The sequence below is a fragment of the Delphinapterus leucas genome, chromosome 6, assembly GCF_059928025.1.
Source record: "Delphinapterus leucas isolate spDelLeu-1000000601 "Yukka" chromosome 6, BTC_Dleu_Yukka2, whole genome shotgun sequence".
NCBI lineage: Eukaryota > Metazoa > Chordata > Mammalia > Artiodactyla > Monodontidae > Delphinapterus > Delphinapterus leucas.
In genome coordinates this window covers 21,639,251-21,711,339 of record NC_143134.1, presented here as the reverse complement: position 1 = coordinate 21,711,339, position 72,089 = coordinate 21,639,251, and the positions used below count along the sequence as shown (strand labels likewise).

The 72,089-nt window shown below is 37.2% G+C and overlaps 1 pseudogene; it reads right to left on the bottom strand.

Annotated features, from left to right (window-relative positions):
- Positions 1-33,853: 33,853 nt before the first annotated feature.
- LOC149748857 (ribosomal protein uL24-like pseudogene) lies at positions 33,854-35,945 on the bottom strand (annotated as a pseudogene).
- Between the last annotated feature and the right edge of the window lie 36,144 nt (positions 35,946-72,089).

Here is a 72,089-nt window from a genome sequence, read left to right as displayed (position 1 = left end):
CTCTTGCCAGATCATATGCTCTGCTTTAGTTTTTTTCCTTTTCTTAGTGATTCATTAGAACTTTTAATATATTAAGGATATTAAACATTTGGGTGTTGTGTGATGAGAATGATTTTTTTTTCACTTTTTATCATTCACTTTAATCTTCTTAACAGTGATTTTAGTATTCAGATATTTTAAATTTTCAGAGTCAAATATAAGTACATCATTGTGAACTCTTCAATTTTTTCTTAGAAACAGTAACTATCACATAAAGGAGATTAAATATACTTACACATACATCCTTCTATCATAAACGGTTTATTTGGTTTTTTATGATATTATGGACATGTTGTACATACAGATAAAAAGTAAATACATCATCATTAATCAAAGGCAATAGCTGTCATTATTTCGGTATTTATGATTCCAGATTCTTTTTAACATTAAAATATACATTGTTTTTTAACTTGCTCTTTTCACTAAATAATATATAGTACATTTTTGGTCATTTCATAATCTAAAAATTATTTTTATAGCTCTGTGACTTGTATTTCTTTATTAAGAAAATCCTTTTTTCTTGAACATTTTCAGTCTTCTGCTATTGTAAAAAAAAATGTTGCTGGGATACCATGGTAATTAAATCCTTGTGGACCTTCATGATTATTTCCTTAAGATCTGTTTCTAGCACAAGTTAGTATGTCATGGGTATGTCTACTTTAAAGTCTCCCCATCAGGGCAACAGACTACTAATTTTGAAGTGGGACAATGAGGTCAGGCTGCTTCAGTTACAATGCTGGTTTTGCCCCTCACTAACCATGTCACAAATTCTCTGTGTCATTTTTCTCATTTGTATATCATCTGTAGTAGTATCTACCTCAGAATTGGTATGAGATTATGTGAGCTAATATATATACTAGCAAGAGTGTTTGGTACATAGCAAGCAGTCAATAAATGCTTTTTATGGTTGTGTACAGCCAAATTGTTCCTGTAAATATTGTGACTATTTACAATTTTACCATTACATTAAAAATTCCCACTTCTACAGGTTATTTTATTTAAAAATCTTATAATTAATTGTATATTTAAATTTGCATCTATTTAGCTTTCTAGCAAGACTAAACTTTTTAATTCATATATTTGTAGCTGATATATGTATATATATTTCTGAATTACTTGCTTAAACATTTTCCAAAATTTGTAATGAGATGCTTGTTTCTTATTTATTAATAAGATTTTTTAAAATGCATTTATATTAACTCATAACTTAAATACTACAATTATTTCCTGTCAGTTGTTTGCTTTTTAATTTGTATACATATTATGACTAATTTTTATGTAATCGAATATACACATTTCAGGGGGAGATAGAAGAAGTGGTACGATACTTTTTTTATAAAGAAACTTCTTTCTGTGATTACTAACCTGTTCCCTAAAGTACTAGAAATTTATAGACATTATAGGAATTAAATATAAAGTTTACAAATCCAAGGTAATAATAAAGCAAAAGCTTGGATTTAGAAATTTTTTTTAATGAAAGAATATTTAGTAATATATTTTGAGTAGAATGTGTGTGTGACAAAGAGTGAGAGAGAGAGAGAGAGATGAGTCCCCTCAGTAATTCTTGAGATGATTTGGGACTATCCCATTTGGCCCTATGAATAAAGACCTGGAGTAGTTTTACGAAACAATATAGGCACTTCACCAAAGCCAATATTGTTTCACCTGTAAAAATCTGCAAGTGGAACTCCAGTTTCTTCCCTAGGAAGACAAAGCCCAATTTTACTGGAGACAGAGAAGAAAGTTCAATCCCCTCTTCATTAGGGTGTACCAACTCAGCCTGGAGTTATGAAAATCTCTATATCTCCCTTACTACCTTCAAGTACCACCACCCTCCATTTTATTATACTACCCACAGGATGAGTGTTGAAGGGGAAATTAAAACTTACTTTGTTTCATATCTTGTATTCTGGTGTAAAATTCCACTCATTTGGAAGAAAAATTATCTCCTAAATCCACCTTTGGAGCTTAGAAAACTTGTCTTTATTGCACTCAAACAAAAGCCAAGATTAAAGATTTACAACTGTATTTATCTTAAAAATTAATGGTTCCATTATTTACATGTTTGTCTTAATCTGGTGTGTATTGGTGCTCATGGAAAAATAAGATTCTCACTTAATTTACTATTAAATGATTGACTAATTTCTCCGGTTCCATGAATTTAAAATTTACCATTTCAGCATACCTTTAGAATATAATACGTATAAAATTTAAATTCATACATAAATGGATCTGTATCCTACTACGCCAATAGAAATACTGCTTTTATTATCATGGGTTTATAGTATGTTTTACTCTCTGAGAGGATATTAAATCCTTTCTGACTCTTGTTCTTTAATATTTTCTGGCTGAACTTTCCTCTTTATTTTTCCCAAAGAAGTATAGGATTTCTTAAGAGAAAAAAAATTAAAACTATTCCAGAGGGTTTTTTTTCCTAAGTTTTGAAAATTTATGTATACATTTGGTGAGTATTGCTATGTTTATAGCATCTTCCCATCTGGGAACGTTATATATGTGTAATTAATATTTTATTCTATGTCCCTAAAAGTAGTCATACTGTATACTCTACCTATGTATGTATGTATGAATGTATCTATCTATCTAGACATACATATATATACATACTTTGTGCATATTTAGACAATTTATAAGCATAAAATGGTTATGTACTCTTACATATTTAATATTTTAAAATTTGAATTGCCAATGCAAGATTTTACTCATATATTCTTTCAGAGAATTGCTGATAAACAGCAATACTACTAGTTGTCAGACATTTATCTTCATCTGGATATCTTAGTAAATTATTTTTGTTTAAGTAGTGCATCATTCTCTTTAGATTTCTAGATAGGTAATCATGTCATCTACAGATAGGAGATGCTATTCTTTAATTTCCCAGTAGAAATTACTTTTTTTTCCAGTTTCACTCACTTATCGGGCACTGATAAGATAGTGTAAATAACTGTAGTAAAAATTATTTCACCTTAAGTTTTGCTGTTCTCTTTACTTTCAAACATTTCTCAAAGAAGTGGTCGAATAGATGTTTTCTACTATCTAGTCTCCAAAGAACACCAGTTTTGACAATCACCCACAGGCAAGAGTGCCTTTGTGGAAGTCCGGGAATCCAGCAGAGAAGTTCCTGCATATCACTTGAGTGAAAAAATACAAAATTGATGCATCGAAGAGGATAAAAATAAGTTTCACTTTACCTACATCACCCCTCACTCGTGGCAGAACAGGAAGTTCCAAGAGAGATGTTCTCAGCCAGAATTTCTCCCACAGGGGAAGGTGAGGGTATGTGAGTGAAAAGCTGGTGTTCCCAGAAGTGCACGCCACTGCCAAAGGGCTCAGTTTGGTCTTGCCCCATCCAGAATAGAGGAGTTCTGCATAACTAGAGAGCAGGGAGAAGCTGGGGGAACATCACGCAGGGTTTTCAGAGAGGACCAAAGGGACTCGGGTTTTGCTAATCACTGTGGGGTCCATCAGGAGGTCTGCCCATGAGTCACTGGGGGTGCCTTGACTGAAGATTCTCTCAGCAGTCAGTTGGAGGAATCTGGAGGTGGTGATTGCTTCTTCAGATTTGAAGATAGCAATGCAAGACTTCAAGGAACATGAAAGATCAAGGAAACATGACACCACCATAGGAAAACTAAAATTTTCCAGTAGCTGACCCCAAAGGAAAAGAGATCTGTGATTTGCCCAATAAAGAATTCAAAATGGTTATTTTAAGGATGCCCAGTGAGCCTCTGGAAAACAATACATGAACAAAACAAGTTTAACAGCTTTAAGGACACATATAGGTGCAAAGCGATGGGCTAGCAAAAGGTATTTCATGCAAATGGAAACCAAAAGAGAGCAGGGGTAGCTATACTTACATTAGACAAAATAGACTTTAACTCAAAAGCTGTAACAAGAGACAAAGAAGATCCTTATTTAATGATAAAGGGACCAATTCATCAAGACGATATAAAAATTGTAAATTACATGTACCTAACATTGGGGCACCTAAATATGTTGAGTAAATATTAACAAATCTGAAGCAAAGAAATAGACAGCAATACAATAATAATGGGGGATTTCAACACCTCACTTTCAACGATGGATAGATCTTCCAAACAGAAAATGGATAAGAAACCATTGGGTTTGAACTACACTTAATACCATATAAACCTAACACATATGCAGAACATTCCATCCAACAGCAGCAGAATACACGTTCTTCTCGAGTGCACGCATAACATTCTCTAGGATAGATCACATGTTAGGCAAGAAGACAAGTGAAATTAGTCAGAGAGAGCAAGACAAATACTGTATGATCTCACTTATATGTAAAATCTAAACATGAAAAATTAAAGTTGAACTCATATAAACAGAGAGTAGAATGGTGGATACCAAGGGCTGGGGGATGGAGGAGATGGGGGGATCCTGGTCAGTAAAAGAGTCCAAGCCTTCAGTTATAAGATGAATAAGCTCTGGGGAGCTAATGTGCTGTCTAGTGACTATGGATAATACTATATTCTTAAAAACATATTTTTTATAAGTATTCTTTAACACTTCTCTATGTGTATTAACAGTTACATTCATTCACTGATATAACACCTTTCTCAAATGTAGCAAGCAAGTAGCATTTTTAGAAATATCCTTTTTTTAACAACTGTTCTTAAAATAGTTCTCTAAATGCATACAGAATGTACTTGAAATTTTCTGAGAGTAGACCGTAAGTGTTCTCGCCATACACACACAAAGGTCACAATGCGAAGCAATGGATGTGTTAATTAAAATGATTGTGGTAGTCATTTCACATAGTATGACAAATCATCTATTTGTATACTTTAAATATGCACAATTTTCTTTGTCAGTTATACCTCAATAAACCTAAAAAATTCTTTGTTTTGCTAAAGAAAACAGTATTTTCTAAAAATCAGGAATAGGAGTTCACTCATCAAATTATAATTGAAAAAATATTAGTACTTCCTATGAACACAGTATTAAGTATATCACATGTCCAATTGCATTGAATCCCCAAACTATAAATCAGGTATTATAATCTCAGTTATACAGATTAGGAAATCATATTTTGGAATGTTAAAAAAAACTTTTCAAGTATTATATTTGAAAGTGGTTCCTGAGTTTCAAATTTGTGATCTTAAATAATATTCTATGCTCTTTTTTTTAGGGTTTTATAAACACAATTATATTCTTTGTCTCCTCTGACTTATTATAATGAATTAAAGTAACTAATTTTTCTTTAAATTATTTTCTTTCAATTCCTACAATTGGCCACGCCGGTTACTTATCATGTAGTGTTGGATTCAAGTAGGTAGCACTTATTTATGATACATTAAATTATATACATACAGCTTCTCTGCATTTGTTTTTGTTCTGTTCAATTTAGAAACAAGAATTAAAGTATATCATACTTATGATCTCAATTTCTCTATTTTCATCTCTCTGGCCACACTCCAATCTCACATTTCTACCACATTATCTAAATTCAACTGAATTTGTCACTTCCATGCTACCTGTCAAATTTAATGGTCAATTCTCTGTCCTTATTCACCATCTTCAGCAAACTTTGAGACAGCAAACCCATCCCACTATCTTGAAATGCTTTCATCACTTAGCTTCTGAAACAAATCACTACCAGATTTTCTTTCTCCTTCACAGTTTTCCTCTTTCAGTTGCCTTTTCTCGGTCATTTTCCTCTTCCCCAGCTCCAAATGTTAAATTTCTCTAAGACTTAGTGCCTGGACTCTTATTTTCTCAAATGACACTCTCCCTCTCTCTCTCTCTCTCTCTCTCTCTCTCTCTCTCTCTCTCTCTCTCTCTCTCTCTCTCTCTCTCTCTCTCTCTCTCGATGATCTTAGCCAGTCCTGTGGCTTTAAATGTCATCTATATGCTAATGATATTTGTGTAGGAAAAACCCAGTTCTCTTCCTGTTTCTCCTTTATTCTCACACTACTACCCACAGTCACATTTCTGACACCAGATGTATGGGTTTTTCTCCACACCAAGTAATTCTGCAACACCAGCTGTGTGTCCTACAATTTAACTCAATTCTGAAACTATCTACCTAGAGATAATGTCAGGACCCACACGTTAAACGGCCCCCTTGCCAACATCAAATGCCATTAAGGGCTCAGTTTACAAGACTGCTCCCCCTCCAATTCAAATGCCAATTGCATATCCAGTTTTTTACCTGTGCTGACCAATTGGCTATGAATTGGAGGTTCCGATGACCCTCCCTCTGCAGTTTTGATTAATTTGTTAGAGCAACTGACAGAACTCAGGAAAAAAGTTTACTTAATTTTTTACTTAATTACTGTTTTATTAAGTAATTAAGTAATTTTAAAGTTAATTTAAAGTAAAATTAATTTAAAATAAAATTAAAGTAAAATTAAGTAATTTTACTTACTGTTTATCAGTTTATTGTAAAAGGATACAATAAAGGATACAGATGAAGATCCAGAAGGAAGAGATGCATAGGGAAAAATATGTAGGAATGGACATGGAACTCCCATGCCTTCTCCACTCTCCCCACCTCCACCTGCTCACCAACTCAGAAGCTCTCCAAACCCCATATTAATTCTATTTTCATCCCTCGTCCCTCTCTGGAGAATCAAGGATGAGGCTGTCAATTCCAAGCTTCTAATCATGGCTTGGTGTCTCTGGTGATTGGCCCCCATTCAGGAGCCCACCAAGATTCACCTCATTAGAACAAAAGACACTGCTATCAGCAAATTCCAGGGGATTTAAGAACTGTGTCAGGAACTGGGGTAAGGAACAAATATTAGAACAGAAGGGGCTCCTAGTGCTTCAAGGACATTACACTTAGGAAATTATAAGAGTTTGGGGAGCCCTGTGCTGGGAATCCGGGACAGAGACCAATATCAATATTTTCTATTATCTCACAATATTCAAATGTTTCCAGTCTCGGTTTATCCAGTGAAATCCAGACTTTTCTTTTTCCAACTAACTTTTTGATTCCTCCATTTGGATATCTAGCAGAATTCAAAATTGGCATAATCAAAATGAAACTTAGGACAATTATCAATTTTAGTGGTTAAAAATAAGAAAAATGTGTTTTATATTTACTTTATTTCTGTTGTTTCCAGCCCTCTTCCACATTTCTGTCTGGTATCATACTCCTTCAGCCTGAAAATTTTCTTTTAACATCTTGTATATTTCAAATATTCTGAAGAGGTTTTATATTTTATCTTCATTTTTTAAGGGTATTGATGTTTTACAGAATTCTAGATTGCCATTTTTTCAGTACTGTAAAAATGTCACTCCATTGTCTTTTGAATTGCCTAATTTCTGCTATTGTTCTTATCTTTGTTGCTTTGAATATAATTTGTTTTTTTTCCGCCTCTGGCTGCTTTGTGGATCTTGTATTTATCTTTGAGTGTTAGCATTTTACTATTTGTCTGTCTGTTTGATATTTATCCTGCTTGGGTTTCTTTGAGCTTCTTGGATTTAGGGTTTGATGTATCTCATTATCTGGGGAAAATTCTTGGTCATTTTCTCTTTAAATATTTCTTCTGCCCATTCTACCTTTTCCTCCTAGGGTTTCAATTACCTGTAATTAGATTGTTAAATACTATCCAACAGCTCTTGAATGTTCTGTTTTGTTTTCACTCCTTTTCCCGTTGTGTTTCAATTTGAATATTTAAAAAATGTGTATTAGCTTATTTTCTAGGTCACTGATTCTTTTATCACCTGCAGTAAATCTACTGATGAGCTCACCTAAAGAATTCTTTATATCTGCTGTTGTGTGTGTATTTATTTATAACATTTCCATTTGACTCTTTATCAGTTATCAGCTTAAATTTCCCATATGTTTATCCATGTTTTCCATCTTTTCCACTAAGCCTCTGGCATATTAATCATAGTAATTTTTAAATTCTCTGATTGATAATCCCAGATCTGATTCATCCCTGAGTCCAGTTATAGTCATTGCTTTATTTCTTGACAGAGGGTTGTTTTCTCCATGCTCTGTTCATGTCTTACAACTTTGTGTTGAATCCTGAACCTGATATAGTGGATATTGAGGTAAATTATATCCATGGCTGGAAATGGACATGCGTCTTTATCTGCCTTGCTGTTTGTGTGGAGGTTTCACTTCTTTTAGCCAGGGGTTGAACTATCTTTCGTTTTTTTTGCTGCTGTCATTACCTCTAATGCTCCACCGAATTCAAAGTTCTCTAATAGTGCTCTTCTGTTTTGTGGTTAGGGCGGGGACTGAAATATCAGAGGGTTTTTGTCAGTATTTCTTCTCTGCCCTCAGCTTTCAACCATCCCTTCATGCCTGAACCACATGTGGGGCTCTTCCCACGTTCCTTCCCTTCTCCCAGCAGCTGACATATCTTGTTTGTTACTCAGGGCCACGTTCATGGCTGGGACAGGTGGGTCTTCGTCCAATCTCAGTCCTAACTTAACCTCAGCCTTGCTGTGCTTGAATCTCAAGTTTAAGATTTCTCAGTGTTCTTGCCTGTCCTCTCCTTGGAAGGAAACCTCTGTCTTCACAGGTGATTTTGAGAGGGAGAGATTTTTTTACTCCCCCAGTGGTAGCGGACCCCTGCTTAGTCTGCTGATGAGTTCTTGCCCTTCCTCCAGAGAGAGAGAATTTATCTCATCTTTTTTCAAGCTGCAGTGCTTTTTCTAAGCATCCCTCTCCAAGGAGACCAGTGTGTCCTACAGTTGGAAAGGTCTCCAATTTCTCCCCAAGAGGTAGACAGACTGTGCTTCTCTTCAACTCCCTAGAAGCAATCAGTCTTTATTTGTGCCGAGTCAGGAAGTTTGCTGTTCTCTTACAGAAGTCCATGGGTGTTCTTCTGACGAGAGTGTTATACAGACTATCCAAAGACGCCCTCTCTATATTGGTTCTACGTTATTTATTTCTTTACAGCAGGCTGGCACCTTTGGCTCAAAAGCCTGCTGGGGCCAAACTAAAATTTTTACATATGCATTTGCTCAAAAATATAGTCCAAATCAGCATATTTTTAGTGACTTAGAGCATGCCTGCTTTGCATCCTCCCCAACATTGCACTCAAAACCTGTTAGCCATAGATAAGACAAACACTGGGATTAGAAAAGACCCAAAACCACGGTGCCTTTTGGAATTCTTTTACCCAGAGACTCCCCATTGAACTGCTGAGTGACATTATCCAGAAACAAAGGCTCCCTCACAAATTTCTCCCCCTCTCAGGAGTTCCCAAGTCCTTTTCCCCTCCTAGAGGGTAAGCCTGTACCATTGTCTCTGGAAGCTCTCATGCTATGAGGTACTCCCTCCACCATCCCACATGGAAATCTATCAAAATGCCACCCAAACAAAGCTTATTGTTTTTTAGTCACCTTGTGGTCATATATTTTTCCTTAATCAGCTCCAAGTACATGAAATCACCACAAGTGGCCGTGAGGACCAGGTGATTTTTGGTGATGATCAAGGAATTCTATGGTGTCTAACCAGTTCATAAAACAATCTATTGGAAATCCATCCTGGACATCCTTGAGTGGCTGAGATGCCAAAATTTGGAATGCCTATGTGTTAGTTTGGTATGGCATTGCTTAGTGCTGTATTAGGCTCTATATTTTTCATGGTCTCCTCATGTGCTTCATTAGCCTGGCAGTACCACCAGTATTTGAGTGAACCCATACCATTAGAACTAACTTTGGGGGTCAGAAGCACCGAGCTGCCCAGGGAAAGTGGTCAGCCCACCTGCTTTGTTCCCCACTAGGCAGGTGCTGATCTTTGTAATACCTGGGGACATAGTAGAAAAAGGGGAGAATTGCATGCCTCTAGACTAAAGATGGGCCACTGATAACCCCATAACTGGCTAAAGTGGCAGGAATTCCCCGTAGCTGGGCCAGTGGTTTGGGGTACTCTGAGACTAGAGGATTTCCTCACCTCTGGGGATTTGTGTAGTTGGTAAACAAGCCAATAAGGCACAAACAGGAGGCTGCGGCCAGTCTCCAAAGTACAGTTGGAAGAATAGCGTTTGCAAGCAGCTAGCATGCCTCTGTGGTACTTAGTTATGCTGCTGTGATGTCATCATTGCAGTTTCCCCTCAGAGGAATATTCAGACCCCATCTCTTGGCCTGAGCTAGGTAGATTGTAATTTTAAGTGAATAAAGGCATGGGGATTTAAATCCTTGTCCATCCCAGGATTCCAACGAGATAGCTGTGCTGCTGAACAGAGGTTCCAAACCATAAGTGACGTGCTGGGCCTTGCTTGTGGGAGCTTCTCACCAGGAGGTCACACAGAGAGGAGGAGAAGTCCAGGGTCTTGAGGGAGATGATACAGAGTGGAAAGACCCTAGGAAGGTGGACTGGTGCTCCCTAGATGAAAAGGCAGCACGGTGTCTCCCTTGCTGGGACGGGGATAATTTGCCCTCTGCTTTGACAAGTAACCATTCACAAAGTAATAAGGAATACAAAAGTAAAGGGCCCAATTCTTTTTCCATTTAGGTTATTACAGGATATTGAGCAGAGTCCTGTGTTATACAGTAGGTCCTTGTTGATGGTCATTTTATTTTATTTTATTTATTTATTTTTTGATTTTTATTTTATTCTTTTATATAGCAGGTTCTTATTAGTTATCTATTTTATACATATTAGTGTATGTATGTCAATCCCAACCTCCCAATTCATCACACCACCACCACCACACCCCCGTCACTTCCCCCCTGCGGTGTCCATACATTTGTTCTCTACATCTGTGTCTATTTCTGCCTTGCAAACCAGTTCATCTGTACCATTTTTCTAGATTCCACATATATGCGTTAATATACAATATTTGTTTTTCTCTTTCTGACTTACTTCACTCTGTATGACAGTCTCTAGGTCCATCCATGTCTCTACAAATGACCCAATCTCATTCCTTTTTATGGCTGAGTAATATTCCGTTGTATATATGTACCACATCTTTATCCATTTATCTGTCGATGGGCATTTAGGTTGCTTTCATGACCTGGCTATAGTAAATAGTGCTACAATGAACATTGTTGTGCATGTGTCTTTTTGAATTATGATTTTCTCAGGGTACAACCCAGTAGTGGAAATGCTGGGTCATATGGTAATTCTACTTTTAGTTTTTTAAGGAACCTCCATACTGTTCTCCATAGTGGCTGTATCAATTTACATTCCCACCAACAGTGCAAGAGGGTTCCCTTTTCTCCACACCCTCTCCTGGTTACCTATTTTAAATATAGTAATGTGTCAGATACAGTAGTTAAATATGTCAGATAAATGTATGTATAACTGAATCACTTTGCTGTACACTTGAAACTAACACACCATTGTTAATCAACTATGTTCTAATATAAAATAAAAATTAAAAAAAAAGTAATGGGCCAAGAAGGAGGAGAAGGGTCTCAATTGGAGGTGGAAACACAGCTTCTTTCTTACTCTGGGGACAAATCTCTCCTCAAGAGCTAACCCAGGAAACAAATTAAAAAGGGGCTACTTTGTTATGTAGAATGTATCTGATGCGGAGTGAGCTCCAGCTAACAGGGGCTGAATTTAAACAATTGGCTACTATAGTTTTGGATGCAAAAATTGGATTTGGATCCTACTAAAGGATCTTGCACAATTAGCTCAGAAGGTGGGAAAAATCCACAGAGGAAGCTTTGGACCCCGGTACACATATACCTTGCTTATGTGGATTTTCAAGTCCTGGAAAGCTCTTCAGCCTACATGAGGTCTCATAATGGCCTGGGCAGACTGTCAATGGAAAACGTTAGCTGAGGCCAAAGATCTCTTCCACCAGTTAGGGATTTTGGACTAAGTTTATCAGGCAGCAGATGGTGTTGTAGCATGATGACTTGGCAGGTCCAGAGGGCGCTGATGAGTATTGAATCCATCTAGATGTTTCTCAGAGTGGCTTCTGAAAAATATAAGTTCTCTTTACTGGCAACGATGGCCAATAAATAATTTAAGAGACCAGAGATATCCTGGATTTATTAGAAGTTCTGATAATCATGTCCCAGGAGTTATCCACACACATTAAACAAATGGCCGAAGAACTGGAACTCACGGCTGAATCTCATCATACTTTAGGGCCCATAGTGTTAAATGACCACATGATATGCATTACTTACTGGGTGATGAGGGGAGGGGGTGGTCTGTGCACTTGCTGAGACATCTTCCTGTAGATAACACTCATCAGGTTTTACTGATAATCAGAGACATGTACCAAAGGGCCATAATGTTACTCTATTATAAATAATTAAACAAATCAAAGTCTTCTTTTCATCTATCCTCCTGAATTTCCCCAACAAACTGGACAGACTGGCTGCAAATGGACTCTGAAATCCTAGTTTGTAGCCATATAGGATTTTGGGTCTTTAGACTGCTTTATCACCTCCTCCAAACTCAGGCTTTATGAAATAACTTACCCTTAGATTGTATAACAACATGGGCCAAGGGATATATTGTAATACAAATGAGCCAAAAATTATCTCTATATATTGGTCCTATGTTTAATTCTTCACATCAGGCTTTTGAGAGTGGGACCACTCATCCAACTGCTTTAAGTATAGCCCATGACATTTTGAGAGAGTCTAGAAATTAAAAGAGGCTTTGAACTAAAATAAAATGGAAATACAGGGACTTTCCTGGTGGTCCAGTGGTTAAGACTCTGCACTCCCAATGCAGGGGGCCGGGGTTTGATCCCTGGCCAGAAAACTAGATCCTGCTTGCCACTACTAAGAGCCCGCCTGCTGCAATTAAAGATCTCACACACAGCAACGAAGATCCTGTGAGCCACAACTAAGACCTGGTGCAGCCAAATAAATAAATAAATATTTTTTAAAAATGGAAATACAGCTTATCAAAAATCGTGGGATACAGTGAAGCAGTGCATAGAGGACATTTTGTAGCATTGAATGCATATGTTAGTAAAGAAGAAAGATTCAAATCAATAATTTAAGCTTCCATCTTTGGAAATTAGAAAAAAAAGAACAAATTAAATTCAAAGTAAGCAGGACAAAAGAAATATGCTATTAGAGTGTAAATCAATGAAATTAAGAACAGGAAATCAATAGAGAAAAATCAGTGAAGCCAAAAGCTGCTTATTTGGGGCCTCCGTGGTGGCGCAGTGGTTGAGAGACCTCCTGCCAATGCAGGGGACACGGGTTCGTGACCCGGTCCGGGAGGATCCCGCACGCCGCGGAGCGGCTGGGCCCGTGAGCCATGGCCGCTGAGCCTGCACGTCCGGAGCCTGTGCTGCGCAACAGGAGAGACCACAACAGTGAGAGGCCCACGTATGGAAAAAAAAGAAAAAAAAATGGTTATTTGAAAAGATCAATAAAATTGATGTAACTTCAGCCAGATTAACTAAGGAAAAAAAAGGAGAGGATACAAATTAGAAATGAAAGAGGGGACATCACTACATATCACATTGACATTAAAAGGATAATAAAGGAATATTATAAAGAACTGAATGTCTCTTAGATAGCATCATCCATCAGAGGGCAGACAGCAGAAGCAAGAAGAACTATAATCCTGCAGCCTGTGGAACAAAAACCACATTCACAGAAAGAAAGACAAGATGAAAGGGCAGAGGACTATGTACCAGATGAAGGAACAAGATAAAACCCCAGAAAAACAACTAAATGAAGAGGAAATAGGCAATGTTCCAGAAAAAGAATTCTGAATAATGATAGTGAAGATGATCCAGGACCTCAAAAAAAGAATGGAGGCAAAGATCGAGAAGATGCAAGAAATGTTTAACAAAGGTCTAGAAGAATTAAAGAACAAACAAACAGAGACGAACAATAAAATAACTGAAATGGGGCTTCCCTGGTGGCGCAGTGGTTGAGAGTCTGCCTGCCGATGCAGGGGACACAGGTTCATGCCCCGGTCCGGGAAGGTCCCACATACCGCGAATCGGCTAGACCTGTGAGCCATGGCCACTGAGCCTGCGCGTCCGGAGCCTGTGCTCCGCAACAGGGGAGGCCACAGCAGTGAGAGGCCCGTGTACCGCAAAAAAAAAAAAACTGAAATGAAAAATACACTAGAAGGAATCAATGGCAGAATAACTGAGGGAGAAGAACGGATAAGTCACCTGGGAGACATAATGGTGGAATTCACTGCTGTGGAACAGAATAAAGAAAAAAGAAACACAAAGAGAAACACACCGAGACACACAGTAATCAAACTGGCAAAAATTAAAGACAAAGGAAATTTCTTGAAAGCAACAAGGGAAAAACGACAAATAACATACAAGGGAACTCCCATAAGGTTAACAGCTGATTTCTCAGCAGAAACTCTACAAGCCAGAAGGGAGTGGCATGATATACTTAAAGTGATGAAAGGGAATAACCTACAACGAAGATTACTCTACCCCACAAGGATCTCATTTAGATTCGACGGAGAAATCAAAAGCTTTACAGACAAGCAAAAGCTAACAGAATTCAGCACCACCAAACCAGCTCTACAACAAATGCTAAAGGAACTTCTCTAAGTGGGAAACACAAAAGAAGAAAAGGACCTATGAAAACAAACCCAAAACAAATAAGAAAATGGTCATAGGAACATGCATATCAATAATTACCTTAAATGTGAATGGATTCAATGCTCTAACCAAAAGACACAGGCTTGCTGAATGGATATAAAAACAAGTCCCATATATATGCTGTCTACAAGAGACCCACTTCACACCTAGGGACACATACAGACTGAAAATGAGGGGATGGAAAAAGATATTCCATGCAAATGGAAATCAAAAGAAAGCTGGAGTATCAATACTCATATCAGATAAAATAGACTTTAAAATAAAGAATGTTACAAGAGACAAGGAAGGACACTACATAATAATCAAGAGATCAATCCAAGAAGAAGATATAACAATTATAAATATATATGCACCCAACATAGGAGCACCACAATACATAAGGCAACTGCTAACAGCTCGAAAAGAGGAAATCGACAGTAGCACAGTAATAGTGGGGGACTTTAACACCTTACTTACACCAACGGACAGATCATCCGAAATGAAACTAAATAAGGAAACAGAAGCTTTAAATGACACAATAGACCAGAGAGATTTAATTGATATTTATAGGACGTTCCATCGAAAAACAGCAGATTACAGTTTCTTCTCAAGTGCGCATGGAACATTCTCCAGGATAGATCACATCTTGGGTCAGAAATCAAGCCACAGTAAATTTAAGAAAGTTGAAATCATATGAAGCATCTTTTCTGACCACAACCGTATGAGATTAGAAATGAATTACAGGGAAAAAAGCGTAAAAAACACAAACACATGGAGGCTAAACAATACGTTACTAAATAACCAAGACATCACTGAAGAAATCAAAGAGGAAATCAAAAAATACCTAGAGACAGATGACAAAACACGACGATCCAAAACCTATGGGATGCAGCAGAAGCAGTTCTAAGAGGGAAGTTTATAGCTATAGAAGCCTACCTCAAGAAACAAGAAAAATCTCAAATAAACAATATAACGTTACACCTAAAGGAACCAGAGAAAGAAGAAAAAAGCAAACTCAAAGTTAGCAGAAAGAAAGAAATCATAAAGATCAGAGAAGAAACAAATGAAAGAGAAACAAAACAATGCAAAGATCAATAAAACTAAAAGCTGCTTCTTTGAGAAGATAAACAAAATTGGTAAACCATTAGACTCATCAAGAAAAAGAGGGAAAGGACTCAAATCGATAAAATTAGAAATGAAAAAGAAGTTAAAACGGACACCGCAGAAATACAAATATGCTAAGAGACTACTACAGGCAACTCTGTGCCAATAAAATGGACAACCTGGAAGAAATGGACAAATTCTTAGAAAGTTATAACCTTCCAAGACTGAACCAGGAAGAAATAGAAAATATGAACAGACCAATCTCAAGTAATGAAATTGAAACTGTGGTTACAAACCTTCCAACAAACAAAAGTCCAGGACCAGATGGCTTCACAGTTGAATTCTGTCAAAGATTTAGAGAAGAGCTAACACCCATCCTTCTCAAACTCTTCCAAAAAATTGCAGAGGAAGGAAAACTCCCAAACTCATTGTATGAGGCCACCATCACCCTGAAATCAAAACCAGACAAAGTTACTACAAGAACAGAAAATTCCAGACCAATATCACTGATGAACATAGATGCAAAAATCCTCAACAAAATACTAGCATACAGAATCCAACAATACATTAAAAGGATCATACACCATGATCAAGTGGGATTTATCCCAGGGATGCAAGGATTCTTCAATATACACAAATCAATCAATGTGATACACCATACTAACAAATGGAAGAATAAAAACCATATGATCATCTCAGTAGATGCAGAAGAAGCTTTTGACAAAATTCAACACAAATTTATGACAGAAACTCTCCAGAAAGTGGGCATAGAGGGGACCTACCTCAACATAATAAAGGCCATATGTGACAAACCCACAGAAACATCATTCTCAATGGTGAAAAACTGAAAGCATTTCTTCTAAGATCAGGAACAAGACAAGGATGCCCACTCTTACCACTATTATTCACATAGTTTTGGAAGTCCTAACCATGGCAATCAGAAAAGAAAAAGAAATAAAAGAAATCCAAATTGGAAAAGAAGAAATAAAACTGTCACTGTTTGCAGATGACTTGATACTATACATAGAGAATCCTAAAGATGCCACCAGAAAACTACTAGAGCTGATCAATGAATTTGGTAAAGTTGCAGGATACAAAATTAATGCACAGAAATCTCTTGCATTCCTATACACTAATGATAACAAATCTGAAAGAGGAATTAAGGAAACACTCCCGTTTACCATTACAACAAAAAGAATAAAATACCTAGGAATAAATCTGTCTAGGGAGAGTAAAGACCTGTATGCAGAGAACTATAAGACACTGATGAAAGAAATTAAAGATGATACCAACAGATGGAGAGATATACCATGTTCTTGGATTGGAAGAATCAATATTGTGAAAATGACTATACTACTCCAAGCAATCTACAGATTCAATGCAATCCCTATCAAATTAGCAATGGCATTTTTTACAGAACTAGAACAAAAAATCTTAAAATTTGTATGGAGACACAAAAGACCCCGAATAGCCAAAGTAGTCTTGAGGGAAAAAAACGGAGCTGGAGGAATCAGACTTCCTGACTTCAGACTATACTACAAAGCAACAGTAATCAAGATAATATGGCACTGGCACAAAAACAGAAACATAGATCAATGGAATAAGATAGAAAGCCCAGAGATAAACCCACGCACCTATGGTCAACTAATCTATGACAAAGGAGGCAAGGATATGCAACAGAGAAAAGAGGGTCTCTTCGATAAGTGGTGCTGGGAAAACTGGACAGCTATATGTAAAAGAATGAAATTAGAACACTCCCTAACACCATACACAAAAATAAACTCAAAATGGGTTAGAGACCTAAATGTAAGACTGGACAGTATTAAACTCTTAGAGGAAAACATAGGAAGAACACTCTTTGACATAAATCACAGCAAGATCTTTTTTGATCCACCTCCTAGAGTAATGGAAATAAAAACAAAAATAAACAAATGGGACCTAATGAAACTTAAAAGCTTTTGCATAGCAAAGGAAACCATAAACAAGATGAAAAGACAACCCTCAGAATGGGAGAAAATATTTGCAAAAGAATCAACAGACAAAGGATTAATCTCCAAAATATATAGACAGCTCATGCAGCTCAATATTAAAAAAACAAACAACCCAATCCAAAAATGGGTGGAAGACCTAAATACACATTTCTCCAAAGAAGACATACAGATGGCCAAGAAGCACATAAAAAGCTGCTCAACATCACTAATTATTGGAGAAATGCAAATCAAAACCACTATGAGGTATCACCTCACACCAGTTAGAATAGGCATCATCAGAAAATCTACAAACAACAAATGCTGGAGAGGGTGTGGAGAAAAGGGAACCCTCTTGCACTGTTGGTGGGAATGTAAATTGATACAGTCACTATGGAGAAAAGTATGGAGGTTCCTTAAAATACTAAAAATAGAATTACCGTATGGTCCAGCAACCCCACTACTGGGCATATACCCAGAGAAAACCATAATTCAAAAAGACACATGCACCCCAATGTTCATTGCAGCACTATTTACAATAGCCAGGTCATGGAAGCAACCTAAATGCCCATCGACAGACGAATGGATACAGAAGAAGTGGTACATGTATACAATGGAATATTACTCAGCCATAAAAAGGAACGAAGTTGGGTCATTTGTAGAGACGTGGTTGGATCTAGAGACTGTCATACAGAGTGAAGTAAGTCAGAAAGAGAAAAACAAATATCGTATATTAACACATATATGTGGAACCTAGAAAAATGGTACACATGAACCGGTTTGCAGGGCAGAAATTGAAACACCGATGTAGAAGACAAATGTATGGACACCAAGTGGTGAAAGCAGCGGGGGGTGGGGGTGATGGTGTGATGAATTGGGCAATTGGGATTTAAATGTATGCACTGGTGTGTATAAAATTGATGACTAATAAGGACCTGCTGTATAAAAAAAATAATAAAAAAGACATGTTCATCATTAGGAAATCTATTGAATAAAAAGGTAAAAACAAATAAAATAAAAAATAAACAACACTATGCTCACGAAATTGATAACCTAGATGAGATGGACCAATTCTTTTAAAGACACAATCTCCCAAACCTCACACAAGAAGATGTAGATTACCTGCTTAGGCCTATATCTGTTAAGGAAATTAAATCAATAATTAATAGGAAAATTAAAACAGGAAACACCAGGCCCAGATGGGTTTATTGGTAAATTCCACCAGATATTTAAGAAAGATATTATGCCATTTCTCTAGAATCTTTTCCAAAAGATAGAAGCAGAGATAATAAATCCCAACTCATTCTAAGCCAGCATTAACCTAATACCAAAACCAGACAAAGACATTATGAGAAAAGAAAACTGCAGACCAATACCTCTCATGAGCATAGACACAAAAATCCTCCAGAAAATATAAGCATATCAAACCTAACAATATATAAAAAGAATTATATACAGTGACCAAGTGGGACTCATCTCATGTATACAAGGCAGATTTAACATTCAAATATCAAGTAAACTGATCCGTCACATCAGCAAGCTAAGGAAGAAAAATTACATGATCATATCAATAAATGCAGAAAATGCATTTGACAAAATCCAACACGTATTCATGATAAAAACACTCATCAAACTAGAACAAGGGGGTACTTCTTCAACTTGAACATTTGCCAAAAAATCCACAACTGATACCATATTTAATGATATTAAATATGAAACTCCAACTTATTCACCAAAATTAGGAGCAAGGCAAGGATGTTCTATCTTACCATTCCTTTTCTCCATCATACTGGAAGTCCTAGCTAATGCAGTAAGACAAGAAAAGGAAACAAAACTTATATAGATAAGGAAGAAATAAAACTATATTTGTTCACTTATGACATGATTGTCTATAAAGAAAATCCAAAAGAATTGACAAAAAGCCTCCTGGAACTAATAAGCAATTACAGCCAGGTTGCAAGACATAAGGTTAATACACAGAAGTCAATCACTTTCCCGTATGCCAGCAATGAACAAATGGAATTTGAAATTAAAAACACATTATCATTTATATTAGTACCTCTCAAAAATGAAATACTTAGATATAAATCTAATAAAATATATTTAAGTTCTATATGAGGAAAACTTACAAGCTTTGATGAAAAAGACCAAAGAAGAACTAAATAAGTAGAGAAAGATTCAATATTTATGCATTGTGAGTCTCAATATTGTCAAGATGTCAGGTATTCTCAACTTGATCTATAAACCCGGTACAGTTCCATTCAAAATATCAGCACATTATTTCTTGTATATCAACAAACTGATTCTAAATTTTATATGGAGAGACAAATAAAAGTCAGAATAGTCAACTCAATATTGAAGGAGAAGAACAAAGTTGGAGGACTGACATTACCGAACTTCAAGACTTACTATAAAGCTACAGTAATCAAGACAGCGTGTTATTGGCAAAGGAATAGACAAGTAGATCAGTGGAACAGAACAGAGAGCCCAGAAATAGACCTCCATAAATATAGTTAACTGGTCTTTGAAAAAGGAGCAAAGGCAGTATAATGGAGCAAAGATTTTTTTTTCAACAAATGATACTAGTACAACTGGACCACCACATGCAAAAAAAGAAAAAAAAAGTAAAAGAAAAAAAGAAGAAAAAAGATGCATCTAGACACAGACCATACATCCTTAACTCAAAATATATAATATGTATAATGGACCTAATCGTAAAAGGCCAAACTATACAATTCATAGAAGATAACGTAGTAGAAAATCTCCATGATGCTGTGCATGGAAATGACTCTTTGTTACAATAGCAAAGTCACAATCCATGACAGAAATAACTGATAAGCTAGACTTCATTAAAATTAAAACTTCTGTTTTATGAAAGACAATATCAAGAGAATGAGAAGACAAGCCACAGGCTGGGAGTAAATATTTGTAAAAGCACATCTGATAAAAGACTGTTATCCAAAATATACTAAGAACACTTAAAACTCAAATATAAGAAAATGTACTACCTGATTTAAAAATGGGCAAAATTGCCAACCAAAGAAGATATACAGATGGTAAATAAATATACGAAAAAGTGTTCATTATCATATGTCTTTATGGTATTACAAATTAAAACAACAATGAAATAAACCACCCACCTATTAGAATGAACAAAATCTAAAACACTGACAACACCAAATGCTGGTGAGAATGTGGAGCAATAGGAACTCTCATTCATTACTGGTGGGAATAAAAAATGGTATAGCCACTTTGCAAGACAAGTTGGCAGTTCCTTACAAAATTAAACATACTCTTAACCATATGGTCCAACAATTGCACTCCTGGGCATTTACCCAAATTAATTAAAAAGTTATGTCCCAAAATAAATGGGCATGAGGATATTTTTAGCAGTTTTATCCATAATTGCCAAAACTTGGTAGCAACCAAGATGTCCTTCAGTAGGAAAATGGATAAATAAACTGTGGTACATCCAGACAATGGAATATATTACAGCAGTAAATGAAAATAAGCTATCAAGTCATAAATACACATGGAGGAAACCTAAATGCATATTTCATAGTGAAAGAAGCCACTGAAAAGGCTACATATTTTATGATTCTAACTACATGACACTACGTGACACTTTTTCTTACGGAAAAACCCGAAAGAACTTTTTGGCCAACCCAGTATATTAGTGGATACATGTCATTACACATTGTTAAAACCCAGAGAATGTGCACCTCCAAGAGTGAACCCTAATATAAACTATAGACTTTGGGTGATAATGATGAGTCAGTGTAGGTTCATCAATTGTAATAAATGCATCACGGTGGTGCAGGACATTGTGAAGTATGAGTGCAGGGTGTAAATGGGAGCTCCATATCTTCCACTTAATTTTGCTGGGAACCTAAAACTGCTCTAAAAAATAAAGTCTATTAAAAAAAATCTGTACAGTTAATTCTCAAAGTACTTTCTCAAAACACTTTTTGTTTTTTTTTGTTTATTTGTTTTTAGGTTTCCCATCCAGCTGCTGAAAATAGTCTAAAGTAGAAAAAAATACCAGTGAGTTTTTGGTAAAGGATTTTTTACTTCTCTTCCTCTTCCTCTTCCTCTGTTTTTTTTTAACCTGAACATTTTTTTACTGGTAGACTATAGAATGTAGTGTTTTAGAGTGCCCTAGTGGTATCAGACTGACTTCATTCAAATCCAGGCTCCACCCCATACTTGTTGTATGGCTTTAGGAAATTTACTTACCTACTCTAATCCTCGAGCTTATCAGATATACAGTGACAGGGGAAAATACCTCCTTTGTTTGTCATGAAGCATTCTGTTAATTTTAAATTCACAGAAGCTATTGTTAATATGCTTGTTGCCACTGAGGAGGGAAATGGGATGGTCCTGGGGAAATGGGTCTATTGTACAGACAAGTCTACTCAAATCCCTGATCTCTGTCCATTGCTTGGTTGTACTTAGTCATCCTAAAGAGTAATTTCTGCCATTTAGGTTATGCCCATTACCTGTCATTAAAGATCTAGTTTTTGCACAAAATTTATACTTCTCTGTGAACCCAAAGATGGAAGAAGAAGGAAATTTTTCTTCACAATAAGGAAGAGCTCCATAAGAATAAGAATAAGTGTCACTAAGAAATACAGATTGCCAGCAAACACATGAAAGAATTCTCAACATCACTAATCATTAGAGAAATGCAAATCAAAACCACAATGAGGTATCACCTCACAGCGGTCAGAATGGCCATCCTCAAAAAATCTAGAAACAATAAATGCTGGAGAGGGTTTGGAGAAAAGGGAACCCTCTTGCACTGTTGGTGGGAATGTAAATTGATACAGCCACTGTGGAGAACAGTATGGAGGTTCCTTAAAAAACTACAAATAGAACTACCATATGACCCAGCAATCCCACTACTGGGCATGTACCCTGAGAAAACCATAATTCAAAAAGAGTCATGTACCACAATGTTCATTGCAGCTCTATTTACAATAGCCAGGACATGAGCAACCTAAGTGTCCATCAACAGATGAATGGATGAAGAAGATGTGGCACATATATACAATGGAATATTACTCAGCCATAAAAAGAAACGAAATTGAGTCATTTGTAATGAGGTGGATGGACCTAGAGGATGTCATACAGAGTGAAGTAAGTCAGAAAGAGAAAAACAAATACCGTATGCTAACACATATATATGGAATTTAAAAAAAATGCTTATGAGGAACCTAGGGGCAGGACAGGAATAAAGACACAGATGTAGAGAATGGACTTGAGGACACGTGGTTGGGGGAAGGGTAAGCTGGGATGAAGTGAGAGAGTGGCATAGGTTTATATACACTACCAAATGTAAAATAGATAGCCAGTGGGAAGCATCTTCATAGCACAGGGAGATCAGCTCGGTGCTTTGTGGCCACCTAGATGGGTGGGATAGGGGGCGTGGGAGGGAGGAACAAGGAGGGGATATGGGGATATATGTATATGTATAGCTGATTCACTTTGTTATACAGCAGAAATTAGCACAACATTGTAAAGTAATTATACTCCAATAAAGATGTTAAAAAAAAAAAAAAGAAGTCTTACTAGTTTAGGGGTCATTAGCAGTCCTTGCAAGCTTTTTTCAATTATTCATTTATAAAATGGAAATGATGATATTTATATTAGAGCATGGTTGCAAAGATTAAATGAGATTCAGGGTGCCATGCTCTGAAAATATTAGCTCCTTTTGCAAATCCCTGTGATTTTCATCCTTTTATCTGAAAGGAACAAATCTTAATTTCCCACTTTTTTTAAACATCCATAGTTGTCAAGGTGCCACACATTATACACAGAAAGGCCCTATTTTCACCTTCTGCTTTAACGCAGCACTTATTCTACTGTAGCTAGGGCAAATATAAATATCAGTGCACATACTTGAGGACAGAAACTTGCTAGAAAGCTAAAAATGTTCCAGCATCTCCTACTATACTTTTGTTCCTAACTTTTCACGTGTGTATGTGTGTCTCCTTATCAAGGAGGGAGGCAAGTATTACCCTTGTGCATGCACGCTTCAAGTAAGCATTCATGAGGGTAAATGGCAAAGCAGTCAATGAATGGAGACCCAGGTAGAAAGCAGAATTCCTGGGCAGGCTCCCTGAGTCCATCTCCAAATGAAAGTATTTCCCTCTTGCTAGTGTCAACATGTATGTATGTATATATATATATATATATATATATATATATATATATATATACATTTTAAACTTTTTATTTTAGATTGGAGTATAGCTGATTAACAGTGTTGTGACAGTTTCAGGTGCACAGAAAAGTGACTCGGCTATACATATACATCAATGTGTACATTTGATATAGTCATCAGGAAACCATATATAGCAGACTGCAGTCATTAAACTTGAATTCGAATTATTACACTGTCACTCACAAACTCTGGGGCTATAGTAAATTTACATCTGTGAACATGAATTTCTTCATCTGTGAAAATAGGAATTATACCTGCTTTGGGGTGAGATAATGAATCTGCACAGAAAAGATAAATGTTTGTGTGACTCTAGTCAGAAAGATCTATGTAAACTTAGCAGAATACGTTAGTGTCCAAGTGTAAGAACATTTCCTCAATCCCTCACTGCTCTAGCCTCCTGCAATGGAAAACCCAACTTTAAAATCCTCACCAATTAAGACACAATTAATTTACTTTTTATGAGTAAGTAATTGCAGAATATCAAGTGCTTTGTGTTTGTAATTTCCGTGTCAAGAAGAGTACTTATAAGTGAAGATTTATGTGCATTTCTAAGCAGGATCTTAATGAGAAAGTGAATATTACAAAGTCCATTCAACCCTTTGTTCCCAGTGAATATTAGAAATGTCCATTTAGCCCCATAGCATGTGATTATCTTCTTGATATCTAGTTTATGAATGTACGGAGTTCTGTGTCCTCAGTTTTAAGTCCCCTTAATAAATATATGCATTGCTTTCATTGATTTATTTATCCATATCCCTTACAATCTTCTTTTCTCAAGAAAGGCAGGATAGTAAAAGATAGGGAGGCACATTTGTGTCATATTTATCATGGCTCCCCTTTCTTGTGCCCACAGCAGACATCACGAATCAATAACAGAACTCATGGTCTCAGAATCATTCACAACACAGGGTTTCAAGTAGTCGCTACCAATCTGTGATGTTTGACTAATAAAATAAAATCCATATGCCATCCAGTCTATAGGGAAAGGAAGAATGCACAGGAAGTTAACAGGATTGCTTTACTCTCAACTCTCTTAGAGGTCTTAGATATATCACACAACTTGTCTAAGACTTACTTTTCACATTTGTAAAACAAGACAATTGTGGTGGTTTTGTGATGTGTCAACACAGCTGGGCTGAATTACATACCCATAATTTCCTTTCCTGTGTGTTTCCAGCTAGTGCTGGCCAGAAGAGAGATTCTTACAGGATACTTGGAGGACAGAAGTGAAGCAGCAGCCATTATGTAGACCATACACATTGTCACTCATCTGCTGATTCACCTTGCTTGTGTGAGGCAGCAGATGGGCTTGTGATAGCTTCACCTTGCCAAGGATCCTCTTTCTAATTCTGCAAGTCCTGGGCCAGGTATGTTTGTGTCCCTGGCTCCTGCAGGATATCCTCATCACTAAGTACAGAGGTGACAAGTCTGATGCAGGTTTCACGCCATCCTTTAGCTTGTGCTTGTGGGTTCCCACTTGATCTTACTCTTTCTCATCCCTCACCCATCTTCCCTTCCCAACTTCTGTCCTGTGAACTTTAGACTCCAGAACTGGACACAAAAAACACAACCTTAGACCTGAGACCCACAGCTGCATAGGATCAAGTCACTGTAACAAATCCATGTATAACCTAGGGATTCTGCTTCTGTGATTGAACCCTGACTGATGCAGGAATTAAAATCACATGTCAGATAATTTCTAAAATTTCTTCTAGTTCCTTCTTCTTACATATGGGAAGCTCAAACAGCAGAATGGTTAGGAGCCCACACTTTGTGGTCTAGGCTAACTCACGTTCAAATCTTAGCTCTGACACTAGCTGCTCATGTGTCTTTAGACAGTTTTTAACCTCTCTGAGTATCAGATTTCTTGCCTGTAATAGAGCAGTATTAATGTTTATTCCTATCATAAGACCATTATGAGGATTAAAGAAAATTATAGAACGCTTAGCATAGTGCCTGACACTCAACAAATAGTAGCTTTAAAAAAAATGTAACTATAGATCTTTAGTCTTATTACATTTTGGATTGACAGGATACTAAAATAAAAACTCTAAAAATCTTCTTTGATTAACTCAGCTGTGAATAAGCCACGTATGAGAAGGAAAAAAATAAAAATATCAATTTTATTGACAAAAAAGTATATTGCTTATACTTCCATTTTATTTTTCCTTAAGCTATAATTTGCTATAATTTGATATCTGATTTATAGTTCATTATTTTAAATCAGTGGCTTTCCATTTTGAAACAAAATACTTATCTGTCAATTAATTCTTTTTTATGCTGTCCTAAGTCTGTGTATGTCAGTGTCCTACAGTGGAAAGTACACCCAGACCACTCCAAAGTCCTGGGTTCAAGCTTGACTTCCCCGCTTCTGACAGGGAACAATTAACATAGCATTACTAAAAATTGCTTCCTTATCCATGAAATGAGGGTAATACCTCATAGGAGAACTTGACTTTAAAGGGTTGTCATGAAGGTTAAAGGTGAAAGAATGTTGGTAACTTCAGAGTGCTATAGAAATGTATGATAGTGTCATCATTATTAGATGTATTCTTATTAAATGCCAATCTGAATTGTTCTCTTGCCTCTGCTTAGCCAAATAGTAGTACTATTTAATTTCCACTTTAGGAAGATAACTTGGGAAGCATGAAGTCCAAAGGGAATCAAGGTTTGCTCTTACTCCTCAAATGAGAATAATGCAACACATTGTGTTTATTAATTGTTTAACCATTTGGAAATGTGGGAGGAAACAAAACAGAACTCCTAACTTTCTCCGTTATACTTTTTTTTTGCATGGTAGGTGTTTATTTTGAATAAATGAATAATTAAATGCTTAGAATGGTCAGGCTACTTGGCCAGGTGCGATAAGCATACCAAAAATGAAATTGATAGAATCTCTGTCTTTAAAGAGAAAGAGACCTAATAGGGAGAATAGATCATGTCACATGTACAAATTAAATATAATTCACAATAGAAGATGAGTGTCAGCATCTGGAGGAAACCTCAGCTTAGATAATCAGATAATTTCCTTCTCATTCAGGGCATTTTTGTATGACCTTATACTTTTTACCACTAAGTTTACTGAAATTGAACTAGCATGATCCAAGTGAACTCCAAGTTAGGCAGTTAGGCCAAGGCTTGTTACCTTGATCAAAAATAATAAAAATAGAGAAATAAGGAAAAGATGGCTCCATTGCATGTATTTGTTAGTGAGGCTGTTGAGAATGCTGAGAGGAGATGATATATTTAAACAAATCTATTTCTTGATCTTATTTGTTTAGAGAAGAATGTCGTTTTTGATGAAACGTGATTTATTTAGACAATGACACTCGGTAATGAAAGGAAAGGAAATTTTCTTTGCATGGTCAGGAATATTTTGGAGAGGAAGTCTAAACTTGGTCATGGGAAATAAGTTTTGGTGGAAAAAATTGCTCAGATAATTCCTCGTATTCATAGTTAAAACATGGGTAAATAGGATTTCCAACTATTAGATCAATATCTACTTCGTCTCTACTAAACCCAGATGCTATACAGGTCTTGATTTACTGTCTGCACACATAAGGAGTTATTCATTCTAGATTTCTCTAGCACACTCTTCCCAATCCCTGGAATACTTTCTTATAAATTAAGATTCACTTGATTTCTTTTAATTCCCTATCTTGATTCACCATTGTTGCTATTTAGGATCATTATTAATTTTAGTTTATTGACTTTTTTGCAATATCTTATTTCCAATAGGTCATCAATTCACATAGATTTTTAAATTTTGTTTTCAAATTTGTGAATGCAACACACATTCAAAAAGAAAATAAAGAATAAATGTCCAGTACAATGAACAGTAAAATAAATATCTATACAACTATTGTACAAGTTAAAAAAAAAAAAAAAAGGAATACTGACAAACTCCCAGAAGTGATTCTCCTGGGTTTTCTATGTAGAAAATAAAATTGTCTTTTTATAACAAAAATTTTGCTTCTTCATTTCTACTTATCATTCTTGTTTTGTTGAGCTGCATAGAATCTAGAGTATTATAATTACTATTTCTTATGCGGGACCGTATTTAAATGACATAAAACCCAAATAGAAATTTTGAGATACTAGATTTTCCCAAACAGGAACTGGCAAGTGGCATCTCTCTCACGGTGACTATAGAATCCCTTTTAGTATCTTGGATAATTAATGACCTTTTTTCTAATTTCCTGTCATATTGGTACTTTTTATTTATTAATTATATAATTTTTTCATGTTTTTGTTTAAGAAATGTGAATTAGCAGTTCATAAATGGACTCACTCACCAAAAAGCTTATGATATAGCTGGAGAGCTAAAACATACACACATAAGACTTTAAAATTTTTACTGAATACTTAACAATGATGTAGTAATTAAAAAGTGATGTAGGCAATAAATGCTTTAAGATTTCTCGTGAGATGATATGTGTAGAGAGCTGATTTACAGCTGGACTGGAAATGCTGGATCTTTATCTCTGGGGACCCCTGGATGTCTGGTTTTACTTTTAGCCAAGATAATGGCAGTGGTATTTATGATGCGCTGAAACTCCCCTAGTGACCTCTAGGTCAGTTTCTTTACTGAAGGTCTGTAACTGGCCTAACCGGTTTGATCACCTGACTTGATTATTTAAAGAGCCACTGAGAACTTTCGGGAGGATTTCTCCCTAAAATTCTTGGCACAGATTTTCTGGTTCAAGCAAGAGGCTCAGTCCATTGCCTGGTGCTCAGAGAAAGGGTCCTGGGGAGTTTGGGCCAAGTGACATCTCCTGGACCTCTGATGCTCCCCTGCATTCTCTTTTTCCTGCTGTCCTGTACCCTTCACCGTGAAATAAAAGCCTCACTTGAGTACACTCTGTAGCGTCCAGTGGTGGCATACCCAAACTGGAGAACACTGTAAACTTAGCTGAACACCGGACAGCCACCCAGATGGGACGACTGAAATGACACTCCCCAATGCTGTAATTTAGATAAGAAAGCCTAAGGCGTTGTCTAGGAAAAGGAAAAATGAGGTCAGTGGTTAGGAATGAAAACATCGTTTCCACGTGGTTTCTCCCTGTCCACACCTAGGCTGAGGTTCCAAAAATATTCCTTCTACTCATGAGCAGAAAACCATTTGTAGACCCAGGGCCTAGGGAGGTAGCTAAATGGATAACACAAGGGATTCAAACAGAGGGGAAGTCAGTCAAGAAGATGTGTCTTTCTAGTGAATATAACAAAAAAGATTGGGATTGACATATACACACTACTATATATAAAATAGATAACTAATAAGAACCTACTGCATAGCACAGGGAGTCCTACTCAGTACTCTGTAATGACCTATATGGTGGACATACGTATATGTATAAGTGATTCACTTTGCTGTACAGCAGAAACTAACACAACATTGTAAATCAACTATCCTCCAACAAAAATTAATTTAAAAACAAAGAAACAGACTCACAGATACAGAGAACAAGTTAGTGATTACCAGTGCAGGGGAGGGGCAATATAGGGGAGGGAGGGTGGGAGGTGCAAACTGTTGGGTATAAGATAGGCTCAAGGATCTATTGTACAACACAGGGAATATAGCCAATATTTTTTAATAACTGTAAATGGAAGGTAACCTTTGAAAATTGTATAAAAATAATTATTTTTTGTAAAAAAGTAAGAGGTGGCTTTTTGCTCCTGTCTGTTCTAACTAAAGTAACTGAAAGCAGAGTGAAGCTACCAGAGTCACTGTGTTAGGGCCTGTGACTGTCTGTCTGTAAGGGGGAGGAATGGAGTGTCCAGGAGGAATTTGCTTTGACTGGAATTTGGTAAAGAGTTAAGTTTCCTTTTCCATACATTTTGCAGCTCTTTTTGGAATTGCTTTTGAAATGGAAATTGGATTTGGAAGGTTAGAGGTGACAGCCTGTGCAGTCTTACTCAGGATCCTACACTGGTTTGCAGCCGTCCTAGAAATGGGTGTAGAGGGACAAACTCTCACTCTGTTAAATTGCATAAAGACAAGAGTATGTGGTGTGTGCCCTGAAAAGGGATATTGCCTACCTCCTCTCTTAGATATTAAATGGAATCCCCTGAGGCTGCTGAAATGCTAGTAGCTTTAGATTGGTTGCATGACGATGCATAACCCAACACTAAGACTCTGACTCAGGTGATGACTGATGCTGACATAAAAGGGAGCTACAACTTTGTGGAATCCTCAGTACCTACATCGTTGGGGGGATAAGAGCATGTGAGGGAAGCTGCCCCAGATCTCCTTGCTCAGCTCCCCTGAATGAGATTTAATGATAGGAAAAAAAAATTAGGAAGACTCAGAAGAAATGGAATGATAAGAATATGAGAGATGGGGGGAAAAAAAACCTTGGGCAACTGAGCCAGGCAGAAATGTCTTATAGTTGATTCAAAATGGCATGAAAAAAGGAAGAGATCAATGAAGTAGTCAGTAAATGTTAATGAATCACTATAAAAGATTACAAAAGCTCCAACATCAACTCCTCAGATTATAAAATGACAGTCACTCAATTTATTCTAGCTTTGATGGATTAAAAATCTGAGTATTACACATAAGCAAAGTCTAAAATCTCTTTAGAGCCTAGGCCAATGGAAAAAGTGCAGAGCAAAGAGAGGATTTTGACTTTGGTGGGAGAACCCAAGTCCCAGAAAAACTCCAGCCAGGGACCCAAGGCCATTTACACTGGTCTGGTACCAGCAGCCTATGGGTGGTGGAAAAACTATTGGGATTGTTGGACATTGGCACCTAAACCTGCTCATGAAGGGTTTAAGGGCAATATAATTACATTTGGAGAATATGGTGATGTAAGTGTAGAAGGCTTGCAAGTGAAAGTATGGTTCAAAGTGGGGATTTATTAATACAAATTGTGCATAGTTATTGCCTCGCTCTTACAAAGAATGTATCATTGCAATGGATATGATGTCTGAATGGGGACCCTTCCCTTATCCAAATCATTGAGAAAGGGATGTTGTGCAAGTCTGCTCCTTCCCCCGCTTCAATTAGACATGCTAGATAGGAAAACTTTAGAATTGCCTGAGTCCACTCAAGTGGTTAATTTAAAACAATACGGGATGCCCTGGAGAGCAATTTTGGCTTTAAGTATGGATCTGTGATATGCAGTGATATCAGTGACCACAAATCCCTTGTTTCATAGTTCAGTAAAGTCTCCAAGAAAAGCTGAGAGCTTGGAGGTTAACTGTACATAGTAAGAGAACTGAATAAGGAAATCGGTGATGATGGTGGAAGTTTCTACTACCTGCAGTTCTGCTGACTGGCGCTTCTGGCAAAAGTCTGTTACTGCCATCCAGCGGCAACAGCCAGGATTATTGGATGAGGACTAATGGACTGGTTAAGTAATTTGGAAAAGGGGGGCTTAGATGACTAGAAAATTAAAGGAACATTGAACTGGGGTCCTCTGTTATGGAAAACCTTACGGACCTGAAGAAGGAAATTAAAGTGGGACATATGTTTGCACATCAGAAAGCCCCCTTCCCATTTCTAAGGTGACGAGCCAAAAAGTAAATGCCCCACTTGCACTTTGAGGGTAGACTTTTGGATACAGGAGATCAGTGGCTGGAGAGACATTCAAGCAATGCAACAATGGGCAGGAAAAAGATGTATTCAACTATCTCACTCAGAAACTTGAAAGGTGATTAAAAATTGTTATTTTTGTTGACAAGAACGTGAGAGACTAAAGATAGCCATGGGCTTCATACCAAGGTGATCTGGGTCCACCCATAGCTGGCAGGTAAATTTATGATTCTGTGGTGGATTCCAATGGGTCTTCACTGGGATAGATATTCATTCTGGGTTTGGATTTGCATATCTGGCAGCTGAAGCAAATTCCCCTAACACAGTAGAAGCTAGAACAGAAAATACAGTTTCAATTTGGACTTCTTGCTTATTTATCACCTAATCAAAGATCCAATTTTATCACAGGTACACTGCAATGTGAACTAAAAAGCATCGTATACAAGGAAGTTTACCCCTACAAAGTCATGGGTTGACTACGAATTGGAATAAGCAGATGAAACACTTGCTTACTAAATTGAGAATGATCATAGACTGAAGGGATGGCTTCCAAGATTGGATAAATGTGTATTCAAATTTAATACGCATAGAAGTAAGGGGGGTTGTCATTAGATAGATTGTTGAGAAACTGTGGAGAAGATGGAGAGGAGGGGGTGGGGCCTAGGAACTTACATAAACTTTTTCTCTACTTGTAAATTTTTTTCTGTATCCTTACCTGATACTGTAGTGCCAGGACTTGGGTTTCATGTAAGAGTTTCAGGTAAAGAATCAATTGCTTAACATGGCACCATGATGGTAGCCCTAAATATCACTGTACAGTTTCCTAAGGGAATGGTGGGTTGTTGTTTTTCCCCACCTGCCTAAGCTGGATCTCTGTCTGCTTTCCTACCCAGTGAATGGGATAGTCATAAGCTTGTATTTATCCAACCCTACTCCATTTGACTGAAATGGACAAAGGGGAAGACATTGACAAGACTCCCGCTTGCCGCCTGTATGGGTCAGTCCTCTTCTGAACCTTACGGTTGTACTGAGAGGATGGAAGGAGGATGTGGGTGAAAATCAATAGCAAATTAAAAGAAGAAATGTTTTGTGATCTCAGGGGGCTTTCAAATTACAATGATGGGGCAGACATAGAACAGACATTCCCTTTCCAAAACTGAGAAATGGTAAGGAAGCGGGGGGTCATGGGTCCTCAACAAGTCTGAAAACTAGCAGAGAAAATTCCATTAGATTTTAAGGCTTGAGACTAACCCTATTTGGTTGAATGCTTTGTCTTCTGGGGCCCTCGGTGGCAGCCCTGGTTGATGATCTGCTTCCTCTGCTCCTGGGAAGCAACCCCGCCCCTTGGAACTCATGATGTGGCCCTACATTTTGGAACTGAGAAGCCTCCCTTGGCCTTTAGCCTCAAAGTCCTAATGTCAATGACAGATCCACTGGCCTCTGAACTTCCCTTGAGGTCATTCTTCCCTTTTCTCAACGAATAACTGATATTCACAGCCAGATAATTCTATTTGCCTGTTTCCTGCCTGTAGAATCCCAGAAGTCTGACAGCCTTCCTTTATTTCATCTCATCTCTATCTCCGTCAGTCCAGGCTGCAAGTGTTTCTGCTGAAATGGTGGATTGGACTCACAAATCACATGCCTAGTCTCCTTAGCAAACGGTTGTCCAGCTACACCCCTGGTGTTCTCTCCAGAACATGCTTCCTCATTTTGTGCAACATGGATTGGCTGACAATTTCCACATCTTCACATTCTGGTTAAAAATTCCTTCTTTGGTTTATTACTTTCCCCACTTACAATTTCTTCTTGCAGCCCAACAGAACACAATTCAGATAAGCTCTCTTCTTCTTTATGATAAGGATGACCTTTCCTCCAGTTACCCATAACATACTCTTCATTTCTATCTGACATACCCCCAGAAGCACTTTTAACATTCATATTTCTGCAATATGGTGCAGTTGCTCCATATTACATTCACACCGGCAATGTAGGAGGGTTCCAATTTCTTCACATCCTTGACAACTCATTATTATGTTATATTGTTATTTTTATTATAGTCATCTTAGTGGGCATGAAGTGTTATCTCATTTGCTCTGCACTTCCCTGATGGTTAGTGATGGTGAGAATATTTTCATGTGGTTTTTGTCCATTTGTTTATCTTCTTTGGAAAAATAACAGCTCAGATCCTTTGACTATCTTTTAATTGGGTTATTTTATCATTGAGCTGTACAATTTTTAAAATGTATTTTAGATTTCATGAGTGCAGTTGAGCTGGGAGACAGAGCACAGCTGCCAGGTGTCAGAGTAGCCATGTAAAGCAACAAGGCAAAAATGAAGGGGTTAAGCCTTTAATCACTAACCAAGATGGTATAAACAAGAGGTTAAAATCAGAGAAAGTACAGACTTCCCTGTTCCATTTTTCCCCATGGAATAATGTACCGTTTGAGAGTCACGTGGATCAGTCTGGTGCGGGGGTTGTCTCATGGTCAAGGAAGCCCCCAACAAAAGCCTCTAGCAGTTTTGTGGACCGTGGATTTGGGAGGAGAAACAGGAGTAAAGTTTGTGGAAGTGCTGGGTACCGAGTTGGAGTAGTTTAAAGTGTCTTCAAGGTGTTCTCCTCCTCCCCTACAAAAGGAGGTCTTAGCAGAGGTGTTTGGGAAGATCTGCCCAAGGCTAGGACTGGAGTTAGGAATGCAAAAAAAGAGCATGACCTTGACCAGCCAGAGAGGCTTGAGTCCTTGACTACAACTCTCTTCAGAAACTACAATGCATAGCTATGCACCAAATTCGATGTGAGGAGGGAAAGCTTTCCCATATGAGGCCTGCCTGGTAAAGCCATTGTAATTGCCTCTGCTCAGATATGAAAAATCACACACAGATTTTTAATCGAGAGTTGGACTTCTTATTAGATACAAGTTCTGGTACTAGATACCAGTACAAGTATACTAATTACAATATGTTTGGGGAAACTTTTCTCCTATTACCTACATTGTCTTTTCACCTTCTTGATGGTTTGGGAAGTTTATATTGATCTGTCTTTAAGTTCACTGATTTTTTTCCTTAGCCGTGTTCAGTCTACGGATGAGCCCATCAAAGGCATTCTGCGTTTTTGTTACAGTGTTTTTGATTTCTAGCATTTCCTCTTGATTCTTTCTTAGAGCCTCCATCTCTCTGCTTACATTACTCATTTGTTTTCACATCCTGTCCACTTTTTCCATTAGTGCCCTTTGCGTATTAATCATAGTTACTTTAAATTTCCAGTATAATTCCAACATCTCTGCCACATCTGAGTTTAGTTCTGATACTTGCTTTGATCCTTCTGTCTTTTCTTGCCTTGTAGCCTGCCTTGTTATTTTTGTTGAAAGCCTGACATTATGTGTTGGAGAATAGGAAGTGAGCTAAATAGGCCTTTAGTGTGAAGTTTGTGTTAATCTGGGTAAGAGTAGGCTGTGCTTAATGTTTACTGTAGCTGTAGGTGCCAGAGTCTCCCAGTGAATTTAGTGTCCTTGTTTTTGTTTCCCCTGTTGACTTTGTACTTTCCTAAATATTACTCCCCAGAGGGAGTCTGTGTCTTGGAAAACTAGCAGCAGCATCCACTGTTACTCTGCTGGAGGGCTGTTGGTGTGGTGGTAATGTGGGGTGGGGGAGAAGAACCATTCTGTAATCATATGATTAAATCGCCTTCTTTGCGTAGGTCTATGTCCCTGTGCTCTGACCTTCACAGTTTTTTTAGGAAACATTTTCAATTTTTATCCTCAGGATTATTAATCAAAATTGCAGAAGCTTATTTACAGAGCCACAGATCAATAATAAAACAGGAGGGAAATGAAACTCACAAGAGATATCTTGAAAAATTCCAAAGGAATACACACTAGCTGAAAATCTACAGTTAAATTGTGGCTGCACAACTGGCTATAGTCAATCCTGTATTTAATCAATAAGTTCTTCTTTATATCACAGGCTTTCTCTTTTCCAACTTGTCACGATTTGGCTTTACATTCGAGAATTTTTTTTTTTTCTTCCAGTTTTAGCCTAGTGATAACCACCTTGCTCAGATGAACGTCCACGTGGACAATTGTACTGTTAGCCTTCTCGCACCCACTTGATGTAGATGATATATTTCTTTCTGTGCACCTGCACTGCGTTGCCAATCTGCTGACCTATGTAGTGTTCCTGGGCCACCTGGAGCTCGTCGTCCTTGCAAAGGCGGATAGACCAGACATTGTACCTCTGCTGCATCTCCTCTGAGAGCCAGGCAGACATGGGCCGGGGGCACTGAAGTGGTGTTTGCTGTAGTCCTAGGTCACAGAGGGATTGAACTTCATGATGACTGTCTACCTGGCACCCGCTGGGCTCAGAAGTGTGCGCTTTCACGTGTATATCTTAGATCTCCTCACCTCCTTTGGTGAATCATGAAATCTAGAGGGTGACGCAAGTGAGAGAAGTGCCCTTATTGCAGGTATGACAGACTCTGATGAAGTTTGATTTTTCCCTGGAGAATAGCCCTTTGTTGTGGAGAAGACTTTAGGCATACTTCACGATTGTTACTCTTCCTCTTTTCCTGCCAGAGCCAGGAGGGGCTCTTTCTCAGAATTTCACCATGAGGACCAGGTGGGTTTCCTGGAGGTAAAGCCCAGGAAAGTGTGAGGCCCCATAAGACTCCGACCAGCAGGCGTTTCTCTCCCATAGGTTGGTCCAATTCAGTCTCCAGCGGTTTATCAAAATTACCGTTTAAGTGTTCCTACCAGTTTATGGTTCCAGTGATTTCTGCTCTTCGGGTAAACAGATCTCAGCTGTGACTCTTTGGAGTCACCTGTCTAGATTTTGGGGTGGCAGTTTTCCCAACAACCTCAGTTCTCTGGTAGGTCCAAGAAGAGTTGTTGATTTTTAGTTCATTTTACTTGGCTTAGTTTTTTTCTGGTTATAAAGATGAAAGTGATGACTTCAAGCTCTTTACATGTCAGAGATGCTGGAAGACATATGTGAGCTATTAGAATGTTAACTCTTTATTCTCTGATTTTCAGAGTGGATGCATCATCCTCTTAAAAAAAAAATCCCTCTCAGTTCAGATGTTTTTTTTTTTTTTTCCCGTTGGAAATGACTGGTTGTGGTATTTCATGTCACTGCAGGCAATAGGCAATGCACTTAAGAACTTGACTCTGAAGTCGAAAGATGAGAGTTTGAATTCTGGCTCTACTTCTTTTCCAAGTACGTTACTTTGAGAAAAATATTTCACATTGTTGTTCCTTAGTTTTTTCATCTGTAAAATGAGGTTCATAATAGTAACTTTCTCTCAAAGAGAGGATTAATTGTGTTAATACATACAAAACATCGATAGAACAGTGTCCAGCACAAATTAAGGACTTAATAAATATTGACTATTAATAAATTTCTCAGAAGTTTATTTGTTCCTCTATTGGTGTGAGAGTGCGGGTGTGTTTTTAAGACAGTGTTTTCACTGTTCCTGTAGAGTTTAGAGAACAGGCTCAGATTGGCATCAGAACTGATAGAAATCAGCAGGCAACATCAAGCCATGAGCGTAGGCTATAGCAGAGGGTTTTCTAATTGAGACACGCCTTTGATTCTGACAACGAAGGGCAAAAGTCCAAGAGCTTTGTTTTATTTTGTTGAAATCATTGTGTTTTCGAAGAATTATCTTCACGGATAGTTTATGGATTCTGGAAAACTCCCTACAAAAACAAGACTCTTTGATCCACAAGTGTTTGTTTTTTATCTCAAAAAACACACAAACAAAATAAAACCACCACCAACAAATAAGCCCAATAGAAAATTTTAAAATAAAAAATTTTGAGGAGCTTTGAAGGCCTGTCCTTCTCCCTAGAAAGCGTCCCTCACTGTTACGATATACACAACTGCATTGCCATGACTGGGAATGTGACCCAGGTCCTTCAGCCGAAATAGAGATGTTCATGTAAAGGGGGACGACCATGTAGGAGGATGTTCTCTTCTGAGCTGACTGTTTGGTTCCACAGTGATTTTTTTATCCGTGCCAAGACTGGCTAATAATGACATGTTGAGGTAAAAAAGTTTGTCCTCAAGAATACCCAGTCTATTTTGCTCTGTTCACCAGTTTCATCTTACCTTCAAGCCTATAAGCTTCCAGTATCATCAATAGCAAACATTAATAGGTGTCTGTAAGTTGCATGCAAATGTGTTGTAAATTATGAGAAACATCACATGGGGTTCTTGCTCTCCAAGGTTTCACGGTCTAGTCTTTTATGCTGCTCTTTGAAACTTCGACTTAGTTCTGCCTTCCTTGAATCTTACTCTGTATTTTCTCTTTAATTTTTCCACTAAATTACATACCCTTGGAGGGAAATATAAAACTCATTTAACCCCATTCATTTAACATTTTGTGGCAAAGATAATGCTATCATGCTGTGTGTCCAACGTTTCAGCTTACCTTATATCTAAGGAATTCACTTTATTCATTAATTTTCAGAATTGATGTAGGTTATCCACTCTGTGGATGTCATGGAGTTTTTGTCTATGGAATGTAGTCAGAATGATAGAAGCTATCTTCAGGTCTGGCTCTCAAATGATCCTACAAGGTCTTTCTTGCTTTCTCCCTGTGGAGCCAAAAATGAAGGACTCCAAAATAACAAAGGCACAATATGGAGGGGGACTGGTCCCTAGATTACTTCTTGTCAGAGTGCTACCCCAAGGGCCATTTAAGAGTCACCTGATAAAGAAAATCTTCATCCAACTTTGAGATCAGAGAATATAATTTATTATGTATTAATAATTACTGATTTATTAATACACAATAAATGAGTTTTTTTACAGGTGTTTGTTACAGCAGTTATCATTAAATAATACCCAGGTAGAGAACTGAATCTCAGAGAGTTGAAGTAGTTTGTTGTAAATGACATATGGTTTTGTGCCAGGGCTGGAACTAAAACTTTCTGATCTCTAATTTGATTTCATTTTCTCTTTATTCCTTTCACTGTCCAGTCTCAGCTAGTTATAAAAAAAGGAAAAAATATCAAAACATGAAAAATTAACATTGAGCTGTTTAATGTATAATAATTCCACTCAATTACTTCCTCTCTGCACTTAAAAAACACAACTACTGAATTTCAAGACACTCATTCTTTGGGTACTTGCCATTGCTTCTCCTAACATAATTTCTAAAATTGTGAATTTCAAGAAGTCTAGCTGAAAGTTGGGGAGATGTATATGGATATTAGACAATTATTCAAAATTAAATCACGAGAGTTATCACTAACTCTGTTTATGAAATAAGTCCATTTTCTGTCCCAGGGATCAAATTTCCCTTTGAATTGAAACGATAGTCACATGAGCTTGTTAATCTTTAACTCCATTTAATACTCCATCTATGCCAATGGGATGAGTTGGACAGTTAAATGGATCTGAGTGAAAGGAATAATTTAGGGACAAAGTAAACAATCAAAATGCTTTGCAACAAAGCAGATGCAAATCTTAGTGGGTTTCTCACCATCAGCTGAGAAAATAATAAAATATTCATATCCCACAGAAGCATTTTAAAAAAGGTTGAAAACAGGGCAAGGTTTGTTACTTGTTTCCTGTATGCTACAAACCTGAGATCAGTTGCAGTAAAAGTTGAAGATTACTTGAAGAAGTCTGGCCTGTTGCACACGGGGTACATAAAGTGTTCCCAAAGCAAAGCTCTTTAGTTCAATGGCTCTGAACGTAAGTGGTTATGACTAAATCACAGAACGTGACAACTTCTGAGGACCATGCTGTCACCTCAAATGCTCCAGTGAGTAAATGAGGAATGCCAGCCGGCGATAGGAAGAGTATTTTCTTGCCCAATTCTCTTTTTTGGCATAGTGAAACATTTGCATAAAGTGACTCAATCAAAAGCAAACTGCATATCTGTTGTTATGAAATCTTACATTCTTCCACAGTGAAGGGAAAGAGAAAAAAAAAAAAGCATAGAAGAAGAGGGCCTTTTTATTTTACAAACAACAAGAAGTTAACTTTTTCTGTGAGTTTTTCCTTAGGAACTTGTTGGGAATCTGGTAGTGTTATGAACTATATTTCAGTTTTGATTGCTGGATTTTGCATTTTCCATTTTTGGAAGCTTTCCATGTTCTGTTTCTTTCTTTCTTTTTTTTTTTTTTAACATTTGTAAAGTAATTCCATGATATGACTTTTTAAAAATCTTTCCAGAGTTCTCTGCCAAAGATCTTTGAGTAACTTTTCCTACACTGTGTTACTCAGGTCTTTCTTCAGAACTGATGAGCTACTCATATGCCCTAGGGCAGGGCTATATGGCCAAATAAGAATAGCATGGTTTTTGAGGTGTATTCATTCATATTATTTTGTCATTCATATAAAATGAATACACTGCACACCATACAGTTTCTATGTAGTAATCGTCTAAAGAAAATATGTCTGTGTAGTATAAGGATAATTACTACAAAAATCTCATCATAGGGAGTATTCTAATGTGAACTTTAGAGCAGGTATTTTAGAATAGAGTAAAATATAGAGAGTATACATACATACTCTCTTATGGTGTTAATTTAAACTTTAATATTATATGTAATAAGCATTGACCTGAACAAGATAACCTATATGTTTTATACTCTATTAAAAGTGAAGAATTTCCTCATTCAATCTTCAGGAGATAGGAGAGATTGTGCTACATATGCCCTTATTAAAGCTGACAATCAGATTGACTTTGGACTTTGACCTAAAGCTCAAGGGCTCTGGACTATCAACTAAGGAAGCGACCTCATTGGAAAGACCAAAAACCCAAAGGAAAGCCACACCTGTTCTTCAAGGGGAAAACAGATGATAAATGACATGATGTACTTTCTCCCATAACTATTTTCTTTTTTGCCCTTGAGTAATTTTTCAGATATAGGCGGTCCCCATCTTGTAAGTTCACAAAGTTCATTTGTCAGGAGAACTGTTGGAACTGAGAACATAACATCCCATAAAATCAGTGTTATGCTGGTGGTTACTGAGGTTGATTTGTTTTGTATTTTTCTGGATAAATCCCTCCCTTTTCTGCTGTAGATAGTACCCCCTTCTCTACCTCTCACCCCGTGGCCCTCAGAGAACACCTCCATACCCCTTGACAGCAACTTTCATCAAAGTTCAGTGATAGTCAAAGAAGAGGGCACAATTTAACTTGGGGACAATCCTAGTAATCCTCCCTAGCCCATAGTCATAATGACTTATCTAAGTGGTGGGCATGTGGCTCCAGCTGAGCCTGGCTAATTGGATTCCTTTCCAGGAATAGTTTTCACTGGAGCTGTAAAGAAAGAACTCTATTATCTCTGTTCTGAAGCTGTGAGGCTGTGAACCCACTGCTTCTAGAGTCAAAGTCTCCCACTGCGTGAAGACACTGGCTTATAATAAGAAAGAGGAAAACTAACAGGCAAGGCCAGAGATGAAAAAGGAAGTGGAGGAGGGAGAGAAACCTGACAACATTGGATCCTGGTTTTCATTACCTGAGGACCAGAACTGCCTTAGTTTCTGTTTTCTGAGGTTGGTTGTTCAACTCTTTGTTTGAGTATAAGCCCCCAGTACTCTTCAAGCAAAGCAAACAAAACCTCTCTCATCCACATTTTTTTTCCTTAGGTTTTTAAAAATTGTGTTTCTGTCTCTTATAATCAGGTGTCCTACCTAAAATGGTTGATTTCTGAGGCTAGGATTTAGATATGTATTCTGTCTATAATGTAGGAAACTAGCCATTCCGATGAGTGTAGGGACCCTCTTCTTCCTTTTTCCTCTGATCTGCTTTCAACAAGCGTTCAGTGAGAGCAGGTAACCTAAAGGGAGAAAATTCAGGCCCAGGATTTTAAATTAAATATCTCCTTCCCTAGCTGTAATCACAAGTGATAACAGTATAGTGAAAAGGGAAAATATTGATTTGAGAATAATTTCAGTTTTCTGGGACCCTCAGACCAAGTAAAGAGGCCAGGGAGACCTTTAATGTTGTGTAGGCTGACCGTTAAAAACAGTATTTATGAAGGAGGCAGGTACAATGCTGACAATAACTGAGATAGCCAGGGCTTTAATCATTTAGGAATGGCTTTCATGGCATACTCACCCACTCATTTGTACTTTGTTTTGTTTTCCGAAACAGCTGAATCATCTCAACAATGGAAAAAAACTTTAAAAAAAGTACTGCTCAAAATAGCAGTTACATTATTGTGATGATTGTGATTATAATCAACGTTTATTAGAGTAGTTCATTTCAGATGAGAATATTCTTCATTTTTAGAGGTGCGAATCCTCTGAGACTCTGATAATACTTTGCCACACCCTAAAACAGTTAATTCTTATGCACTTTTAAATTACAGATGTTTAATCTTATGTATGTGCTCTACCATCTCAATGACCACCTAAAAATACACACACACACACACACACACACACACACACACACGTAGGTACATTCCCCATTTCAGAGCCATTGTCTCCACTGCTTCTTGACATAGCCGCACTCAAACCAAATACACCTGTACAACAGTGTCTTTGGTGAAAGGCAGGGGGTGATTAGAAAGAAGAGTACATCATTGAGCTACTAAGTAAAACTGTTTAAAACTATTATACACAGGGCTCCCCTGGTGGTGCAGTGGTTGAGAGTCTGCCTGCTGATGCAGGGGACGTGGGTTCGTGCCCTGGTCCAGGAAGATCCCACATGCCGCGGAGCGTCCGGAGCCTGTGCTCCACAACAGGAGAGGCCACAGCAGTGAGAGGCCCACGTACCGCAAAAAAAAAAACAACAAAAAAAAACCTATTATACACATAAAAAGGATCCAAAACAAACAAAAAAAATGATATAAAAATACTCAATAACAGAGTTAAATGAAATCAAATAGAACTTCTAGATATAAAAGTGACTCGGGATTATTAGCAAGATCTTAGAATAGGAAGTCCCAGCCCTTGTTCTGTCACAGAAACACTGATTTAACGTCAATATATGGATCAAAATAACTTTATGCAATTTCCAGGATCCAGTTAAGAGGCTGCAACGTCCCAGATGATCACAAATCCAAGAGTAAACTCATTGAAATGGGTAAGAAGAGCAGTTTCACTTTTCCCATGTTAGACCCTCCCCCAAGCTGTCTCAGGTCAGCACTGAGAGAGATCACCTTGGACTGAGATGTCTCCCTTGGGAGAAGGAGAGAGTAAAACATGCATTCAGTGTCTCTAGTCTTTTGAGGCATTGCCCAGGAGATCTACTTTGGTCCCACTTAACCCAGAGTGAAGTGTTGAGGGAATAAGTAAAGTGTGAAAGTCTAGGGGTAGATAAGAACAAAGAAAATGGGCAGTTGGCTCTCAGCAGCCAGCATGATCTACAAGGTTGGGAAAAGGTGTATAGGCCATGAAGCTTTCCCTTTAGGAAGGAAGGAGAGAAGTGGAACTTGCACCCAACATCCAGGCCATTCACTGCATCAACCTAATGAAAAGGAGTGGGTAATTTATGGTGACCTGCATGGCTCTTCAAGATTAGGAGAATGTGCATACCCCTGAAGCATCTCTTCCAGGAAGAAGGATGAGGAATAAACTATGCATATTCATAGAGAAGATTTTCGAGGGTCCCAGAATTTCAAGCCAGGCTGATTAGTGAAGATCTCTCCCTGTCAAAGTCAGTCCACGAAGACTGAAAAGATGACTCCTTCTTCAAATGTGCCAACATGAATGCAAAGCTACAAGAAGTATGAAAAATCAGGGAAATTTCCACAAGCAAAATAATAAAATAAGTCTCCAGTAACCAACACTAAAGTAACAGAGATCCATGAATTGCCTGAAAAAGAATTTCAAAATAGTCATTTTAAAGAAGCTCAGTAAGCTACAAAACATAAAAAACTACATTAAATCAAGAAAACAATACATGGACAAAATGAGAATATAAATAAAGAGAAACCGTAAAAAGAACCAAACAGAAACTTTGGAGCTGAAGAATACAAAAACTGAGCTTAAAAATATAATAGAGAATTTAAATAGAAGACTTGATCAAGTAGGAGAAAGGATCGATAAACTCAAGACAGGTAATTCCAAATTATACAGTCAGAGGAGGAGAACAGAAAACAAGAATTAAAAAAAAAAAAAAAAAGCGTAGAGAGCCTAAAGAACTTACGGAATACCATTAAGTGAGCCAATATGCATTTCAGCTGCAAACGTCCCAAATCTCAGGAGCGAAGTAGACATTCACATTCATAAAGCCTAAACCTTCCAAAGAGGATGAATCTAAAGAAATCTACACCAAGACACATTATAACCAAATTGTTAAAAGTCATAGACAAAGAGAAAATTCTGAAAGCAGCAAAGGGAAAAGCAACTCATCACATATACGGGAGCCCCCATGACTATCAGCGATTGTTCAGCAGAAACCTTGCAGGAGAGAGTGAGATGCTATATTCAAAGTGGAGAGAGAAAAAAAGTTGCCAGCCAAGAATACTGTATTCTGCAAAACTGTCCATCAAAAAATGAAGGAGAAATACTTTTCAAGACAAAAGATAAGGGAGTTAAATCTTCACTAGACCTGCCATATAAGAAATGGCAAAGGGAGACATGCTAAAGGGAGTTCTTCAAGTTGAAACAAAAGGACATTAAGCAGAAACACAAAAGCATATGAAAGAATAAAACTCACTGTTAACTATACAGACAAATACAGAATACTATGGTATTGTAATGTTGTTGTGTAAAACAATTTAATTTTAGTACAAAAGTTAAAAGAATTAGAAAAAGAATAGAAAAAAGTTAAAAGACAAAAGTATGAAGTATAACTACTATTACAAAAGTTTGTTAATGAATATCCAATGTAAAACACATAAATTGTGACATCCATAAGATGGATGTGAGAGAAGTAAAAGTGTAGACTTTTTGTATGTGATTGAAGTCACTTTGTTATCAGCTTTAAAGACTGTGTAACTATAAGCTGTTTTATGTAAGCATCATGTTAACCACAAAAGAAGAGCAGTGTATCTTCTTTTGTTTTGTGTATCTGTAGAAGATACACAAAACAAAAAGAAAAAGATATTCAAAGAATATTACTCTTAAAAAGTCAACAAAGCACACAGATAGCAAGAAAGGAAAGCAGAAACAAAAGAACAAGAAGATGGACAGAAAACAGTGATCAAAATGACAGTAGTAATAAGCCTTTCCCTATCAATAGTTACTTTAAATGTAAATTAAACTCCCCAATGAAAAGGCCTAGAGTGGCTGAGTTGACTAAAAATCAAGATTCAAGTATATGCTGTCTACCGGAGACTCGCTTTAGACTTAAGGACACACATGGGCTGAAAGTGAAACCACAGAAAAAGATACCCGAAAGAGGGCAAGGGTAGTTATATTTAGACAGAATAGACTTTAAGCCTAAAACGGTCACAAGAGACATAGAAAGGCATTATATAATGATAAAGGATCAATTCATCAGGAAGATATAACAATTACATATAAATACATATGGACTCAATATGAGAGCTCCTAAATATATAAAATGAATATTGATAGTCCTGGGGGAAAAATAGACAAGAACAAAATAATAATAGGAAAATTCAAAACCTCATTTTAACAATGAATAGAACATGCCAACAATAAATCAATAAGAAAAGGGAATTTGACCAATACTGTAGACCAAATGGACCTAACAGACATGTACAGATCATTTCATCCTACAGCAGTAGAATACACAGACATCTCAAGTGCACAAAGAATGTCCTCCAGGAGAAATCATATATTAGGCCATAAAACAAGTCTTAAAAAATTAAGGAAAACTGAAATCATACCAACTATCTTTCCCAACCATATTGGTATGAAGTTAGAAATCAAAAACAGAAGGAAAATTGGGAAATTCACAAGTATGTGGAAATTAAACAGCACACTCCTAAGCAATCAATAGGTCAAAGAAGTAATTCAAGGAGAAATTTAAAAAATATCTTAAGACAAATGAAAATGAAAGCACAACATACCAAAACTTAGGAGATGCAGCAAAAGCAGTTCTAAGAGGGAAGTTTCTAGTGATAAATGCTACATTAAGAAAAAGAGAGATCTCAAATAAACAACCCAATCTTACACCTCAAATAAGAAAAACAAACTAAGCCCAAAGTTAGCAGAAGGAAGGAAATAATACAGTAGAGCAGGTAACAACAAAATAGAGATCAGAAAAAATAGGGAAAAATCAACACAACTAAGACCTTTAAAAAAAAATAAACAAAATTGACATTTAGCTAGATGAAGAAAAAGAGAACCCTCAAGTAAATAAAATTATAAATGAAATAAGAGACATTATAACTAATGTCATAGAAATAAAGTACAAAATGAGAGGCTAAAGTGCAACATATGAAAAATTATACATCAACATAAAACCTATCAAGACTGTCATGAAGAAATGAAAAATCTAAACAGACAAAAGTGAATAAGGAGATTGAGTCAGTAATCAACATCCTCCCAACAAAGAAAGGCCCAGGATCAGATGGCTTCACTGGTAAATTTTACCAATCATTTAAAAATGAATTACCACCAATCCTTCTCAAACTCTTCCAAAGAATTGAAAAGTAGGGGACACTTCCAACCTCATTTTATGAGGCCAGGCATTATCTTGATACCAAAGCCAGACAAAGACACTGCATAAGAAGAAAACCTATAGACCAATATCCCTAATGAAAGTAGATGCAAAAGTTCTCAACAAAATACATTATACACAACAGTTAAAAGCTGAAAGCTTTTCATTTAAGATCAGGAACAACACAAGGATGCCCACTCTCATCACTTCTATTAATATAGTATTAGAAGTCCTAAGAGCAACTAGGCAAGATAAATAAATAAAAGGCATTTAAATCAGAAAAGAAAAAGTAAAATTATCCTGTTTGCAGGTAACATATATAACAGGTTGTATACAAGCCTAAGGACTCCACAATAAAACTGGCAGAACTAATAATTCCATAAATTGGAGTAAAATTTTAAAAATTAAAAGAGAAGCAAGAGAATGGATTCAAGGCACCACATGGAAATGCATTATGTTATGGAAGAATGTTTTACACTCATTCTCTTGGAAAAAGAAGGATTTGGCAAGTTATGTAGTCTTTTCTCTTACTAACTCTTCTACTGCTCAGATCCTCTTCACTATGAAGCATTGTCATCCTTGACCATGGCTGTCACACAACCCTCAAATATTCATGGCATTTCACAGTAATTGTTTTTTTCCCAAGAATTCAAGAGAACGTTTCTAGGCATCTGAATGATGTTACTTGTAAGACCAGATATTTAGTTTTCGGTTGCAGTGTACTAACACAGTGCTGACTTCCAAGTGACAATAGTTTTAAAATATTTTGTGTGTGTGTGTGTTGTCATATGCAGGACATTTTAAAATACGGGATCCAAGAACCTCCCTTTCCCAAGTGTTCAAGTAGTGCTGCCAACTGGAGTACTGGAAGGACAGAATAAAGAGAATGCAGAATTAAAGAAGGAATGGGTGGAATTTTCTCAGAAATAAAAGAAGACATAATGGCTTAGAAGCTCAGATTCAGGAAGCCTAAGGAATCTAGTGAAGGATAAATAAATTAGATTGAGCTAAACACGTCACAGGGAACCTCAAGACGCCAAAGGAAAAAGAGATTCTGTAAATAACTGGAGATGAAAAGTAGATGAAAAGAAAAAGTTCTTTTCTACAAAGAACATGTTTACCATTAACATACTCATACTGAAGGAGTCTCAAAGAATGTACTTCCTGAAGAAAAACAATAAAAACCTAAGGAAGATAGGATATGCAAGACAGAATGGTAAATAAATAAATTGGTACACATGAGGGAAAGTATGAACCAACATTAATGGTATAAAATAATAATAATGAAGACTAATTTAATGGAGGGCATATACAGGTGCAACTAACATATTGGCCAATGATATGATGTAAGTTGAAAGGAGGATAATTGAAATTTAAGCGTTCTAAGGCTCTTGAATATTTTGGGAGAAGAGTGAAAATTATGATTTACTTTATACATTGTTGAGGAAATACATGTGCTACAAATTTGAGGCAATCAACCAACAACAGAAATATAATGTATAAATGTCAAGCTTAGTGAATAAAAGAAAAAATAAATCTGTAGCAGCAACATGGTAAACAGAAACACAGAAAAAGATAGTAAACATAACTTCAAATGTATCAGTAATAAGACAAAGCTTATCAGCTAAAAACTTATGCAATTTAATAAAAAGGAAAAAAGGGGACTACCCTGGTGGTTCAGTGGTTAAGAATCTGCCTGCCAATGCAGGGGACATGGGTTCGAGCCCTGGTTCAGGAAAATCCCACATGCCACAGAACAACTAAGTCCATGTGCCACAACTATTGAGCCTGCGCTCTAGAGCCCACGAGCCACAACTACTGAGCCCATGAGCCACAACTACTGAAGCCCACACGAATAGAGCCTGTGCTCTGCAACAAGAGAAGCCATCGCAATGAGAAGCCCATGCACTGCAAGGAAGTGTAGCCCTTGCTCACCGCAACTACAGAAAGCCCGCAGGCAGCAACCAAGACCCAAAGCAGTGAAAAATAATAAAATAAATAAATTTTTTAAAAATTTAAAAAGGAAAAAAAAGAATTGCAGTTACATAAAAACATATCTAAAACAAAAGTGCACTGAGAGGTTGAAAGTAGAAAGATAAAAGTTACAGTAGACAGATCACCAAATAAAAGCTAGTGAAGTTACAGTACTATCAGAAAAAATATTTTAAGGCGGAAACATAGAGATAAAGCGGTTGCTGCATAACCATAGAAAGAAAAACTTATGAAGAGGATACAAATGTGTATGCTTCAATCTGTATAAAGCTTCACACCGTATAAGGCAAAACTTGATAGAATTATAAGAAGAAAAATATAAATACATCATTGTAGTGACAGAATTTAGAGTATGTCACTAGGTGATTAATTGATTAAGAAGAAAATATCTTGGTTAACCATATATAAAAGTTAAACCAGACAATGAAAACATGATAGATAGATAGATAAACCATGATACATAGATAGATATGGATATATGTAGATACATATAGATATATACATAACTTATGAAATTACCTCTATTCAAAGATTCTTTTTTTTTAAATTAATTTATTTAATTAATTTATTTTTGGCTGCGTTGGGTGTTGGTTGCTGCCCGCGGGCTTTCTGTAGTTGCGGTGAGCAGGGGCTACACTTCGTTGCAGTGAGCAGGCTTGTCATTGTGGTAGCTTCTCTTGTTGCAGAGCACAGGCTCTAGTAGTGCAGGCTTCGGTAGTTGCAGCTCACGGGCTCTAAAGTGCAGGCTCAGTAGTTGTATCACATGGGCTTAGTTGCTCCACGGCATGTGGGATCTTCCCGGACCAGGGCTCGAACCCGTGTCCCCTGCATTGGCAGGCGGATTCTTAACCACTGAGCGACCAGGGAAGCCCTATTCAAACATTCTTGACTTAATACTGGCAATTAGTTTCATATGGTTCAATAGAGAATATAGAAAACTAAATCCATTACACATTCTTTTCAAGCACTCTTGATAACTAAAAGTTATTACAACTAATAAAAGTTTATTAAGGTAACTGGATACTAGAGAAACATAAAATTAACTGCTTATTGTAGCCCAGAAGGCAAAGGTAAAATCTAAAAATATAATGAAAGAAATGTTTATTTCCCAATTGCAATTTTAAAAGACCCTTAAAATACTATATAGAAATAAATTTAACAGAGCTACATAAGACGAATGATGAATTAGTAAATGTAATTATACAAGAAAATAATTTTAAAATGTTTTGGTGTTCTGTTTTTAAGTATAAGAACACTAAAGACTGTTGACTGATAATGTTCTAGCAGTTTTCAAAAGAGGAGATAAAACATTCTGGAACTGATTTAAAGTAGTAAGTTTGTGGATGTGGCAGAAGGAAAGGAATAAAAAGGAATTGAGGGTTCTGGTAAAAGGGTAATTGATTGTCTCTGGGGCCCTGCCTTGGTAAGATTAAGTGGTAAGTGAGGGTTGAGAAATTTTTTTTTAAATGGAGGCTAGAAACATAAAGGCAGTGGCAATGGAAACAAGAGGACATATTCAAGAAATGCTAATGAATTAAAATAGGTAGAAATTGTGATTAAGTGAAAGTGGGGGTTGATGGTGAGAGAAATACCTAGAATAACTCCAATGCTTCTGTCTCAGATAACTGGTGCATTTATACATTAGGGAATATGGAAGCGGGGGGCAGGATTAGGAGGAAAAGGATAAAATCAGTTATCAACAAATTGAGTTTAAGGTGCATGGGGATAATCCAGGTGACCATGTTTAATAGACAGTTTTATAAATAAATTACAAGTCCAGCAGCATCTTAGGTCAGTTTCCACAGGAGATTCTGGGAGAAAAATTCATGGGCAAGTGATTTATTAAAGTGCTTTCAGCAGTAGTGGAGGCTGAATGAGGAAGAGAAGTCAATCAAGGGTGCAGTCTCAGGTGAAGTCCCAGCCTCCTCTGATCTCAAAAGGAACTCTGGAGAATAAACCACACCTCATACTTGACTTGCTCAATACAAGGGAGCTGGGCTTTTATACTGTTGCATCCATCATTAGCTATGGTCTGCCCCACAGGACAAAATTCCAGGTACTTAAGTTCTTCACATGTTCAGGCAAAGTGGCTCCAGTAGCCCAAGAATTGCCTTCAGAAGAGGGATGCAGATGCAGAGGCAAGCCTTCAGAAACAAAGCATGCAGAACCTGAGGGTGGGCACATGGAACAAGAAAATGGGATACGAGAAGGATCTAGCCAGAACACTGAAGCATCCAGAAAGAGACCTAAGTTTAGAATTCATCCACCTGCTTGTAGAAGTTAGAACAAGAAGTGGATGGGATATGAAAGCAGATGGTTTAAAAGATAGAAAGGATCCTTGAGAATAACATTTCAAAGGAAGAAAGGCCTGTGAAGAAGCTTGAAAAAGTGAAGAAAGCATCAAGAAAAATAAGAAGAGGAGCAGACCATGGCAATATCCTGGGATGTAATCATTATTGGCTTTTGCTTATTTGCTTTATAACTATTCACATACTCATACTGCTGTTTTAGAAGAGCCAGTTGTGGGTACCAGTGGAAAATACTTGTCAGCGTGGTACAGATGCCTCTCGTGGGGAAGTCCAGTCATCTATCCCAGAAGCACCCTTCAGCTTCCTCCCCTACTTTCCATAGAACCCCAACTAAAGCCAAAGGACCCTCACAACTGTGATGTACTGAGCCATGTTTGAATATGGAGAGTCTTGAGAGAGCTCAAAGTCTTCTTGACCAAGTGTGGAGTGTTTTTAATTAGGCAGTCTAGGAGGCATCAATAGGACGATCAAGCACAGACATTCTGAAAGGGTGAAGGGAAATTGCCTGAGGGACTTGGAAAAGCCTTGGATAATATTTATTTAAAACAGTGAGTGAATCAGACTGTGCTCAAGTCTTCTGGTCTGAGTCCCAAACAGGAAATAAAGCTATAAGAATTGTGACTCAGAGGCTAATCTCACTACTTACCTGGCAGGAAGAGGGAGAAGGGAAGGGAAAGGGGAATCTGGAATGGGGATGGAAATCTTTCCCATCGCACAAGAAAAGCCTTCTGGTACTCTCAACAATTCTGATTCTTTCCCTCCAGGTCCATCCTCTTCTATATTTTTTAAAGGACAAAGTTTGCCTTGGGTGTGTTGTTATTTGATACTTGCTACATAAGAATTATTAAATAACACAATATTTACTTTGGAAAAATCAAAAATCATTTTGAAAATCACCTGCATTCTTATAAACATAACTTTTGGACATTTCACATGAGTAAAAGTGTTGATTCTTAGAATTATATTGTGCTTTATTTTTATGTTAATACATATTTAAAAAAATAATATTGTCTTATGGCTATGCCTTATAGAATATCCCTTTGTAGAAATACCACAATTTATTCAACCTCTTGACTATTGTTTGACATTGTTTTCTAGCCTCCTGTTTTTAAACTAAGTACAATAAATAAGACTCTGATACCGGGTATGTAACTGGCATTCGGTGGCGTGGCTTGGATCTACTAGCACCTGCATTTTCTGGGGATAGCCATTGATTGTATTTGGAGGAAATGCATCACTGGTAGATAAGATGAGTGTGTAATTTGAAGCCCTAACAGAAAGAATTGTATCCAGATAGAATACCTCCAACTCAATTAGTAATATGAAATTATTCCCCAATTTTACAAAATTATTTAAAAGATAATTGTGCAAGCCTAACACAATAACTGAAATTTGAAGTCTGTGTGAAATTTTGGAATCCAAGGGGACTATCTCCAGTAGCACAACAGCCACCACTTCTCTCTCCTCTTCATAGAGTAGGATAAGAAAAAAATGTAAAATGTACTCCGTGACCTGAAAGAAAAATGCCATCTAACTGGGAATGCAGAACAACATAGGCAATATAAAAATTATTCCTGCCACTCTCTCCACTGCCCCCCAAAATACCCTTCTGATATTCTTAACCTCTTTACAACCACTGCATTTATATCCACATTTTCTCAAAGTCTCTCTGCCATGTCTGCACTTTGAGGCAAAATGATTCCAAATGCCAGTGAATTTGGATTCTATTTCTCTTACTAAACTCTCCTTATTTCCTTCATGCCACCTGCTCATTCCAGTTTTTTCATCCTGATCTCCAAATACCCAAAGCTGTATGTTTTTTCTCTTAATTCTTGTAACTCATAGCTAGGTCCATTACCTTCTAAAGTTCTGGATCTTATGGTCAGACATTCAAAATCTTTTTCATGAATAGCCTAACATTCTTGTTTCTTTCATACTCCACATGTTTACTTCTGATTCTTAGTTTGTTATATGTTGCCAAAGAAAGTCTCAAATCTAGGATATCATATTCCCTATAAATTCATGATTTTCCACCTTCATTTTTGTATTGACAGCTGCTCAGTAATCCTTTCATTCACATTTTATGGATTTCTTATGGCATTATCCACAACTGCTATTCCAAAACTTTTCCATACTCCTTTGAACAATCTCTGTAAATTGCTTGACCTGAAATATTTCCCCCTTTGTTATTTGCTAACAGAAACCCCCTTTTATTTGGGAAGCAAAATGCTCAGCCCCAGAATAAAGATTGTGATTATTCTAAGCCAGTCATGCTAATCTCATTTTCTTTGCTCATTTATGGTCATTTATTGACCAGTATTGGTTAATGAGATTAGGGGATATTTGCTAGTGGCTTCTGTAAAACATTAGATATGTGTGTGTGTGTGTGTGTGTATTTATATATGGTGTGTATATTTATATATAAAATAGCCATATGTAATATCTATATTCAGGAGAAAATGTGTTTCTTTTCTATCTTTTTTCTCCCTTCTTTGGAGAGGTCATGTGAAATCTTGATGCAACAGCCATCTTACCACTTTCAGAAGAAGATGGAGAAGATTTTGAAAATGACATACCTGTATCCTAACATTTATTGAACTCCTCAAGTCATCCTGGAATTGCCTGTTTCTAGGTTTCTAATATATGAGATAGTCAGTTGCCTGTAAATTACTCTTAGTTGGCAATTATGCTACTTGTGAGCCAAAATATCCTAAGGGATCAACTTCTTAAGCCCCAAACCTTATTACTGCCTCTTGATATCAGCAGATGTCACTGCTTCCTACTTTACTAACTATCCTGCAAGGGCACAGCTAGATCACCACCCATTCTATTCTCCCTTTCTTCTATTTAATAGGATGAAGCTCTCTTTCTTGGCAAAATTAACTCATTTATCTACCCGCTGGAGTCCCTCAGCTTATCCCTGCTCTAGGACATTGCTCCATCAAGCCTCTGTTTCACTTGAGCCTTCATTTCTTTTTTGTTTGTTTGTTTTTCTTGCCTCCTCCTCACCATATTGGTGACAGAGGGATCCCCACTGTAGGGTTATGGGGATGGCCAAACACATGAAACCTGACACTGTACAGGTTCATTTGACAACAGTTTATTAGTCACATGTACTCACAGACCAGAGGAGGACACCACTTGTGACGCATGGTCACGTGGGGCTTGCATTCCGAAAATAGTGAACCAGAGGCTGCGTAACAAGGGCGTGAGGGGAATCCTGGTACCCATAAGAGGACGTGACTTGTTTGTTTGAATAGTTCTGTGGGCTGGCAGGGAACTGAAGCCTGCTACTTAGGGATAAGGAGGTCTGTGCCTGGTCCCCATGATAAGGAGGGTTGTTTGGCTAAGGGAGCTTATTGAAAACACAAATGTGAACATATTGTTCACATAGCAATAAACTTAACACCTAAACATAAACTTAAATATACTATTGATATAGTTTTAAGACTTGTTTTCTTTTAATTTTGTGAATACTTTTCATTTAAGCGTGTACATCTACAGTGTATTACTCATGATTGTATTGTCTTTACTCAAAGACCAAATTTTAGATACTTGTTTCTGATGGTATGCCCTTGTTATATTTTTGATGACTATTCTTATGGCTAGATATTTGCACATATAAGTGATTTTTTTCCTTTGAATTAATGCTAGGAAGTAGAATGTAAGCATTAGCTACATGTTAATTGTCATATAAAAAGTTCATCTTAATTTATACCCTCAAAAATGTACTAGAGTGCACATCCAATACTTTTGATAACACCAAGCTTTATACTATTTTAATTTACTTCAGTGTGATAAGTAAGAAAACTGTCACTCTTGTTTAAATCTTTGTCTCTCCATATGTTTATTGGCTATTTATATTTCTTCTTTCATAAACCAGGGATTAATATTATTTCTCATTTTCCTATGTATATGTTCATATCATTTTCTGACTGAATATTTATAGGATATTTTTATTCTAGAAATAATTTTTTAAATTTCCTGTGTCTAGTGACAAATATATTGTTGGAGTGGGTACTTTTTCATTAAAATTATCTAGTTTTTATTTAGGAGCCCTCTGCATCTAAATATCAAAGTTTTCTTATCTTAGGGCAATTTTCCTCCCTTTTCTTTACTGTCTTCTCCTCAATTCATTTTTTTAAAAATTCCTATTATGACTACATTTGACCTCCCTATTCTGTTATCTACATTTCTGACCATTTCTCTCTTCACTTTTATGTCTTAATAGTCTTACTCTGATTTTTCTAAGTAACATTAAAATGTCCTCTAATTTTTAAGTTTCATTTTATGCACACTGCCTCCCTTGTACTTTCTTTTGTTTAACAATCAAGTTTTGTTTGATTTCTATTCTGTCATGAGTTTCTTTCTTTTTCCAATTTCACAGATGCAATATCTGCTCAGGTTTCTTTGAAAGTTTAATTAAAGATATTCTAAAGTTTTCTTCTGCTTCTTTCAGTAGCTGTGTTCCATAAGATATATTCACTTACTGATTTCTCCTCTATAGTGATGCTTCTGTTTATTAATCTAATAGAAAGAGACCATATTTTTCTATTTTAGAGAGTTGAAATGGATGCTCCTGGATAATGTTTAGACCTCTGTTTAAGTCACTGATAACCTATAGGAGGTGGAAAAATTTATATTTATTAGAGTTTAACCTTGCCAGGTCATATATCCAAGACCATTGCTGAAAATAGAGGGCTGTATCTCATGAAGGCAGGTTTGCTTATGTGTTAAATAGTTGCCCTTTACAAGGCTGTTGTGGCAGCCTAATTATGTCTTAGCCCATGACCCCCCTGTTTTGCTAATCCCAACACTGGCCAGTAGAATATTACCCACATTTCATTTAGCTTGTTCTTTACTCAGCAACTCAAAGGTGTGACTTTAAAAAGGGAGTCTTTACCTCCCAAAAAATATCAGTAGGATAGAAAGTAGGCTTTTGCCAATTCCCCCAGAGACTTCTTCCCTTTCAGTGTCTTGTTTTCTACACCAGAAGATGTTATTATAGTTCTGCTGGGTAGCGAGTTCTGTGTTCCTAAAACAGACTTATTCTATTATGTGGTAAACAGCAGGTCACTCAGTAATTCCCTCAATTCTGTCTCACAAGCAGGTATATGTCAGATATTTTTCTTCAATATTATTCAAAGTGTTGGTGTACTGCTGGAACTATCCTTTTGTTTTTAGTGTCAATACACTTTTTCTCCCACTATTTTTATTTCTTATGATTATTTTAAAAAAAACTTTGATAGGGATGATGAAGGATGATTCTCTTCAGTTTGTATTAAATATTTTAAATGGATAGTTGGTACTCTTTTCTCATAATTTTTTAAAATCAGTAACTCATTATTAAGTCCTTAAATCCACTTACTGCCTAGAAATATACAACTAAAAGTTCTGGTTATTTTAATTAGTCTTAATTAATAAGTTCTTATTTTTTCTTACTCCCTGTATCAGTCAGGATAAGCTATCTGTATGCTACAGTAACAAACAATCCCACCACCTGTGTCTTTAAACAAATGAGATATATTTCTTGCCCATACTGCATGCCCTTTGTGGGTTGGCAGGGGGCTGTGATGCGCATACACTATGTCCTAATTCTTTGTCCCAAGCTAATGAAGCATCCATTATCTGAACCTTCCGTCAGGGCAAAGGAAACAAAAGGAAGCATCGGGAAGTTCTCATTGACACTCAGAGCTTTCAATGGAAAATAATATGTATCACTTTCAGTCACATTTCATTAGCAAAACAAGTCAGGGAAACACAACCTTTAATGTACCACGAAGAAGAGAGAGCTAGAATATTTATGGACAGTTTTAATAACTACCACATTTCCTATCATTTTTAACTTCTAATACTATTGCCAACCCAAACTTCTAAAATTTCCTCTGTTTTCCATGACACGAAATCCCTAGCTCTCTGATTGTTTATCATATTTTCCTCCAACTTCTTCTCTTTTTGCAATGACCTAAGTGTAGTTGATCCTTAAATTTCTGTCCTTGTTCATTTTCCATTTTATCTCTTTTGTCTGTCCTTGAGTGACCCTATAGTAACATTAGATACATATTATCAACCCAGTCTTTCATCATTCATTTACCAGGCATTTATTGCCAGTCTTGTATGTGCTATGGGACATAATCAAGATAAAAGCCCTATCTTCAGGGATGTCACAGATTAGTTGGAATGGCAAAACTCAAACAGTTTTTGGTAAAAAATGTGCTGCACGTTTTAGTAGATTTGTGGTATATGTGATAGTAGAACTTACGATTCTAGTGAGTAAGATAACTAAGTAATTGGAAATCTGACAACATTCAAAGTTATTCTTATAAAATTACCCTTAAAATATGAATAATAACAGCTAAATCTCTGAAATTCTTAATGACATCTTTTACTTAATCATTTTCAGGTAAAATTTGTTGTTTGAATATTTACATGAAAGAACTCTGGAGGAAAACTATCATGAAAAGGAAGTTTCAAAGCCATGCCATTTTAAATTTAATACTTCCTGTGGATTATTCCTGGTTGTGAAAACACTACTAATCTGGAAATTTGAAATGACAAGTGCCAAGGTTTTTTGTTTTTTTTTTCATTTTCTCCAAAATGATTAGAAAGTGTAAGAAATGGTTTTGACTACTTGAAAGTCAAACTCTACCTCTTGATCTCTGTGTCAAGCAAAACACTACACAAAGTAGTGCCTGAAAAATAGTTATGAGATGAAATGAAATTGATTTATTCTCTATCTTAGGAAAATTTGGTTTTTTCACCCTACTTATTACCTGGAAGTTAAAAGAATCCAAATGGAATATAAAGATTAATAAAACAATAAAATAAGGGCTATTAGAGAAGAATGAGATTGGAGACTTGAATCTACCACTGTCTGTGCATGAGCAAGTTACCTTACCTTACTGTGGTTTGGTTTTCTAGCTTTAAAGCTTGAGGAATCAATGATTTTGAATTGGAATGGGATGGTGATAAGAACAAGTCTAAGGTAGTATCACTTTCCCTTTTTTACCTTTGAATTTATGTGTATTTGAGCTGTTCAAAGAATCTAACACCCTCAAAACCCTAACCTCCAATGCCAAAATCTGTATTATATATTATTTTGAGAGTCGACATGATGTACAATTTTTATAGGTAGTTTATGGAAGTCAGTCTGCACCCATCTTAGAAAAGTAGACATCTGAGGTAAGTGTCCAAATTAATAAGGTAAAAACAAATATTTTCCCATAGAACCCAATAAATCACTGGCATTTCTCAAATTTAGTATAATGGGGACCTGAGAAAGAGGTAAGTAAGAGAGAAAGAAGTACCATTTAATTACTTTCCATTTCAGGACCTGCAGAGTCTCTGAATTGTATATTTTTATAAAATGAAAATCAGTTACTTGCAATCATATTAGTTCCCTAATACCTTGGAGAAACCCTTTATATAACAGATGTGTGTTAAGATCATTTGAACTATTAAGGAAGCCATACTCAAGCATCATTTAAAATTTAAAGAAAACAGTAGGGATTTGGTGAAAAAAGGTGACCCTGAAGGGTGAGTCTGTTGGGTTTAAACCTGTAAAGGGACAGTCAGCCTCAAACATGAGGGTGAGTGAACGTCCACATCGTAACTCAGAAGTTAAAGGCACATGTTTAGTATTTGGAGAAAATGTGAGACTTTTCATTAGCAGGTGAGACCCTAAATGATTCTGCAGGAAGAAAGCATCCTAATTGTGAATTACACATCAGCCATTGCAAATGCTCTCAGTGGAAACTTTCACTATAGCAATCTTCTCAGTAGATGACTAAGCCAGACCTGTCTCTGTTAATTAAATGCTCTGTCATGATGTTTCTTTATTAAACCATGTTGGAGCATTTAATTAACACATTAAAGTATGCAATATTTTCTTTTTTTTTCATAAATTTATTTATTTATTTAATTTATTTTGGGCTGTGTTGGGTCTTTGTTTCTGCTCGCAGGCTTTCTCTAGCTGTGGCGAGCAGGGGCTACTCTTCGTTGCGGTATGCAGGCTTTTCATTGCAGTGGCTTCTCTTGTTGCGGAGCACGGGCTCTAGGCATACGGCCTTCAGTAGTTGTGGTGCGCGGGCTCAGTAGTTGTGGCTCGCGGGCTCTAGAGAGCAGGCTTAGTAGTTGTAGTGCGTGGGCTTAGTTGCTCCATGGCAAATGGGATCTTCCCAGACCAGGGCTCGAACCCACGTCCTGTGCATTGGCAGGCAGATTCTTAACCTCTGTGCCACCTGGGAAGCCCTGTAATAATATTTTCTTATGTGGGACAAGAGGTTAGCTTTTTTTAATACAAGTTGAATTTTTTCTTTACCCCTTTTTTCATTTTTTTGGCAGAAAATGGATAAAAGATGCATGATTTCCAACACAAATCTGAGTACATTCACTTGAGGAATAAAAGTATAATGGATTATTTATGCTACATTGTTTTCATGATGTGCTTTAGATCAGTACATTCAACTTGTCACCTTTAACTACACTTACATAGTTGAAAATAATTCTGTTTTGGTTCCCTTCTTGGCTGTGGAGAGCATGATTTCTTTCCTAGTAGAGCTTATGAGTCTTTCCATTAGATATATTTGAGTTTGGGACTCTGACTTCTTAGCTTATTGTTTCTAAGGAAATGGCTCGGAAAGGTCACACATCAGTTTTTTAGAGTAAAAATAATGAATGGGCATTTGAAATGAATAAGAATTAGTTCTCACCCTCTGCCCCACCTAGGCCACGTGTTTGCCTTGTGCCTCATTTCCCACAACTGGAAGCTCCCAGCTGAATAATCACATCCAAACATGCTGAGCTAATTGAAGAAAGGTGCTATATAAACACGAGGTACTATTATTATGGTCATTTTCCCAGACCTTGGGCTTCCCCACCCACTTCCTCTAAACGTACAATGAGGTGGAAGGCATTGCTTCCTCCAACTAGATGCAGAGTTTGAGAGCAATGCCTTTGGTGCCCTCAAGTGGTTGCCTCTAGAAAACATCAGCTGTGGAGCTGAAGTTCATGGCATAGAAACGATGCCCTAGAACTTGCCAGTTTAGAGGGGGAAATATATATGACAAAAGCATATAAGGCTTCTTAGGTTAATATTTTTCAAACAAAATTATTTACACGTATTAAAATGCCAGGCAGTCTTCACTATATTTCTTTATTTTTATTTTTTTAACATCTTTATTGGAGGATAATTGCTTTACAATGGTGTGTTAGTTTCTGCTTTATAACAAAGTGAATCAGGTATACATATACATATATCCCCATAACTCCTACCTCTTGTGTCTCCCTCCCACCCACCCTATCCCACCCCTCTAGGTGCTCACAAAGCACGGAGCTGATCTCCCTGTGCTATGCAGCTCCTTCCCACCAGCTATCTGTTTTACAATTGGTAGTGTATATAAGTCCATGCTGCTCTCTCACTTCATCCCAGCTTACCCTTCCCACAGCCCTGTGTCCTCAAGTACACTTTCTACGTCTGCGTCTTTATTCCCGTGCTGCCCCTAGGTTCTTCAGAACCTTTTCGTTTTAGATTCAAAATATATGTGTTAGCATATGATATTTCTTTTTCTCTTTGACTTACTTCACTGTGTATGACAGACTTTAGGTCCATCCACCTCACTACAAATAACAATTTTGTTTCTTTTTATGGCTGAGTAATACCCATTGTATATATGTGCCACATCTTCTTTATCCATTCATCTGTCAATGGACACTTAGGTTGCTTCCATGTCCTGGCTATTGTAAATAGTGCTGCAGTGAACATTGTGGTACATGACTCTTTTTGAATTATGATTTTCTCAGGGTATATGCCCAGTAGTGGAATTGCGGTGTCACATGGTAGTTCTATTTTTCATTTTTTAAGGAACCTCCATACTGTTCTCCATAGTGGCTGTATCAATTTACATTCACAACAACACTGCAAGAGGTTTCCCTTTTCTCCACACCCTCTCCAGCATTTATGTTTGTAGATATTTTGATGGCCAGTCTGACTGGTGTGAGGTGATACCTCAGTGTAGTTTTGACTCGCATTTCTCTAAAATGATTAGTGATGTTCAGCATTCTTTCACGTGTTTGTTGACAATCTGTATATCTTCTTTGGAGAAATGTCTATTTAGGTTTTCTGCCCATTTTTGGATTGGGTTGTTTGTTTTTGTGATATTGAGCTGCATGACCTGCTTGTAAATTTTGGAGATTATTCCTTTGTCAGTTGCTTCATTTGCAAATATTTTCTCCCATTCTGAAGGTTGTCTTTTCATCTTGTTTATGGCTTCCTTTGCTCTGCAAAAGCCTTTAAGTTTCATTAGGTCCCATTTGTTTATTTTTGTTTTTATTTCCATTTCTTTAGGAAGTGGGTCAAAAAGGATCTTGCTGTGATTGATGTCATAGAGTGTTCTGCCTGTGTTTTCCTCTAAGAGTTTGATAGTGTCTGGCCTAACATTTAGGTCTTAATCCATTTTGAGTTTATTTTTGTGTATGGTGTTAGGGAGTGTTCTAATTTCATTCTTTTACATGTAGCTGTCCAGTTTTCCCAGCACCACTTATTGAAGAGGATGTCTTTTCTCCATTTTATATTCTTGCCTCCTTTATCAAAAATAAGGTGACCATATGTGCATGAGTTTATCTCTGGGCTTTCTATCCTGTTCCATTGATCTATCTGTTTTTGTGCCAGTACCATACTGTCTTGATTACTGTAGCTTTGTAGTCTGCAGTCGGGGAGCCTGATTCCTCCAGCTCCATTTTGCTTTCTCAAGATTGCTTTGGCTACTCAGGGACTTCTGTGTTTCCATACAAATTGTGAAATTGTTTGTTCTAGTTCTGTGAAAAATGCCATTGGTAGTTTGATAGGGATTGCATTGAATCTGTAGATTGCTTGGAGTAGTATAGTCATTTTCACAATATTGATTTTTCCAATCCAAGAACATGGTATATCTCTCCATCTGTTGGTATCATCTTTAATTTCTTTCATCAGTGTCTTATACTTTTCTGCATACAGGTCTTTTGTCTCCCTATGTAGGTTTATTCCTAGGTATTTTATTCTTTTTGTTGCAATGGTAAATGAGAGTGTTTCCTTAATTTCTCTTTCAGATTTTTCATCATTAGTGTATAGGAATGCAAGAGATTTCTGTGCATTAATTTTGTATCCTGCAACTTTACCAAATTGATTGATTAGCTCTCGTAGTTTTCTGGTAGCATCTTTAGGATTCTCTATGTATAGTATCATTTCATCTGCAAACAGTGACAGCTTTACTTCTTCTTCTACAATTTCGATTCCTTTTATTTCTTTTTCTTCTCTGATTGCTGTGGCTAAGACTTCCAAAATTATATTGAATAGCAGTGGTGAGAGTGGGCAACCTTGTCTTGTTCCTGATCTTAGTGGAAATGGTTTCAGTATTCACCATTGAGAACGATGTTGGCTGTGGGTTCGTCATATATGGCCTTTATTATGTTGAGGGAAGCTCCTTCTATGCATACTTTCTGGAGGGTTTTTATCATAAATGGGTGTTGGATTTTGTCAAAAGCTTTTCCATCAGCCGTTGAGATGATCATATGGTTCTTATCCTTCAATTTGTTACTATGCTTTATCACATTGATTGATTTGCATATATTGAAGAATCCTTGCATTCTTGGGTTAAACCCCACTTGATCATGGTGTATGATCCTTTTAATGTGCTGCTAGATTCTGTTTGCTACTGTTTTGTTGAGGAATTTTGCATCTATGTTCATCATTAATATTGGTCTGTAGTTTTCTTTCTTTGTGACATCTTTGTCTGGTTTTGGTATCAGGGTGATGGTGGTCACGTAGAATGAGTTTGGGAGTGTTCCTTCCTCTACTATATTTTGGAAGAGTTTGAGAAGGATAGGTGTTAGCTCTTCTCTAAATGTTTGATAGAATTCACCTGTGAAGCCATCTGGTCCTGGGCTTTGGTTTGTTGGAAGATTTTTAATCACAATCTCAATTTCAGTGCTTGTGATTGGTCTGTTTATATTTTCTGCTTCTTCCTGGTTCAGCCTCAAAACGTTGTGCTTTTCTAAGAATTTGTCCATTTCTTCCAGGTTGTCCATTTTATTGACATATAGTTGCTTGTAGTAATCTGTCATGATCCTTTGTATTTCTGCAGTGTCAGTTGTTACTTCTCCTTCTTCATTTCTAATTCTATTGATTTGAGTCTTCTCCCTTTTTTTCTTGATGAGTCGGGCTAATGGTTTATTAATTTTGTTTATCTTCTCAAAGAACCAGCTTTTAGTTTCATTGATCTTTGCTATTGTTTCCTTCATTTCTTTTTCATTTATTTCTGATCTGATCTTTATGATTTCTTCCTTCTGCTAACTTTGCGGTTTTTATTGTTCTTCTTCTTTCTCTAATTGCTTTAGGTGTAAGGTTAGGTTGTTTATTTGAGATGTTTCTTGAGGTAGGATTGTATTGCTATAAACTTCCCTCTTAGAGATGCTTTTGCTGCATCCCATAGGTTTTGGGCCATCGTGTTTTCATTGTCATTTGTTTCTAGGTATTTTTTCATTTCATCTTTGATTTCTTCAGTGATCTCTTGGTCACTATTAGTGTATTGTTTAGCCTCCATGTTTTTGTAATTTTTACAGTTTTTTTCCTTTAATTGATATCTAGTCTCATAGCGTGGTCAGAAAAGATACTTGATAAGATTTCAATTTTCTTAAATTTACCAAGGTTTGATTTGTGACCCAAGATATGATCTATCCTGGAGAATGTTACATGAGCACTTGAGAAGAAAGTGTATCCTGTTGTTTTTGGATAGAATGTCCTATAAATATCAATTAAGTCCATCTTGCTTAATGTGTCATTTAAAGCTTGTGTTTCCTTATTTATTTTCATTTTGGAGAAAGTGGGGTGTTAAAGTCCCCTAGTATGATTGTGTTACTGTCGATTTCCCCTTTTATGGCTGTTAGCATTTGCCTTATGTATTGAGGTGCTCCTATGTTGGGTGCATAAATATTTACAATTGTTATATCTTCTTCTTGGATTGATCCCTTGATCATTATGTAGTGTCCTTGTCTCTTGTAATAGTCTTTATTTTAAAGTCTACTGTGTCTGATATGAGTATTGTTACTCCAGCTTTCTTTTGGTTTCCATTTGCATGGAATATCTTTTTCCATCCCCTCACTTTCAGTCTGTATGTGTCCCTAGGTCTGAAGTGGGTCTCTTGTAGACAACATATAGATGGGTCTTGTTTTTGTATCCATTCAGCAACCCTGTGTCTTTTGGTTGGAGCATTTAATCCATTCATGTTTTAGGTAATTATCTGTATGTTCCTATGACCATTTTCTTAATTGTTTTGGGTTTGTTTTCTAGTTCTTTCCCTTCTCTTGTGTTTCCTGCCTAGAGAACTTCCTTTAGCATTTGTTGTAAAGCTGGTTTGGTGGTGCTGAATTCTCTTGGCTTTTGCTTGTATGTAAAGGTTTTAGTTTCTCCATCAAATCTGAATGAGATCCTTGCTGGGTAGAGTAATCTTGGTTGTAGGTTTTTCCCTTTCATCATTTTAAATATGTCCTGCCACTCCCTTCTGGCTTGCAGAGTTTCTGCTGAGAGATCAGCTGTTAACCTTATGGGGATTCCCTTGTATGTTACTTGTTGTTTTTCCCTTGCTGCTTTTAATATATTTTCCTTGTATTTAATTTTTGACAGTTTGATTAATATGTGTCTTGGTGTATTTCTCCTTGCATTTACCCTGTATGGGACTCTCTGTGCTTCCTGGGCTTGATTAACCATTTCCTTTCCCATATTAGGGAAGTTTTCAACTATAATCTCTTCAAATATTTTCTCAGTTCCTTTCTTTTCTCTTCTTCTTCTGGGACCCCTATAATTCGAATGTTGGTGCGTTTAATGTTGTCCCAGAGGTCTCTGAGACTGTCCTCAATTCTTTTCATTCTTTTTTTTAAATTCTGCTCTGCAGTAGTTATTTCCACTATTTTATCTTCCTGGTCACTTATCCGTTCTTCTGCCTCAGTTATTCTGCTATTGATTCCTTCTAGAGAATTTTTAATATCATTTATTGAGTTGTTCATCATTATTTGTTTGCTCTTTACTTCTTCTAGGTCCTTGTTAAACGTTTCTTGTATTTTCTCCATTCTATTTTCCAATATTTTGGATCATCTTTACTGTCATTACTCTGAATTCTTTTTCAGGTAGACTGCCTATTTGCTCTTCATTAGTTTGGTCTGGTGGGTTTTTTACCTTGCTCCTTCATCTGCTGTGTGTTTCTCTGTCTTTTCATTTTTCTTAACTTACTGTGTTTGGGGTTTCCTTCTTGCAGGCTGCAGGTTCATGTTTCCCATTGTTTTTGGTGTCTACCGCCAGTGGCTAAGTTTGGTTCACTGGGTTGTGTCAGCTTCCTGGTGGAGGGTACTAGTGCCTGTGTTCTGGTGGATGAGGCTGGATCTTGTCTTTCTGGTGGGCAAGACCATGTCCGTTGGTGTGTTTTGGGGTGTCTTTGACCTTATTATGATTTTAGGCAGCCTCTCTACTAATGGGTGGGGTTATGTTCCTGTCTTGCTAGTTGTTTGGCATGGGGTGTCCAGTGCTGGAGCTTGTTGGTCGTTGAGTGGAGCTGGATCTTATCATTGAGATGGAGATCTCTGGAAGAGCTTTTGCCATTTGATATGTGGAGCCGGGAGGTCTCTGGTGGACCAATATCCTGAACTTGGCTCTCCCACCTCAGAGTCACAGGCCTGACACCCGGCCAGATCAGCAAGACCCTGTCAGCCACATGGCTCAGAAGAAAAGGGAGAAAAAAAGAAAGAAAAATAATAAAATAAAGTTACTAAAATAAAAAATAATTGTTAAGAATAAAAAATTTAAAAGTAATAGAAAAAGAAAAAAAAAGAAAGAAGAGAGCAACCAAACCAAAAAACAAATCCACCAATGATAACAAGTGCTAAAAACTAAACTTAAAAAAAAAAAAAAAATGGACAGACGCAACCCTAGGACAAATAGTAAAAGCAAAGCTATACAGACAAAATCACACAAAGAAGCATACACATACACATTCACAAAAAGAGGAGAAGGGAAAAAAATATATGTATATCGTTACTCCCAACATCCATCTCGTCAAATTGGGATGATTTGTTGTCTATTCAGGTATTCCACAGATGCAGGTACATCAAGCTGATTGTGGAGCTTTATTCAGCTGCTCCTGAGGCTGCTGGGAGAGATTTCCCTTTCTCTTCTTTGTTCTCACAGTTCCCAGGGGCTCAGCTTTGGATTTGGCCCCTCCTCTGCTTGTAGGTCGCCGGAGGGCGTCTGTTCTTCGCTCAGACAGGCCGGGGTTAAAGGAGCCGCTGGTTCGGGGGCTCTGGCTCACTCAGGCCGGTGGAGGGCGGGGCACGGAGGGCAGGGCGGGCCTGCGGCGGCAGAGGCCGGCATGACGTTGCACCAGCCTGAGGCGCGCTGTGCGTTCTCCCGGGGGAGTTGTCCCTGGATCCCGGGACCCTGGCAGTGGCGTGCTGCACAGGCTCCCCGGAAGGGGTGTGTGGATAGTAACCTGTGCTCGCACACAGGCTTCTTGGTGGCGGCGGCAGCAGCAGCCTGAGCGTCTCATGCCCGTCTCTGGGGTCCGCGCTGATAGCCGCGGCTCGCACCCGTCTCTGGAGCTCGTTTAGGCAGCGCTCTGAATCCCCTCTCCTCACGCACCGTGAAACAATGGTCTCTTGCCTCTTTGGCAGCTCCAGACTTTTTCCCGGACTCCCTCCCGGCCAGCCGTGGTGCACTAACCCCCTGAAGGCTGTGTTCACGCCGCCAACCCCAGTCCTCTCCCTGGATCTGACCTCTGAAGCCCGAGCCTCAGCTCCCAGCCCCCACCCGCCCCGGCGGGTGAGCAGACAAGCCTCTCGGGCTGGTGGGTGCTGGCCGGCCGCATCCTCTGTGCGGGAATCTCTCCTCTGTGCGGGAATCTCTCCGCTGTGCTCTCCTCCGTGGCTCTGAAGCTTTCCCCCTCCGCCACCCGCAGTCTCCGCCCATGAAGGGCCTTCCCAGTGTGTGGAACTCTTTTCTCCTTCACAGCTCCTTCCCACTGGTGCAGGTCCCATCCCTATTCTTTTGTCTGTTTTTTCCTTTTTCTTTTGCCCTACCCAGGTACGTGGGGGGTTTCTTGCCTTTTGGGGAGTCTGAGGTCTTCTGCCAGCGTTCAGTAGGTGTTCTGTAGGAGCTGTTCCACATGTAAATGTATTTCTGATGTATTTGTGGGGAGGAAGGTGATCTCCGTGTCTTACTCTTCCGCCATCTTGAAGGTCTCTCCTCAGTCTTCACTATATTTAAAAATAATATTAGTATCTCTTCTGAGTGGCAAAGTATAGCCACAATAATTTTTTTTCTTAATAATCTAATCACTCAACAGGTTGTTGGGACAAATCTCTCTGTCCCTACACTGAAAGCTGCATTGTGGATACATGAGGGCTTATGGAGGTACTGAGCAGACAATTGGTTCTTCATAAATGTTTCCTGAATCTTTCTCTTGTTTCAAGTCAGCCACTATCAAGCTGGGTGAGGTCAGATAGTTACTTGTCCTAGTTGACCTATAATTTCTTTATTCTTAAAAGATAAGCATTTAACCAAATGAGTGGTTTTTAAAGTTATCTATTGGTTTGATCCTCTGATCCTCTTTTTATAAAAGACATATTCCATACAACTTCAAAATGTCAAATAAATGGGAGTGGGACTATTCTGGCTTAGGCTGTGTTGAAGAGGCTGACTTTTACCTGTTTAGTCTTCTTTTATTTTTATCCTCACCCCACCCCCAAATACACCTTAGAGAATCCCAGAGCTCCAGAGAACACAGTTAAAAAATCATAGTACTAATTATTATTATTTATTTAAGCTCCAATTTTAAAAATTGTTTCAAAATATTATTTAGTTAATTGCCTTATAGGTTCCTACAATTTTAATTTTTCTATTGTACTGTAATAAAACTTTTTTTTCACTTCAGTCATCAACATGTGCACAAAGGCAGTAAAGTAGAAAAGATGAATTTTCAAGGTTCATATCTATTCTCATGCTTCGGAGACGTTATGAATCTATAAACAATTCTATTTAATCACACACACTTGAGTATCAGAAACTCAGCTTGATGTTGGATTTTGTCAGGATAAAAAACTGGTTGAGATATCTAATTGACAAAACTTTTGAAAACTATAAAGTACTGTATCATAACTAATTGAATAACACTAAAATATATATGAGCATTGAAATTCATGTGATAAAGTTGTCTGAATTTTATTGCTGTTCAGAGGAAAGGGAGGCCAGTATATTTTGCAGGAGTCAGAAAAAGGACAAAGTGAGGGCTTCCCTGGTAGCGCAGTGGTTGAGAGTCCGCCTGCCGATGCAGGGGACATGGGTTCGTGCCCCGGTCCAGGAAGATCCCACATGCCACGGAGCGGCTGGGCCCTTGAGCCACGGCTGCTGAGCCTGCGCGTCTGGAGCCTGTGCTCCCCAGCGGGAGAGGCCACAACAGTGAGAGGCCCGTGTACCGCAAAAAAAAAGAAAAAGGACAAAGTGAGCTGAGCTGAGTCTAGAAGAAAGCAAGACTTTGGACAGACAGAAGCATCAGAGGTTGATGAGGTCCTTATACAAGTTTGGTGGCAGGACTGAATGCATGGAACCCAGCTTCGTGAGGCTGTGTGGTATACAGGAGAACCAAGAGCTGGGGTCAACAGCTCTGCTGCTGGACCCTGACTTTCCTCCTTAGTCAATGAAAGAATGTTTGTGAAGACACAAACAATATTTGGCCCTTAAAACCATTCATTTCTTCTTCTCTCTTAGAGGGAGATATGAGGAAAAAATTAATCCACTCTGCTCCCACCTATATATTATTTTGACTGTGTAAAAATATTGGAAGAGTACAACATATTTATGGTATGAGTGCACAACTTATACTTTGAAATGTGTTTAAGTTTTGAAGTTTTAAGCAGAGAATTCATTTTTCATATGTAAGTTGGTGATGTTAAGAATTGGTATAATATCTTCAAACATGAATACGTATAGTTCTGTGAAATATTTCTTACTGTCAGGTAGTCATGTGTAAGGAACTCTGCCTGGTAGGTCAGTGCTGCCCAAAACAGATGGCACAAGTCATGGAGTATCAGCTGTTCCAAGAAGTGGGATATGTTATGTTGGAAATCTAGCTTTTCACATATAAGAGGTGGAATACAACTAAAACGAAGGGTGAAATGTCATTTTTAAGGAACAAGCCCCAGATAGATAAGGTAGGATCAACTACTACCATGTTACCTCTTACCATGTCTATCTGGGCCTTGTTCCTTAAAAATGACGTTTCACCCTTCATTTGATGATTTTATAAATCATCGTAGATCCTATTTGGTGAAGGAACAATAAAAATCTACCCCTCCATAGAAGTTGGTGGTGTTTCTCCTCTTAAATTGCTATTATTTTTCTTTTTAATTTTGCACCCTGGCTCATGGGCTTTCTGGCCCTGGAACAGGTTGAAGCAAAAACAGGAAAACATCATTTCTCCTACTCTGTTTCCTGCCAAGTCAGCACTAGGAAGTGTTAAGGACCTGGAGGTGTGGACTCAGGTCAGTTCCTGAAATCTTCCTAAATCAGTCTGGTTCATTCCCTGAGAAGGAGACTTACTGTTAATAAGATTGTGACTCCCACCAAGAAAGAACATTGATAGAAAGTCAATTAACATATTTTATTACATTTATAGGCCGAATGGAAGAAAAATATGATACTCTCAAACAATGCTGGAAAGCTATTTGAAAAAAGGAAACTCAACATCTGTTCACCAATGAAAAATATTTTAGGACACTTGGAATCAAAAGATGTATAATACTAGAATAAACAGGCAATATGTTTTCTAGGGAAAATAATATATAAATAATGGAAAAGAGGACAAAGAATTATTATTATATGTACATGATGCACCAACCAGGAAAATGAATAAATTACTTTGACAACTATTTAGAACCAAGAGATTTTAAGTGCATAATTATAATATTTACATATGAAAATTATTAGATGTTCTCTTTATAGCAGTAACAAGTTATAATGTGAATGGGATATATTCTACTTACAATATCAAGAAAAATGAAAACATCATGAATAAAACATACCAAGAAATGTTTTAGAAAAAATTTTGAAGGACATAGTAATAGAAAATGATTTAATGTAGATATAATCTATTGTGTTACTGAAACTTGCAAAGTTTATTTCTTTAGCTGTGTCAGCCTTGGGGTGCAAGAGGTAAGAGATTATAACTATGCTATATTAGGAAAATTCTCTGCTTTTCAATCTATGCCCTGAGCTGAGAATTCTGGACTTTTACGTTGTTACTCCCTATCTTTAAGTTGTCAATCACTCTTAGGAGCCACCAGTTCACCTCCAATCCCTGGAAATTCTCATGCCCTACATATTCTTCCATGCACAGACCACTCAGACTTCCAAGCTTTGCCTGTAATGGGCCGTTTATTACATGGGATCCCAGACAGCCCATGCATGCCTCTAGCTGCCAGAATTCCAGCCCTTAATTGCACCAGGATTTTTCACTGCTCTCAGCACCAGCTAGGCCAGTAATACATCCTAAATTTCACCAACTTTCTTGGTGGAATGGTTGTCAATTGTATTAGTTTAGTTGTAAACATGAGAGTCTAACTTATAATGTTAAGAGTCTAACAAAACATTGCTGTAAGCAAAAGGATGATGGTTTATATAGGTAGGAAAGGATTATTAAAAGGATGGTGGTAACTGACAGAATCTCTTAAGGTGCCAGACAAATAGGTGTAGAGGTTACACAGAAAAGAATGCCTCAAATCCTACCCAGTACTCTTCTGCTACTGCTGGGACGTAGGTAGTACATATGACTAAAACTGGACACTAATGCCACTAGAATTGCTGTCACTGCAGCTCTTGGAAACTAGAAGTAGCTGCCGCCTCTGCTACTACCTATCAACACAACGTGAATTTCCAATCGCGAAGGGTGTGTGATTGGAAAGGGTGTGAGGAAGGGTGTGTCTGATTGGCATGGCATAAACTGTGTCACCACAACTTGAGCTATGGAGGCTGGGAATGCAAATACTTTACATTTACAAGTCTTCTAGAGAGGCAGCCTTAGCTTCTTCAGGAAAAGGAGTCCCTAAGCATAGGAAGGGGTTCTGTTTCCGGGATGCAAAAACAATGACAAATAGTAAGTAGGGGAAGTTCTTGCTCATGTATTTTCTTTCTGAAAAACATTTCTTCTCAACATTTCTATCTTATTTTTTGTTTTCAAAGGAATCATAGGGTCACATGACACATTTTGAAATAATAGAGTTCCAATTTTCATTAGAGTAGATTTAAATCAATCAGATAACTTGAAAAAAATTTACATTTTGTGATACCCAGTATTTCCATCTAGGAATATAGCATGACTCAATTGATTTACATATTCATTTATATTTTATAACAAAGCCTGCAAATATCTTCACGTGAAGATAAATTTACTAAATTTATTCCAAGGTAATTTTTCTGTTTCAAGTGAGGTCTTCATATGGTTTTTAAACTGGCGTTTGCCAAAATATAGAGAAGTCATTGATTAGTAAGATTGTTTTATTGAAATATACATTTAGAAAAGTATACATATCACATGAATTTTCATAAATTGAATATATCCTATAATCAGCAACTAGATCAAGAAACAAAAAATTACCAAGCTTGACACCAAAGGCAAAAATCTTAGCATAATTTTCTTGAGCTCTATCCTTGTTGCTTATATGTATCAATAATTCATTTCCTTAGAGCTGAATAGTATTTCATTGTATATATATATCCCAATATATTTATTCATCTGTTGATGGACATTTGAATTGTTTCTAATTTTTGATTGTTACAAATGAAACTGTTACGAATATTATGTGTAAGTTGTTGTATGGACATATGCTTTCATTTCTGTAGGATAAATATTCTGCCCTAAAAACTTACCTCAGGTTCCCATCCCCATCTTCATAACTCAGGGAAACTACACATTGAGTCTGCCTTCTTGTGCTTTGTGACGGAAAATCTTTCTAGGCTGGAGCAAATGTAAGGCTTACCTCTGTGTTTCTCATCATTCTGGGATCACTGTCTTTGAATTGCTAAATGTCCAAATTCTTGAAAACTGTTGCTTAATGAATTTTTTCCAGTTTTTTATTTGTGTCTACTAGGAGGGTTAATGCTACTCCATCTTGGCTTGAAGCTGAAGTCCTAGTAGATTTTTTTTTTTTAATAATTAGCTTTACTGAGAGATACTACACATGCTATAATGTTCACTATTTCAAAGTGCAGAATAATCATTCTGTGGGTTGCCTTTTCATTTTGTGAATAGTTTCCTTTGCTATGCAGAATCTTTTTAGTTTTAGTTAGTCTCACTTGTTGATTTTTGCTTTGGTTGCTTTTGCTTTTGGTATCAGATTCAAAAAATCATCACCAAGACCTGTGTCAAGTAGTTTACCACCTATATTTCCTTCTAAAAGTTTTATGGTTTTAGGTCTTATAGGCAAGTCCTTAATCCATTTTGAGTTAATTTTTGTGTCTGGTGTAGGATAGTGGTTCAGTTTCATTCTTTTGCATGTGGCTGTCCAGTTTTTCCAATACTATTTATTGATGAGATTGTTCTTCCTCCATTGTATATATTCTTGCCTTCTTTGTCATAAATTAATTGACCATATCTGTGTGGGTTTATTTCTAGGCTCTCTATTTTGTTCTATTAATCTATGTTTTCATGCCAATACCATACTCTTGATTACTGTAGTTTTGTAATATAGTTTGAAATCAAGAAGTATAATGCTTGCAGCTTTATTCTTCTTTCTGAAAATTGCTTTAGCTATTTGGGGTGTTTTGTGGTTCCACACAAATTCAGGATTGTTCTATTTCTGTGAAAAATGCC